At 31.4% G+C, this 72,089-nt stretch overlaps 4 protein-coding genes and 1 long non-coding RNA gene across 28 annotated transcripts in view; all 5 read left to right on the top strand.

Moving 5' to 3' along the window:
• Positions 1–2,664, top strand: part of LOC139491993 (ralBP1-associated Eps domain-containing protein 1-like) — a 48,181-nt gene extending 45,517 nt beyond the window's left edge. For all 8 annotated transcript variants that reach the window (XM_071280011.1, XM_071280006.1, XM_071280010.1 and 5 more), the window contains one exon: positions 1–2,664. This exon is cut by the window's left edge and continues 1,268 nt beyond it. The gene's annotated coding sequence lies outside the window, so the exon portion shown is untranslated.
• A 9,938-nt stretch (positions 2,665–12,602) lies between these two features.
• On the top strand, positions 12,603–48,394 carry LOC139491953 (putative leucine-rich repeat-containing protein DDB_G0290503). Of its 17 annotated transcripts, none has more exons than XM_071279914.1 (17): positions 12,603–12,779; positions 19,935–20,638; positions 22,807–22,981; positions 28,047–29,479; positions 31,807–32,010; positions 35,199–35,385; positions 35,827–36,002; positions 36,834–37,053; positions 37,595–38,383; positions 38,844–39,020; positions 41,332–41,463; positions 43,664–43,936; positions 44,951–45,104; positions 45,777–45,961; positions 46,324–46,369; positions 46,631–46,715; positions 46,788–48,394. In XM_071279914.1, the coding sequence occupies exons 2-16, from the start codon at positions 20,513–20,515 to the stop codon at positions 46,695–46,697; spliced, it is 4,344 nt and encodes a 1,447-aa protein (XP_071136015.1). In that variant the 5' UTR covers positions 12,603–12,779; positions 19,935–20,512; the 3' UTR covers positions 46,698–46,715; positions 46,788–48,394. The 17 variants fall into 17 exon arrangements, with proteins under 17 accessions (XP_071136015.1, XP_071136018.1, XP_071136013.1 ...); XM_071279906.1 differs by lacking the exon at positions 12,603–12,779 and adding an exon at positions 18,733–18,933; XM_071279905.1 differs by lacking the exon at positions 12,603–12,779 and adding an exon at positions 18,733–18,933 and having other exon boundaries at positions 38,844–39,071.
• Positions 48,395–53,243: 4,849 nt separating this feature from the next.
• Positions 53,244–53,781, top strand: LOC139492552 (uncharacterized). Its single transcript, XR_011656894.1, has 2 exons — positions 53,244–53,440; positions 53,736–53,781. It is a non-coding gene; the product is annotated as an uncharacterized lncRNA (long non-coding RNA).
• A 955-nt stretch (positions 53,782–54,736) lies between these two features.
• Positions 54,737–56,668, top strand: LOC139493023 (E3 ubiquitin-protein ligase TRIM45-like). Its single transcript, XM_071281165.1, has one exon. The coding sequence runs from the start codon at positions 54,737–54,739 to the stop codon at positions 56,666–56,668; it is 1,932 nt and encodes a 643-aa protein (XP_071137266.1).
• A 4,729-nt stretch (positions 56,669–61,397) lies between these two features.
• On the top strand, positions 61,398–63,750 carry LOC139491952 (E3 ubiquitin-protein ligase Midline-1-like). Its single transcript, XM_071279903.1, has one exon. The coding sequence runs from the start codon at positions 61,682–61,684 to the stop codon at positions 63,614–63,616; it is 1,935 nt and encodes a 644-aa protein (XP_071136004.1). The 5' UTR covers positions 61,398–61,681; the 3' UTR covers positions 63,617–63,750.
• Positions 63,751–72,089: the final 8,339 nt, after the last annotated feature.

Genomic DNA, 72,089 nt, shown 5'->3' with positions numbered 1-72,089 from the left:
CATACATGGTACCCAGGGAGGCATATTGAAAACGGGGTAACCACCTATTGAGGCAATTTCTGATCTCTTATGCTTTCTCTTTTGTGCTAATGTGCCATTAAGTGAATTAGGAAATCTTTTTCAATTGTAAAGCCTGCTTGTTGAAGTTTAAACTTATATAGTCATACATTTTCTTTAAACTCATTTCTGGCTAAACATTAAAAATAGAGGTTTGGTTTTACCTAGTCAGGTGAGAGATGTTGAATAACACCTCATTAATGAATTGTTTACTCTGTTTTTCCCAGTCAGGTGAGAGATGTTGAATAACACCTCATTAATGAATTGTTTACACTGTTTTAGCCCTTGCTTGGTTTGAATTAAGTATTACTTTTACTACAATGTTTCCTGTCTGCACCATTACCTTTTTTGTGTCTCTTTTCTACTGTCATGCTTTAATTGCTTTGAAATTTTGGCTTTGCTGTTACTCTCTTTTTCTGCTCCCAGAAAATATTTTTGACTCAGTGTAAGGGTTTGTTTTTACGAGTTAGTTAGGTGAAGCATTATAACAATTTGAACGTAGGCAATTTATTAATGGCATTAATGGTGCATTTTACACTTAATCTAAAAATACCATTGAAAGTTCCTTATCTGATAACAGAATGTGGAAACATATTATATTAACATATTTTATCTTACATTCATTGTGAGAAACATTGTTGGATAAAAAGAGAAAAATCTTTTAATTGAGAAAAAGTTGTGTTAAGTACCGCTGTAATCAGATGGTGATCTTTTTGATGGAATTTTTAAACATGGTGTAAAATATATTTATCATTTCTATTAAGCATTTTTGTGTAAAGATGAGACATTTTTTAATACAGTGGGTTCATTTATTTTTGTAATACCATACATTAAAGGGCATTATAAGTTAATTTTAGTATTGTATTGCAGTACAATTCTGCACGCCATTCCAATGGAAATGTAAATACAATGTATAAAATACAGGAAAGTGTATGTAAAAGATAATTTGTATGAGTAATAAATAAGGTTAAAAATTCTATGAAATAATATATGTACGGTGTTCTGAAGACATCATTATCCTCTCAGATATCATTCATGATTTATAAAATGTATCTTATTTATTTTCTGTCATCATTTTAACTTCTTTTCTGTAAGTGAAATATCTGTCGTTGAGATTAGCATTTTTGTGATGTGTGGCGTAAAATGATCACCAAGCAATCAATCTTTTATGTAAGTGAAAAGTACCAAAAAGCCAGAATTGCCTCATTTTGAAATCCTTACATTCATATTTAGATATTATTGATTAATTGATGGGTGGTTAATGCCTTTTTCAACACTATCCTGAAAAAAAGTTATTTGAAAGACATGATTTATACAAGTTCTACAATTTTTTATCCGAAGGAGTTAAATACCAACCGTTTTCGTATGCAGACAAAGTTAATATTCTAATCTGATGGTAAAATTCCAATTGTTGGTTTTATTCAAGTTATAGAGATATAAACACATGCCAATATGACGGATCATTATGGATTCATCCAAAACAAACTGGTACCTTTATACTAAAAAAAATATACTGAATCCAGTGTATAAAAAAATGAGTGACAGTTTTTTGTCAATAGGTTCACATTGATGTTTACCATATGGCTCCTTTGGGTGTTTTTGATCCTTTTAATAAAATGAATCCACAGAAATAAAGATCCTGATTGGCACAGACTCCTATGTCTGTTATATGTGTTGTTGGTTTTCTTTAGTTGTGTTATACTGGTTGGTAGTAGCAAACTTGTGTTTTGTCTATTTTGTTGTTTCTTGCTCCCATTAAATGAGTCTTGAAGTTAAGCATGAAGTTTGCTTGGAATACCTACCAAGCAGTTCAACACATATTTGGATATTAAGAAGAATGTGTTTGTCTTATGCCTATTATATATGAAGGATGGATGAACATTCTAAATTCAGGTTACACCATGTACACAGTTTTACAGTGGTATTTGTATATGTAAGAACTTTAAGCTGTACAATGTTTTGGATTAGGATACTAGTATTTTTCAATGGGACAGCAACAACACCCTCCTCCCAGTTAAACTAAAACAGATAAGCCATGGTTGTTGTTTATTTGAAGTGGAGGGGTATGATCAATCTATAAATCATTAACTTTGTCCAATTAGAACTAGATAGTATAATATGAAATTTGTACTCTAGTGTTCACCACCCTGTAGTCTGCATCATAATTGTAAAATTTACCATCAGTTTTTATTTATTTCCACACTATCATCATTTCAAGGTTAAAAGTAACTTTTACGTCATACTTTGTTCGTGTTATTGCAGTTTCATGATTACAATTCAAAATACCTTACTTATTATCATATGGTGTATGTGTGTATATTTATATAGTGAGCATTTAGCTAAAATATCACTGGCAATTTATATATACAGGGTAAATTTAGACTGGTACCATGACAAAATTCAGAAGAACATGGTACCAGGCTGAAGCCTCAGTTTTGTGATTTTGCGTGCTTTAAAATGAATAAAAAATGCTATGTTGGGGCATGGTGTATCATATTGTTATGGGGATTTTAACGGGGCATATTGATTGATACAAATATTGTTAATTCTGTATTTATATACTGTACAACAGCTATCATGGTCAACAATAAATTATGCTTATATTGATGACTGCTTTATATTTCTTGACATTTTTTTACAATAACGAATGCCCACTTTCCTTCAGATGTAAAGAAGAATAGCTAAAATACCAAACTCCAAGGGAAAACTCAAATCAGAAAGGCCTTTATCAAATGGCAGATTGAAAGCTCAAAAACCTCAAATAAATGGAAAACAACTGTCGTATTCCTGATTTAGTTCAGGAATTTTCTTATGTGGAAAGTGGTGGATTAAACCTGGTTTTATAGGTAGCTAAACCTCTCAAGTGTAAAGTATTGGGCAGCTGGGCACTGACTAGTTAGTACCTGTGAGGTGCAATTGTCTTACAGTTCAGACTACAGCCTTTAAATGAATGCAAATTTATTTACACATTAAAGATTTGCATCACACTTTAGTATTCAATTAGAAAAAAAAAAAGATTTTCCAGGTTTAAATGCAGGGGAACAATATTCTCAATGAGAAGTACCCACGATGGATCACTATGTGTGCAATCAGCTCCCATTGTAGTGTTCAAGTCATAGCATTCAAACTTTGGTTAATCTAGATTGAATGAGCTTTCTTGCTTAAACACCTAAAGAATATTTTGCACTTTTCCTCTCAAAACTCCCTGGAGAATATACTTTTCTACAGAAATCAGGTGAGCAGTAGATAGTGCACAATAAGAAACTTTAAAACTAGCGACTTGGAATATGATAGAAATAAGAAGATGTGGTAGGAGTGCCAATGACACAGCTCTCCATCCAAGTCACAATGTGAAAAATTATATTCGAAGTACTGCTTTCAGCATGCAGCCTTGACTGTCATCAAACTGCAGGCTATAAATGAAAATGGCATCAAAAAGACTTGTGTAAAACAATTCAATCAGAAAAGCCATAGGTTTTATCTATATATATATATCACGATATCACAGTAGCATGGGTTCGAATCCCGGCGAGGGAAGAACCAAAAATTTGCGAAAGCAAATTTACAGATCCAACATTGTTGGGTTGATGTTTAGACGAGTTGTATATACATTATGTACACAGCCATGTATCACCATCATTGATGGCGATCCGATGGATACATCTGTTGTAGAGTTGTCACTGACTCAGACATACTTATAAATATAATTATTTTCTGTGACTGTATATTACATTAATTTGTAGGATCCTTTACTATAGATAATTTAGCTGATCTGTAACAATAACATCTTCATGCCTTATATATCATGTACTGTAGTACGCCGCTAGATTAAAACTGACGTGGAAAGGTAACACACGGCCAGCGAAAGCTCTTTTTTCAGAGCCCAGGTGGTCGTGTGGTCTAGCGGGACGGCTGCAGTGCAGGCGATTTGGTGTCACGATATCACAGTAGCATGGGTTCGAATCGCGGCGAGGGAAGAACCAAAAATTTGATCTAACATTGTTGGGTTGATGTTTAGACGAGTTGTATATATATATATACAAAAAAAGTTTCTTTTCAAGCAGTGTACAGAATTATATATTAAAAATTAAATACACAAAAAGACTTTTAAAAGCAGCATTGTCTAGCGCTTTCATCCATCTTGGGACTTTTCAAGACGTTGTTTCTTTGTCCCCATAACGACGTTCATAGTCTTGAAAAGTCCCAAGATGGATGAAAGCGCTAGACAATGCTGCTTTTAAAACTCTTTTTGTGTATTTAATTTTTAATATAACATATATATAAAACAAGAGTGCACACGCTGAAATGTCTCGCCTTCTATATTAATCATTGATATTATGTTGATAGTCCTAAGTATAAAGCTTTATTACAACTGTCTCATTAACTTAACATTAACCAAAATAACTAAGGCAGCAACCATTTGATTTTCTGGGGGGGGCTATGGTTTTTTTTCTGGACAAATTTTTTTTTTCGCCTGCGGCGAAAAACAATCTTATTTTTTTCGCGACAAGTCGAAAACAATTTTTTTCTTTCAATTTTAGCATTACATATAGTGGCAGCTGAGGGTGAAACAAACAATTTTTTTTTCTCAGAATCAAAAACAAATTATTTTTTTCTCTAAAAACTGGAAACAAACTTTTTTTTCCAAAAAAAACCATAGCCCCCCCCAGAAAATCAAATGGTTGCTGCCTAAACAAAGACCAATGAACCATGAAAATGAGGTCAAGATCAGATGAACCATGCCAGGCAGACATGTACAGCTAACAACATATATAGTTGACCTATTACTTATAGTTAAAGAAAAATTGACCAAAACACAAAAAATTAACACTGTGCAATGAACTGTGAAAATGAGGTCAGTCAAAAGAAACCTGCCCTACTGACATAAAGATCATAAAATATTTCCATACACCAAATATAGTTGACCTATGGCATATAGTATTAGATAAATAGACCAAAACTCAAAAACTTAACTTTGACCACTGAACCATGAAAATGAGGTCAAGGTCACATGACATCTGCCCGCTAGACATGTACACCTTACAATCATTCCATACAACAAATATAGTAGACCTATTGCATATAGTATGAAAAAAACAGACCAAAACACAAAAATTTAACTATAACCACTGAAGCATGAAAATGAGGTCAAGGTCACATGACATCTGCCCGCTAGACATGTACACCTTACAATCATTCCATACAACAAATACAGTAGACCTATTGCATATAGTATAAAAAAAACAGACCAAAACACAAAAATTTAACTATAACCACTGAACCATGAAAATGAGGTCAAGGTCAGATGACACCTGCCAGTTGGACATGTACACCTTACAGTCCTTCCATACACCGAATATACAAGCCCTATTGCTTATAGTATCTGAGATACGGACTTGACCACCAAAACTTAACCTTGTTCACTGATCCATGAAATGAGGTCGAGGTCAAGTGAAAACTGTCTGACAGACATGAGGACCTTGCAAGGTACGCACATATCAAATATAGTTATCCTATTACTTATGATAAGAGAGAATTCAACATTACAAAAATCTGAACTTTTTTTTCAAGTGGTCACTGAACCATGAAAATGAGGTCAAGGACATTGGACATGTGACTGACGGAAACTTCATAACATGAGGCATCTATATACAAAGTATGAAGCATCCAGGTCTTCCACCTTCTAAAATATAAAGCTTTTAAGAAGTTAGCTAACACCGCCGCCGTAGCCGCCGTAGCCGCCGCCGCCGCCGGATCACTATCCCTATGTCGAGCTTTCTGCAACAAAAGTTGCAGGCTCGACAAAAAACCGAGAAACAGTTATAAACCACATTAACATACGACAACCACTGAACAACATTTTCCAGTTTTGAAAAAAAAATGATGTTAATAACAACATATTAACCAAGGAACAAGTTGAAGCAAGACCTGAACTTTTAACTGCCTCTTGTTATGACTCAATTGTAAACATTGATTTAATTAAAAAGTATTATCATAAAGACGCATGGGTAGCTATTCAGAGCGTGTTTAAAGAGAAGAAAACGAATTCTATCTACATATGTAACTTAAACATATATGCACACATGAGGCAGATTCAAAAGAAGCCAGTGTAATGTGTATTATAGTTCCTGTTTGGAGTGGCAACATTTATCTTGTGCTACTCTAAAACAACTTCCAAAGACAAAGAATTGGTTTTGTAACAAATGCAAATGTTAAATCATGTGTCCATTTGAAATGTGTAGCAAACAACATATAATTGTCTGTTTTGTGGTGTAGCTTTAGAACTATTTTTATACGACCGCAAAATTTGAAAAAAATTTCGTCGTATATTGCTATCACGTTGGCGTCGTCGTCTGCGTCGTCGTCGTCGTCGTCCGAATACTTTTAGTTTTCGCACTCTAACTTTAGTAAAAGTGAATGGAAATCTATGAAATTTTAACACAAGGTTTATGACCACAAAAGGAAGGTTGGTATTGATTTTGGGAGTTTTGGTCCCAACATTTTAGGAATTATGGGCCAAAAAAGGCCCAAATAAGCATTTTCTTGGTTTTCGCACTATAACTTTAGTTCAAGTTAATAGAAATCTATGAAATTTTGACACAAGGTATATGACCACAAAAGAACGGTTGGGATTGATTTTGGAAGTTTGGGTTTCAACAGTTTAGGAATTAGGGGCCAAAAAAGGGCCCAAATAAGCATTATTCTTGGTTTTCGCACAATAACTTTAGTTTAAGTAAATAGAAATCAATGAAATTTAAACACAATGTTAATGACTACAAAAGGAAGGTTGGTATTGATTTTGGGAGTTTAGGTCCCAACAGTTTAGGAATAAGGGGCCAAAAAGGGACCCAAATAAGCATTTTTCTTGGTTTTCGCACCATAACGTTAGTATAAGTAAATAGAAATCTATGATATTTAAACACAAGGTTTATGACCATAAAAGGAAGGTTGGTATTGATTTTGGGAGTTTTGGTCCCAACAGAATAAGGGGCCCAAAGGGTCCAAAATTAAACTTTGTTTGATTTCATCAAAATTGAATAATTGGGGTTCTTTGATATGCCGAATCTAACTGTGTATGTAGATTCTTAACTTTTGGTCCCGTTTTCAAATTGGTCTACATTAAGGTCCAAAGGGTCCAAAATTAAACTTAGTTTGATTTTGACAAAAAATGAATCAGTTAGGTTCTTTGATATGCTGAATCTAAAAATGTAATTAGATTCTTAATTATTGGCCCAGTTTTCAAGTTGGTCCAAACCGGGGTCCAAAATTAAACTTTGTTTGATTTCATCAAAAATTGAATAAATGGGGTTCTTTGATATACCAGATCTAACTGTGTATGTAGATTCTTCATTTTTGGTCCTGTTTTCAAATTGGTCTACACTAAAGTCCAAAGGGTCCAAAATTAAACTTAGTCTGATTTTAACAAAAATTGAAATCTTGGGGTTCTTTGATATGCTGAATCCAAAAATGTACTTAGATTTTTTATTATGGGCCCAGTTTTCAAGTTGGTCCAAATCAGGATCTAAAATTATTATATTAAGTATTGTGCAATAGCAAGTCTTTTCAATTGCACAGTATTGCGCAATGGCAAGAAATATCTAATTGCACAATATTGTGAAATAGTAAAAAAAATTTTAATTAGAGTTATCTTTCTTTGTCCAGAATAGTTAGCAAGAAATATCTAATTGCAAAATATTGTGCAATAGCAAGATTTTTTTTTAATTGGAGTTATCTTTCTTTGTCCAGAATCAACTTAAATCTTTGTTATATACAATATACAATGTATATTCACTTTTTACTACCAACTGATAAATTAAAATAATCTTTACCATTCAGTGATAACCAGCCATTTTTTTGACATCTTAATATTTTATGAGGTATTTAAATGAGTAGTTATTGTTGCAAACTCCATTAGAAATTTTAATTGAGATTAGTTTTGGAATAAGGGAAAGGGGGATGTGATTAAAAAAATTGGGTTCAATTTTTCTCATTTGAAATTTCATAAATAAAAAAGAAAATTTCTTCAAACATTTTTTTGAGAGGATTAATATTCAACAGCATAGTGAATTGCTCTAAGAGAAAACAAAAATTTTAAGTTCATTAGAACACATTCATTCTGTTTCAGAAACCTATGCAGTGTCAACTATTTAATCACAATCCAAATTTAGAGCTGAATCCAGCTTGAATGTTGTGTCCATACTTGCCCCAACCGTTCAGGGTTCAACCTCTGCGGTCGTATAAAGCTACGGAGCATCTGGTTATCACATGGCAGGATATATTTTAACCATAGATTTTACACAGATTTGAAAATCATCTTTTTCATGACTATAGTCGAAAAAGTATAGTTAATAATATTGTATATACAAATATGTTTTCATGCTTTTTGTCGAGCCTTCGACTTTAGTCGAAAAAGCGAGACTAAGCGGACCTACATTCCGTCGTCGTCGTCGGCGGCGTCCACAAATATTCACTCTGTGGTACCGGTTAAAGTTTTTGAAATTTTAATAACTTTCTTAAACCATACTGGATTTCTAACAAACTTGGACAGAAGCTTGTTTATGATCATAAGATAGTATCCAGAAGTAAATTTTGTAAAAATTAAAATTCCATTTTTTCCGTATTTTCCGTATTTATAAATGGACTTAGTTTTTCTGCAGGGAAACATTACATTCACTCTGTGGTTAAAGTTTTTAAAATTTTAAAAACTTTCTTAAACTATCCTGGATTTCTACCAAACTTGGACAGAAGCTTGTTTATGATCATAAGATAGTATTTAGAAGTAAATTTTGTAAAATTAAAATTCCATTTTTTCCGTATTTTACTTATAAATGGATTTAGTTTTTCTGCGTGAAAACATTACATTCACTCTGTGGTTAAAGTTTTTAAAATTTTAAGAACTTTCTTTAACTGTCCTTGGTTTGTACAAAACTTGGACAGAAGCTTGTTTAGGATGATAAGATAGTATCCAGAAGTAAATTTTGTAAAACGGATAAACCATTTTTGCCGTATTTTACTTTAAATGGACATACATTTTCTGTAATCACTCTGTGGTTAAATTTTTAAAAATTTTAATAACTTTCTTATACTATTTTTAATTTGTACCAAACTTGGACAGAAGCTTGTTTATGATCAAAAGCTAGTATCTAGAAGGAAATTCTGTTAATACTTTGTACCTGTGTATCTGTATTTTACTTATAAATGGACTTAGTTTTTTCTTTCAGTTAACATTACATCCAGTCTGCATTTAATTGTTAAATTATTTATTAGATTCATAAACTATCCTGAATTTTTACCAAACTTGGACAGAAGCTTCTTACAATCAAAATATAGTATCAAGCGGAATATTTTTTTGATTTTTTTCCCTCATTTTTGTTGCCTGCAATTTACAGCAAAAGTAGGCGAGACACTGGGTTCCGCGGAACCCTTACGAATTTTAATTAATATTATAAAGCTATAAATTATCTATTTATAAATATCTCCGGGTACAGGAGTTTCTCGCTCCATTGAAGACCTATTGGTGTCCTTCTGCTGTTGTCTGTTCTATGGTCGGGTTGTTGTCTCTTTGACACATTCCCCATTTCCATTCTCAATTTTATCTTCAATATCTTATTTGTATTGTACTGCATTTTTATTCATTCATGATTGCTTGAAGTTGTGATAAACAGATATTAAATTATTATTTAGCCATTGTATTCCCTACTAATCACATCAATCAACAGTTTTATTCAGTGCCGGCAAAATAGCATTTTTTTTTTCTATTTTGCCGGTGCCGGTCAAATAGCCACTGCCTATAACTAACAATCACAATGATCGACATATAACTATACGTCCTTGTTAATAATTGCAAATTTAAAAGGTCAATATTAAAATGACATTTTTGTCAATTGAACAATTCAGGCTCCTATGCGAGCCTCTAGTTTAATTTGTTCTATTCCTGAAGTGCGTGAAATAGTTTACACACGTTAAACACATGTAATAATATATCAATCATATTGTGAAAATTCCTCCTTTTGAACAACAATAGTCTAGTATACATATACGTGTTCTAGACCGGTAATGTTAAGGGTTGCCGACCGTGCGAAGGCTTTATAGCCAGTTAAGGTCCGTTAAAAACCCCTTCACCGCTTTGGGGTTTGATGTATAAGTTTATTGTACGACCGCCAAAACTTGTTGTCGTATAATGGTATAGCGATTACTGTTTATTATTTTAAAAATTAAGTAAAATTCATTTGCAAGTTTTATTAAGTAAGCTCTTTATTCCATAATAATTTACCCTCTTACTCAAATACTACCGTAACCCTCTTCTGCAAAAAAGTACTACTAAAGCCGAAGTTAGAATGGAAATTTAGCTACTAAAGTCAGAGCGTCATGACCCCAAGTAACTCTGGCTCTTGCCTGGTTCAATCAAAATTATTGTAATCACTGTTTCAATGGATTGATGCGAACACTTGAGTGTATTTGTAATATTATTGCTCCTGTACATGCATCAATGCCTGTTGTTGTTTTTTTTTCATTTTCTCGGATCGTTGGAGCGTTTTTGAAAAACGTTTTACGAATTAAATCCCAATATAAATAACAAAGTTATCAATGTGTGGTTTTACATCCTTCATACCGTTAATATATTGTTTGAACTTGTCTGATTTTTCTTTATTTATGTTTATACCATAGATATGTATATTAGATCTCCGACTTATATTAAAACGCCAGTACAATACCATACTCTGTGGATCGTTGCTTCTTTACACCGCGTCCGTATTGAGGTTTGAAATTAAATATACCTTAAGACACTCTATCAGGTAAACAGTGCAGGCACTGAATGGCCGAGTTGAAAATGTTGTTTCCTTGTACATATTTATTTAGCAAGTAAAAATATGCCGACTTTAAATAGCATTGCACCAAAAGTAATGTTTTTTCTGTGATGCTGGAGACGATTTTTTTTATCAAAGTTTTATGAAACTGTCGCCGTTTCCAACCTGTTAAGAAGGGCCAAAAGTAACTGGAATCAACTCTATGCACGAGAGAGCGATTTCTTTGGTTTCCTTGACCCCTTTTATGACACCAAACCTCAATCAACAATATCCGTATTCAGCTATTTCGAAAGGATTTGATTAATGCACAATTAGAGACTGCGTTACAGAGCCAATGGTCACGGTTTATCTATAATTTACAAGTTTATGGTAAATAATATAATTTATGCTTATGAGATATCTTATTACATTGTAGATTGTTGCAGTCTTGTAGAAACACGTATCCACTTCCAAGGCCGAAATTTATCTTATCCATGTCGTTGGCATCACAAGTTTGATTTAAATCTTCAATTGAACGGACTGTAATCGACAGAGGTTACCCAATCTGTAGTAACTTGTGAAGTGCTCTATTGATCCGATGTAGATTTTAGATCTTTTCAGTATCAAATTTCTAATTGGAAAAGATCTAATTAAATTTTAATGATAACAATTTGATATTAATAAGGAACTATTTGGTTTTTTTTTATTATAACGACTCATGAGGAATGTATGTGTTGATTTAATGGATTAATATATAGCGCCAAAAAAAAAAGTATGTATTATTCAAGATTTATATAATGTTTTAAAAAGTAATTTTACATTCCATACAATTTACCAACTGGCAAGTTTATCTATACAAATCTTTAAAGTCGTGTAACTGCTATTCAATTTGGTGCATGTACTGTTTGGATATATGCAATTAATCACCTGAATTTGGAATGATTTAAAATTAAATACATTTACATGTACATACCTTAAGTTTTGAATATAAGGTATTTTCCAAGCTTTTTTTTTTTTTATTATATTCGCCTGTATTTTTGTCTTTGATTTCATTATAAATGATAACAAAGATAATTTTCATGTTGAAAAAAATGTTAAAAACTACAAATGGTTCCTGCTACTAGATAGACCCCCTCCTAAACCAACACTCACATCCACACACAATAACTAGCGTTGGCAGACGTTTTTTTAAATTTTAGCATTACTAATGCAACCTTTATTTAACAGACAAAACAAGTATTTCATTTAACTAGAGAGAGGGAAAGAGTGCATAAAAAGTAAAGCAAAGAGAGAGTCTAATGGTGAAAAGAAACGATAAATGATAGAACGAACGACAGAAAGTAAAATAATAGAGGGAAAACACTTTGGTCTAATTGGTATTTGCATTTTAGAAACAGAGTCACAAAACCCTGGCAACTAATTCCATTACATTCAACTGATAGTTTATCATACACAAATATTATCTGTCAACGAAAATGACGTCCGAGCTTGTTTGAAATTTACATTTATATTAATTCTACTGTCAAACTTTTTCATTTCATATACAAAATTGTAGAACATTTAACCAAATACGTTCAAGTAGAAGTTATTTAATATGATTACATGTTACAGATAAGGCAAATATTTTTATTCCCACCTAAACTATAAAGATTTTTAACATTATTCGTGCGACTTTCTTATAGTGTTCGTTTAAATATATTAAAAGCTTGGAATAATTGTTTAAATTTCCTTTTGTATGATTATATACAACTTTCATCCATATCAGTACATTTAATCGGAGTGTATCCTGGATTTTCAATGAACTAGTGAAGACATTTGTTTGCACGAGTTAAAAAGTCAGTTTTCTATCAAACAGGTCTTAGTTTTCGTAGGATATTTAGAAATGGGAGATGGAATTTCGTTTCATGAATAGTTAATGAAACTAAAGCAAACAAGGTTAGTCCGTGAAATTAGTACTTGAATAATTTATACGTATATATACAGATCTTTTGTTTTATAACCTATTTCTATTTATAAAATGCCTTTGTGTTATTTGTATAGTTTTTTAATCATTAATTGTTAGAATAGGCACATGTTCATACAAATCTTGGAGGACTGCCATACTTTCAAAACTATTGAGTTGTTAATTTCTTTGTCATTTTGGTCTCTTGTGGACAGTTGTCTCATTGGCAATCATACCACATCTTCTTTATATATATATATATATATATCTATGATGAGTTCATTCAAAATTTAACGGTCTATAAAAGAAAATAACATCGTAGGAGGGTCTCAATCTATGTAATATATAGAACTCTGATTTCGTTTTACTCCATACGTAATATGGAGTATTACTAAATCGACCAGAGCTCTTATATTTGAATTAGAATTGTGAGCTTCGGGATTGGGTCCTCATTTTTTGTATTCCGTTTATATTGTTTCGGCCAATTTCTCTTTATTTTCTGTATCTTTTTACCATTATTTTTTTTTCTCTTTGTATTCTTTGGTTGTTATTCTCTATTTTGGTCCGATATTAAAGCAAGATAGCCTACACCTCCATAACATAAGGGTTCTGGCTAGTCAAGTAAGTTCTTGAGATCATACTATTTCTATAACACACGAGTGCTACATCATACTTTTACGAGAAAGCTTTTTTATAACAAAATTTTTTTTTTAAAAATCAAACGAAAAAGATTGAGAAAATAACTATGGTAACCGTATAGGGAAAACGGTACTATTTATTCTGCCATAGGCGACAATGTTAACATTTTCTAAATTTACCACTTTTTAAGATAAAAACCTGGATAAAACAGTTATATGTTGTGTTAATACTTTATTACTCTGTTTTAAAAATTAAAGCCAAATAGTATCATGACCAACTTCCAACGGAGCTTGTTTATGTTATCCATGCCCACCGTCATTTTGCACCAAATTTATGAAATTTTGCTAGTCTTTTCGAATAATTCTCTACAGTAAATATGCATATTCTAGTATACAATTTATAACCGCTTTCCGCGTAACAACGCATTTTTTGGCAATCAGTTCGTGTTCAGACTGTGATAATGATTCGATTTTAATGCTATTTGGTTATATGTAATCCACTTTCAAACATCTTGATAATCTGTTTCAAGATCAACTTTATATTCGATCAATTCAAAAACATGTAGGTGTGTGTATTTCATCAATCGAATCGTGCAGATTTGTGACTACGCATGTAGTTTCTAGGTAATTTGCAGAAGTATGTTCCAGTTTTGAAGGTTTTAGGTCGGTTGTAATAATATAGTAGCAAACACGTATTGATTGTATTTGGCTATACGCACTCGTCCGATTTGATCTCGGCATGATGTTGAGACCTAAAATTCAGTAAATGTATACACAGTTGCTATATATCCTACCGGCTGAATGGGAAGGCTGATGATCATTTCTATATTCTCCATTATTAATGTCATTTTCTCTTTTTTCCTTTGTTTTGTTAATTATTGTCTATTCTTTGTGTATAGCACCCCAGTTTACTTAATTTTTAATATTTTGGCCTATAACCAAAATCTTTATTATTTTCTTAATATTCTATAACCCCTAAACCTCACAAAAATAGGTAAAAACCAAGCTTGCAATCAAACTTAAAAATCAAATAGTTAGTCTTAAAAGTACAGTCATAATGATGGTTTACTTTAATAAATTCTGACTTGGATGGAGAGTTGTCTTATTTGCAGTCATACCACATCTTCTTATATCTAGACACCACTATAGGCTAACTATAGCCAAAGACAACTCGAAAATAGCAGTGGCGGATCCAGAAATTTTCAAAAGATGACAGCTGAAGAGAGGTCCCGCTCCAGTTATGCATCAGTGATATCCTATTTAAGCAACCAAATTTTTCCCACAAAAAGGGGGAGGATGGGGCTCCCTACTCCCCCTCTAGGTCTGCCTCCGAAGAATTATATCAACACCAGTCTATCAAAAATTACATTGAAACAAAAATGTTTCCATAGTACACGGATGCCCCACTCGCAGTATCATTTTACATGTTCATGGGACCATGAAATTTGGATCAATACTTTAATTTGGCATTAACATTAGAAGGACCATATCATAGGGAACATTTGTACTAAGTTTCAAGTTGATTGGACTTCAACTTCATCAAAAACTACCTTGACCAAAAACTTTAACCTGAGCTTTGCACTATCTTTTTTCTTTGTTCAGTGGACCGTGAAATTAGGGTCAAAACTTTAATTTGGCATTAAAATTAGAAAGATCATATCATAGGGAACATGTGTACTAAGTTTCAAGTTGATTGGACTTCAACTTCATCAAAAACTACCTTGACCAAAAACTTTAACCTGCAGCGGGACGAACGGATGCACGGACGGAAAAACGAACGAACGAACGGAGGCACAGACCAGAAATCATAATGCCCCTCTACTATCGTAGATGGGGCATAAAAATAAAGACTGAAACACTCTAATTATAAAAATACGTATTAACTCGGCTATTCCAGAAGATTACAACTCGAGTTTTAGCTCCAATGGTAGCGTCTGTCACTGTACGAAGTAAATCTTCCTTGTATAAAAAGCCCTCTATCAAGGAAATCATTAAAAAGAAAATCAATCCATGTAATGTCACACCAACTTGGAGCTATATATACTAGTACTCAATATGCAGGTGCAGCTTGAATATTGGTTCATATATATATAAAGTTCACAATCATATGGTCGAACCAGAACGGGTAATATTATATTTGAATCAGATGCGAATGAATGGATTATTCTGTGTAATACTTGTTGTTTTGTAGTTTTTCTTTTGTGCTGCTGGTTTTTCTTTTTTGTAATAGCGTTGTCTGTTTTTGTTAGATTCGATTTTCGATTGCCCACTCGCTTCTTTTCTCTATTTTCATGCTGGCGTACAACGGCCTGTTTTTAACTTTTACAAACTTGAACTTCGTCTTATTTTGCATGTCAAATCGACAAGTTTGTCGACAGTATATACTTTTATTTCGTATGTCATATCGACCTGTATGTCAACAGTCTGTATATATTTAATAATTACACGTGTTATATTTATTATGTTCATATTTGAAAGCAAGGAATGTCTTTTCTGTAATATTTACACTGGGTAAGAAGTTTATTTGACAATTGGCGTACTGTTTGTTCACGTAACACGTAGTGAAATACAGCTAAAAGATCTCGTATCTTAGTAAATTTGTGGCTTTTATTTCGTGCTTGTAAAAGGTAAGATTAAAATCTACAAATTTCAAGTTCACGCATAGTTAGTAATATTTTTTTTTCAAATAAGGTCTACGGCACTAGTGGAATTATTTACTTTTGGAGTGTCAAAAATTCGTTGGTATACTCAAATTGGTGCATTAGAATCTTTTCAAAGTTTTGAATTTTCTACCCTATATACCACTTAACCTCATTATCTCATTCAGAAAAAATCACAATCCCAATTAAGTGGGCATTCAAAAAGAATATGAATATATACGTTCAACCTCTTTTGTGTCATTTTTAGTTACAACAAAATAAAAGAACTATGTCAATTGGGCCATCTTTAATACGATATTAGCAATTGAGCTTTTTCTATATATAGTATTTCCGTTTGCTATGGAGATTCCTTATATCGCCAAGTTATCGGAATTCCAATGGGAACTTACTGTGCACCACTTATTGCGGACTGTTTCTGTGTTGTCGCAAATCTCAATGTATGTCTAAAATCAGCCACGAACCGTTGAACATTATCTGAAATAAAAAAATTATAACTCTTTTAGATATTTGGATGATATTTTGGCTCCTATCTGATTATAGTTCAAATCTATATAATATTGCAATTTGCCTGCTCGTATATGTAAATCATATGAGGATAACGAAATCAGAGATATATAGATTAATTATATTTTGACTGTCTTTAATGAAGAAGTATGTAAGAATTCATTACACTAAAGAGATTTGTCCTGTTAATCTATATGATAGCAACAAACACTGCCCTTTTCTGTTTCCCTTTGTAATGTTGTATCATCGGTACACGCAAGGACATGATCCGTTATGATGTAAATCAACGCGCAGACATATTCAAGTATCTTGTATTCCATCGTTTATGGTTAAATTCTAGACAAAGCACACAAATGTCATCATTCACCTCAATAACTTACCATACTTTTAAACAGACTTATTCACAAGGGATACGCTTACGATACAGTTGTCAATTCATTAGATACCATATGCATTTTGGGGAGGGGAATAAATATTGATTCACTCATAGGGGGCTTTGCATCGGAAATAAACATTTATTCTAAAACAAATTGTTGGCATAAAACAGGTTATGTCCTTCTCGTATAATATATGATGGCATGATACCCTAACAAGAGGGATTGTGATTAATATATACACCCAGTCCTCATTGTTTTACTTTGAAATATGTTTGTATACCTCCTTATACACATTTCAAAATCAGTGGATTAAACACCCTCCGACACTCAGTCAGAACATTTCAAATGCATTATATCTAGATGTATGTGTTCGATTCATATGAAACAATTATTTAATACACACTCAAATAATTCTATACAAGAAACTATAGATCTATGCAATTTATAGATAATATTAAAATATTTATATGGGATAATACAAATCCTTCAGTGAATTATGCAATTCAATTTGTTTATGAATTAAAAGGAGGGTCGCTTCAATGAATTTTAATTCTAAATCGGTTGACATTTTATTTAATGATATTTATCCAAAAAATCAATAGTTTCATTTGCTATGTAAATAAGTTTTAAAATATTCACTATATTTATTAATTATGTAGTGAATTCAGAGATTGAAAACCTTTTGTTAAGGTAAAATTCTTTCATTTTGACATGATCAGCAAATCTCAATTTTCAAATGCAGAAATATTGGTGATTTTGGAATGTGATATACTTCAATTGGATTCAATAATATTGACAATATTTCTCCAATGACATTCTGTACGTGTGATCAAAATACTTGGAATTGTCGTCACTATGACAAAATGTCTCCGATGAAATATATGACTTTGATTAATTAAAGGTGGGAATGAAATAAATGGGATGTATATTTCTGACCACCAAAATCGATTTTCCAATTAAGGATTGTTTCTGTGGAATTAATGCTTTCTTTCATAAAAATGGCGGAAGCAGTCTCAGGTATGTCGAAGATAGTTTAATTGTATGTTGTTATTCAGGTGCGATATTCTTGACATATTTTGCTAGCATCGGATTAGCAGAATTAATACTGTAGTGATACTATATAAAAACAAATGAGGGTATTATTTTACAGAATACTCTCTTTGCACTTAATTGGGGAATGTGCTTTATTGTTTACCATTGTGATCTCTAATATTATTAGCCTGTCCCGTTGCAGTCCTTAGTTTTATTTTGTTTAATTAGAGGTAGATTTGTAGTTTACATACGTCAATGAGATAGTAATACAACGACAAAAATAAACCAAAGACATCGGAATGGCAACATACATGCAGTCTTCAGCTTCGGCTGTTATCCGCTGCTCTTTGGTCGGGTTGTTGTCTCTTTGACTCATTCCCGATTTCCATTCTCAATTCTATTTCGCTATTGACAGCTGTCTAGGACGTCCTGAGTCTGAAAAAGTTTTAAATAGATTAAAGAGAAACTATCCAAGGTCTGCCATCAACACCACAAAACATAAAGATATGACATATAAGATCAATATACTGACGAGGTTGTCTTTTCTTCTTTTTAGACATGGGTTCAAGAATATGGTTTCTTCATGCTTATCTTAGGTCGTCTTCCCTTTAAAAATGTACTTAAACAATGTGAAACGCTATGCAAATATTTAACTACCTGCACAAATTACTTTTGAAACCTACCCATTTTAAAAATCAATCAATACACATTTTATTAAAGTGTAAAAAACAATGTATGGTACCTGTGCTGTGCGTGTAAATACATGAATCTTACCATTGTGTGATATAATAATCAGGTCTTTATTGTATATGTTTGCAATGATCAATATTTGGTCCGTGTCGGACAAATTCCATACCGAATTTTAAACAAGTGATTTATTGTTAAATTAATAATTTTGGAAGTCCATACTAGCAATGGATGACCCCATACCACCGGGTAAGTCATAAGAGATATAGATATCATATTTTTAATCTTTTTTTAAATGAAATACTTTTGTCACCTTATATGTCAAAAAGCCAAAATTGGTCGTCTGGAAAATTGATCCATATTAATATTTTAAATTAATATGTTGCTATTGTCTAATTTCAGGAAGGTTAATTAGAATGACTATTTAATTAGGTGGTATTCGTTTTAATTAACGCGTCCAATAATCTCTTTTCCTCGTGTTACTAAAATAGTCATGCAGAAAAATATTGAAATCCAACGGTGGGTAGTTATATTATGAATTTACTTTATTCCTTTGGCATGTTTGTTTGTCTGATTGCTATGAATTATTTTTGATAGGACTAGGCACTACCTCAAGTCTACATTTAGCTACTATGCAAGATTTTTTTTTCAATGATTGTCTGACGATCTAAGAATGTCTTCAACATTGTCAACATTTTGTTTCAACACCAAATTGGTTACCTATATATACTTTTTATAATGCACCATGAAAGTTGGATTTAAACGACAGTTTTATAATATGTTATAAATTGATAAGATATAAAATATTTTTACTGCAATAATCGAATCGCTGAGTCATCATTTTTTTTTCAACTAACATTTTACACACGTCTGCTTTAGTATATATATACTTGCGGTCTCACTTTTTCTTTTTTTTTTTTTGTCTTTAACTTTTTTGTATTCAAGGGTCACTGGCCAGTCTTTAGTACAGAAGATGCGCTGTGTCTGGCGTGCAAAAATAAGTTTCATGACCTTTTTTTCAGTTATTCAAATCTGTATTATAAGTTCATAATATCTTATCTCGACGTTATCGATAATTTGAAATTGCACAAACAAGGTATAGATAAAGTGTCTTGTATATAAATGTCGAAAACTATTTCTGTAGTGCTTTGTCTTCAAATATTTGAAAATACATATCACTGCAAATATTTGAAAAATACATGTTACTGCAAATATTTGAAAATACAGTTTACAGTCTTTCTTTTGAACAGGATTATCAGAGACACACGAAGAAAATGAAATAACGACATCAACTGAAAATAAAAGTTCTGAAGATCAACTTGTGTCAACCCAGGAGGACACTGATTCACAAACGTGTCAACAAGACTTGACACAACAGTTGAAAGACACTGAACACGTGTCAACCGACAACGGTTCATCAGTAGACCCCGAACCAGAAGTGTTAATTGCATTAGCTCAGAATTCTACTGAACAAATACAAAATACAGAGGAAAATTTAGACGAAAAAGACGGCGACGAAATAGCATCACAAGAAGTTGACACCTTTACCGATATTTCGCCGGAGGAATCGGAAAATTTCGAAGAGAAAAACGATGATATAGATTCGGATTTTAAGGAGAGTGAAAAATTTGAAAGTGAAACAAGTGAAAAATTCGAAAGTGAAACAAGTGAAATCATTTTCAGTGAAAATTTATTTAATGATAGTGAAATAAGTGAGAAAAATTCAGTTCATGAAGAATTATTACATGATAGTTTGAACTCAACACGAGAGGAAGTTGGGATTTTCATAACACAGGACCAACGAGAAGAGGAAAACCAACCAGAAGAAATGCCAGAGAAGCGAGAGGAAGAGGTGGTGTCACCATCTTTACAAAGGGCAAACCTGAGGTTTAGATGGGCAAAAACAATTCCGGTATCTTCAAACGAGATCATATTCTTTTCATCACATAAAATGGTAGGTTGGATATTAAGTTAGTAAGAGATGTTCAATATAAGTCTTACAGGGGCGGATCCAGCCATTTTAAAAAGGGGGGGGGGGTTCCCACGGGGGGTAACTTCGATATTTTTTTGGTAGGGGTGTGCCATTTTTGCCTCAAAAAACGTACCCATTTTAATATAACATTCACTGAAATTCAGTACCTATAGTTATATAAATATTTAAGTAAGAATGACCTATACTTATATACAATATTTAAAATATGACCCATGCTTATATAAGCACTAACTCATCATCACTCATAATTCATAAATATACCAGCTACACGTAAGTTTTTATATATGAATTGACATTGTTTGGTTCACATATATTTTATCGTTATATATACGCTCAAGTATATACGTATATGTAGATCATACCCCAAATCAATATACAGTTATCAAACGTAAATGCATTTTAATATAGGATGTCATTAAAAAGAAGGGTAATTTTTATATAAAATCTCGCAAAATTATGACCCATATTTTTGGCACATCCCGTACACACAATAATAGGAAGTTACCCCCCGTGGGGGTTCCTAACCCAGGACAAAGGGGAAGGGGGGGGGGGTTCCAATTACATGTCCCCATTCAAATGCATTGATCGTCCAAAAAAAAGGGGGGGTTCCAACCCCCGGACCCCCCCCCCCCCCCCTCTGGATCCGCGCCTGTCTTACCATCTTCGCTAGCCAAGGGTTACGATCCACTCCCGTTCTAGAGAACGGGAGTGGATCGCAACCCTGTTATGCAGCACACTAGAAATATAGGAAGTATTTAACCCTCTCCGACTTAGTTAGTTATGCTGTAGTTGTATTACTGCAACAGATGCTCGTTGACATTAAAACTTCTTCGGTGATCATGGAAAGAAGTTTGCCGCACAGATCACATAAAAAAGAAATGCGGAATTAACGCCCATGTACGATTTTGAGTCTTACTTTATTGATTTCCGGTGAACATTTTAGTAGGCTAAGAAGAACCGTCTCAAAATCGTCTGGTCACACACACACATTATCATGATTACACATGATTAAGTGACATTAGAGTCACCGAGAGAGTCACACTAAATGTTTACCTACCCGGGAGAAAACGAACGGACATGTGTTCAACCATTTTCAGGAGGTACAATTCAAGACCGCCATTCAAAAATGAATTAATTTATTACAAGCGATTTACAACTAATGTGGGCTACTCTCAAAATTTATGCAAGTAATTTGAAGAAGAACAGCACCTTAAAAAGACTGTGGAAAACTTCAAAGCTATTGGATGCAGGAGGTTATCTTAGATGGATGCACAGAACTGGCATCTTTAATAAAATATGAAGTTGTAAAGACAAACAAACAAATCTTTCATTCAGGACGCTCTTACGAACTTTTAAATTAATAAAGACGATACAAATAAAATGTATTATAATAATCTATATCTGTATCCTTATTTCACAAATGCTGTGCAGACATATATAATACGAATATTGTATATTATATTATGATATGTCTCTGTAAAAACGTTCAAAATGGAATTAGAATACGAAGTCATATATATGAAGACCCTAATGGGGGTGTCAAAACAGATACATATATACACATGATCCTGAAATATTTGGTCTGGTAAATAATACTATCAGAGACATATATAATACATGATACTATGAAAACGGCAAAGTTATCACATAATCACAAACCCCATGTCATGAGGAGGCTCATTTATATGAAGGACTTTGAACCTTGATGGTTACACTCTGAAGTGCGTAACTTGGTTAAAAAGCTGAAGTGTGATCAGGTGACATGGTGATGCTACCTTGTTGATAACTGTAATGAAGTGTGATGGTGGTTACGCTGAAGTTCAATGGTCTGTCAGCCTGTGACATTGAGTGAAAAGCAAAGTAAACATGAGCTGTTAAAATGAAATGATACCTTGCATTTGAAATATAATTTAATTTCTGTTCAGTTTCAATCAAAGGCTTTTAAAATCTTGATTTGTTTGATTCTGAAACGGCGAATTCTATTCAAAATAAAAAAAAATCACAATAATTTCTGATTTTACAGTATTGATACAATGTATATACTGGTAATCATAGATACATGTACATGTATGGATGTTTTATATTTAGATATGAGCTAATAAAAATAACAAACAATTTTCTTTTGATAGGAAGAACCTTTGAAGCTAACATGGTCAGAGGGAGCAGATTGTTACTACTCCAAAGACTTAGAGGTCCCTACAGGGATGTACAAAGGGACACTTGTTATTGATGAGAAATCCTACCCTATAGATGAAGTCACTGTAAAGCACTATACATTTGAAGCTGATCTATATGTAAAAGATGGTAAATACACTGATTTTAAACCCCGTTGAATAAGTTTACACGCCCATTTCCAGGTGGGTTCCTGAGTTCAGGCAAATGACTTCCTCTCCCCCTGAAAACAAGAATATTTTGTAAGCCTACCTCAGTCCAGATTGGGTTTGAAGTCGAAGAAATTTTACAGAGTAAACACTTAAACAGCCTTAGCAATTATTGAAAATTCTGCACTATGAAATACTTTTTGGCCGAAATATCTTTTAGTTTAGTTTTAAATATATACATTGTTATACTTAATGAAAATGGATTCTTCAATGGATGTTATTTAATTTACATTTCTGCAGTCTCCAACAGATTAATAAATGTAGGCATTGTACTAATAATTACATTAGATGTATGTTTCATTAGAATATGTTATTCTGATTGGCTAATTGCACATCACATGTTATTCCTAAAGCAATTGCATTACTCAATAAAACTTATCATTCATGATAACACGAGGTCCCACAATAAAGTGCACAGGTGAATTAAATAAAAAAAAATAAAAAATTTGTGTTTTCATTATCCTAGCTAAAAAATGTAATTTTAAGTATTGAATGCTTCTTTTTGTAACTTCATAGGGTTGTAAAAGCGTTGACCGAGCGTACATTTTTAGAATGAAGCGCTTCCACGCTTCATACAAAATGTACTTCGGTCAAAGCTTTTACACCCCAATAAAGTTACAAAAAGAAGCATTCAATACTTAAATAAAAAGCATACAAATGTTCTGACTATGAATACTTAAGTGGTCGATCAAACTTTATATCATTAGTTTTTTGTTCTATTTCGTCTATTTAGTCAATAAGTTTATATTTATAGTAATACACACTGGTTAATGATTCAATGATATATTGATACATTGACAATTGAAATGATTTATTAAAAAGAAATACATTATTAATTAACAGGTACTTGAACCTGTTATGACATGTGTAGATTAATCAATTAACGTTTTGTTATTTCACCTGTTTAATACCTTTTAAACACCCTTTTCAATACATATATTATAGTCTGTTTCATTACTATCAGTTAGCAAAATCAGTTGAAATTGAATTGTTTCTTTTCAAAGATAAATTATAATATTATTATATAAGTTTCATTAGTTTACCATGACTGGAGTAATTGGAAAATGCAATGTAGATATTAACAACAAAGACAAATTTATTGGGATTAACACAGGGGTAATTTTATAAAACAGTTAATAGAATCAGGGGTTGAAGTCATAAATCTTTGCTCAGCGCAAAAATCATGCTCCAAACATAAAATCAAGCATTTTGATTGGTTGATTCTCGAGTCCGAGTACAAAAATCATGCTCGAAAGTTTTATGACCGCAAGGCCACGTGTATTATGCTCCAGTATAAGAATAAAAGAGGGACAAAAGATACCAAAGGGACAGTCAAACTCATAAATCTAAAATAAACTGACAACGCTATGGCTTAAAATGAAAAAGACAAACAGACAAACAATAGTACACATGACACAACATAGAAAACTAAAGAATAAACAACATGAACCCCACCAAAAACTAGGGGTGATCTCAGGTGCCCGGAAGGGTAAGCAGATCCTGCTCCACATGTAGCACCCGTCGTGTTGCTTATGTGATAACAAATCCTGTAAATAGTCTAATTCGGTAGGTCATATTCATGAAAGGGAAGGGGATTGTAGTTAAGACGTAACGGTAAAGAGTTTGAAAAATATATGAATTTTTTTTATTGTAGCCAATTTTTTTTCTGCATGATTATTCTTATGTCTATTGATGCCCTGGATGTCTTTTAGTTTAAAAAATAAAATGAGATAAAAATTCCTAGCCCCTGAACATAATGAATTTCATGCAATTACAATTATAAACAAAGACAATATTGAGCCATAAACTCAAGTAAAAAGAATTTAAACATGTTAGCTTGAAGTATTCCTAACTAAAATATTACATATAAATAAATTGAAAGATTGGTTACTATTTGTTATAACAAATACAATGGACAAGAGAAAATTGTTTTTGAAAAATATTTAAATTACTTGAATAATAAATAATGACAAATGATAATAAACTTTTATTTTATTTCCCTTGAGAGTATATCCCAACAATAAAAATGTCCTAAGGGGCTATAAAAGGACACCATTAATGAATGCCCTTGTTCTTTAATGTTGGCACTTATAATTCATTGTTCAAATATGTACCCTCCTTTCAAGATAAAAATAATCTAAACATATCCTTAGAATTTGAATGAAGTCAAAAGTAAATTACACAAGTTATTCAGTGATAGATTAAAAGCAAATGAAGTATGGCTCATTTCAGATGAGGGAAATCAAGTTCATGCAAATTTTATTTCATGAATTGTCAATGGTGAATTTAAGTCAAACCTTTAGGTTTTAGTCGTGAAGAGAAAATAGACTGGGAAATTTATAAAAATAGAGCAAAATGATAAATAAGGATTAAGATTTAAGCCTCCGTTATAAACGGTGCATATTTTATTACCTACGGAATATACTTTTTATTATGGATCACGGTAAGATACGCATAGGTAATTATCTTACTTACATTGAAGTGCAATATTGAACGTTGCTAGGGGTTGTAGTGTAACATCCTTTTAGAAATAGTGTTCACAATATGTTAACCTATTGAAAAAATTTATAAGGCTTTAAAATTTCATATCATTTTTGTAAACCTGATTTAATTTTAAGAATTCATTTTTAATAAAAAGTATTAATTGACATGAAAAGTGGCAGTGGTATTAATTTTTGATATGTTAAATGTCTCTAGTTTTTTACAACCCTGCTTTAAAAAAGTGGAGGTATACTGTTTTACCTTTGTCCATCAGTCCATGCATCCTTCTCATGAACATTTTTGTTTACATCTGTCTCAGGAACTACATCATAAGGATTTTTGAAATTTGGTTTCAGGGTTTATATAAGTCAACTATACTGTGTGATGTGTTTTCAGATTCATCACTCAACAACTTCCTGTTTACCAAAAACTACATATTTTTGCATTACTAAAATTATCCAGTTGGGATGGGTTATCATTAGTGAGCAGTAGCTAGAAGATTCACTTGTTTTTTTTATTCATTATAGATCCAAAGATGTATAATATAACATATGTTTATAAATCTATATTTGGACTAATTTTTTTGCAAGGTCATTATAATTATTCTGCATTCCATGAGTTAGGTAAGCATGGAGCTATCTTGTTTCGTAAATATTACTAAAAATGAATGTACTTTCAATTTTGTGTACTAAATGAACTAAATTATTAATGGCTGATTATATCTGAATGCCTTGTTTTGGGTTTTACTTGGGGTGTATTGTTCTTTTCCATGCATTGGCAATTGCACTAGCATGCTTGATAAACTCATGATACTTAATATTACTGAAAGGGGCAAGTTAGCTACGAGATAAAAAAAAAATAAAGAAAATATGATTTTTTTTGTTCAATCATTTATGAAAGTAAAATAGTGAAATATGAGAATTAGAGTCAAATCATGAACATGAATTTAACAGCTAATACCTCTTTAAAATTTAGAAATTTGTTGCCAAAATCTGGAATAAATGAAAAGGAATGATTTCAGGAAATGTTACGTACAAATTAAACTATATAACGTACATGTATAAGAATTAAAAGTGTAAGTTTTATTTTTTATGAACCCTATCCTGTCACAATTTATTCTGTTGTTATAAAAGTGACCTCAAAAGTTTCTTAATTTATAGTATTTCTTCACTCTCTTTGAGGATCAGATTGAACATTAAGATTAAAATTTATGCCAAATTATGGTGATAACAAATAAAAAATAAAACCAAAATCGGGTGACAAATATTCATGCTATTTTTAAACACAATGTGTTCAAATAAGTATATATAGATATATATATACACACAATTTGTATGATATGTGGAATAAAGGTCAAATTGTTCAATAAAAATTAATTTAAATCAGCTATAGTTAATCTCTGACCAACATATTATGCATTGAGGCCACAATAGAATATTTTTTTGATTTATTAAATCTTGAAACTGTTAAATTTACCCAAATAACTTCAAGTAATATTGAAAGACAATGTAATTTTTTTATTTTTTTTTGTAAAAAGGTTGAGCAAGGTCGCACATGGTAAAATTTTGCTATCATTAACTTGATAAAAAAATCATGATTATTTTGATGTGGCCTGAATTGGCACACTATAGATAAAGTTGACCGCTATAAGGTGGTGACAAGTCTGAACTTTCTTGAGCTCCCCTAGTGTCTTTTGTCATACATGCAGTAAATAGTTATTTATTCCTGTTCCATTTGACTGATTAATTTGATTTGATCTTAAATTGTTTAATTCACAAACAAAAAACTTCAAAAGATTAATGATTTCAATACACAAAAGGTGTAATATCCTGATTCAATCATACATAAAATGGCTCAGTAAAGAAATTAGCAAAATTTAGCATTTTTCTGAGTTTCTGGACCATAAACGTGTTGACAAATCTATCAAAAATACAATGTCTTCATCAGCATGTTCATATAATTTGATGTGTCATTAAGAAACAAAAACTAGTAGAAGCAGGTATTTAATTTTGTGATTAACTTTATTTAATAATTAGTCAGTTCTAAACGTTGAAATGAACATGTTAATTGATATTATGAAATGGAGAGCTTTTGTTTGTAACCGGACACACTAGCAAGTGATTTTAGAAATTAGCTAGATATCTTATTTCACATTTGTGGAATCGAATTAAATCAATTCTAATAATTCTGAAATATAATTCGACCAGATTGATTTTTGTTTGTGGTAGTTACACTTTCAATGATTTTGTGACATCATGATGATTTTCTAATGCATACAATTTTAATTTTGTAAGAACCTGGAGTATTGTTTTCAAGAGTCCAAATCAAGTGTCTACTGCTTAAATTTGGCCAAAGTTAAAATTGGATTTTGGATATTAAAGTTTATTTAAAGCGGACAGGTCAGGCCTGTAAAATGCCTCGCACAAGAATAGAATATATTTTAGATTCTCGTATACCATGTGCAATAGTAGACACTTATAGTGATTCTGATTCTGATGTACTTTCAGATATTATTGAGGATAATTTCTCTGCTGAACGAGAGAAGACCGTGGAAGATGTTGATACATACAGCGACACTAATAAATCTAGTAATGACCAAACAGGGTTACATTATACAGGCAAAATTGAGGACATTATACGACAACAGATGCATTCAGTCAGCCCTGAACAAGAGTTCACAGTTAAATCAGACCATGGTTCTGGCAGACATACACCTATAGGTGATGTTGGTTTTGAGACATACCAAGATGGATTAAATAATTCTTATAGCAAACATTTAAATGCATCTGTCGTGGAGGATGAAATCGAACAGAGTTTTAATCAATCTCAGCATTCTTCAAAACCACAAACCCCACAGCCTACAGTGGAAGAAATAATTGAAAATACATTAAGAGAATCAAGAAGTCAGGAGCGAACAACTCCTCAGTCTGATCGTCTGGCTGACTTTTTCAGCAGCGAAGATCAAAGAATTTCTACTGATAAGATTTTAAATGGTGATGGATCATTAGAATTTGCTGAGCATTACAAATCCCCTTCTAGCTCTGCTCGGCAAACACCACAGAGGGACTTCATAGGTGATGTCCTTGGATTTGACCAGCCTAAATCAACTGAAGGCTCTGTCCATAGTTATGAGCAAAGAAGAACACCCATTAGGTCTGTAGAAGGTTCTCTGCATAGTTCAGCTAGACATACACCTTTAGAAGGTTCCATGCATGGTTCAGATAGGCGTACTTCGTTAGAAGGGTCCCTCCATGGATCAACCAGACACACACCTTTAGAAGGTTCTCTGCATGGATCAGATAGACGTACACCTTTAGATGGTTCCTTTCATGGATCAGATAGACGTACACCATTAGAAGGTTCCCTACATGGCTCACTGGGTAGACATACACCGTTAGATGATATAGTACAAACTGCCTCTCCTGCTGGAAGCCTTCATGGATCAACTCACAGTTCTACACGTCAGACCCCATTACAAACATCTACACGACAAACTCCCTCTGAGACCTTCCGAACAAGCCAGGAAAATTTATATGGGTCACACAGCTCATTACCTGGTCATGGTGGCTCAAGGCCCCTGAGTTTGACGAGTGAACAAGAATTAACACAATACTTTGAGCAGAGCAGTAAAAGAGTTAGTGAACCTGCTTCTACAGGATCAACTAAAACACCAACTCCACAACAATATTCTTCAGGAATACAAAGTAACGGTAATAGAGCTCACGGTGCGTCTAGTTTACCAGTAATCACTACACAGCAGAGACTTCAGGCAGAAAAACGTAGCAAGACACCAGATAATTATATCAGGGTTCCTGGTAGCATGACATCTCCTGCTGCTGTAGCTAGACCATCGTCAGTAACAAGAGGCTCCACCTCCTCATCCAGGGCCAGTAATAGGACTATCACACCAGGGGATGATGTGGAGAGACAACTTTCTATGGTAAGATATTTTCTCAACTTTAATACATGTACTGTATCTTGTACATCAATTCTGATTTGTCAAGAAGTAGTATAAAGAATCTTATATGACCTAATAAAGGAATATTCATGGAATCTATAGGCTTTTAAAACGGCCATAGATATAAGAAGATGTGGTAGGTCAGTGCCAATGAGAGTCGACTCTCCATCCAAGTAACAATTTGTAAAAGAAAAACTAGTATAGGTCAAAGTATGACAATCAATTTGTTCTCATTTGGGAATATGTATTGAATAATTTTAATTTTGCAGTTTAGCAAATTACAATCAATCTGCCAACCTATTCATAAAATGTATTTTTTTCAAGATAGATAAAGTGATAGAGTGAAAAATATTCCTACATTTTCCACATTGCATTTTATTTTATTGCAAATTTTAATTCAAATCTTTAAATGTAGTTATTGTATGTTACATAAATTTTTCAATCATTAAAAAATCAATTCCAATATAATCATTACACCCTGATATAACTGTGCATAGTGCATACCAGTGTATTAACAATAATCCCTCCATTAGGGAAATTGTGTTTAGACATGAATTTCAGACTGTCCCTAAATACTTAAGTCAGCATGTCAGATAAAACTTAAAATTTATCAATGAGAAAAGCTAATTATTTAATGTTTGATTATCGATCAGGGGGATTTGAACAGGTAAATTTAAACTTGTTAAATGGCCAGGTAAAAATGAAAATTCCATAATTTAAGGTCACCAACTTTGTTTGTTTGTAAACCATTGATATGGAGGTTTGTGTCTATACTTTGAATTATTTTTCTTTATTTAAGGTGGAAATACTTGAACCTTATCTTGTCTATAAGTAAATTTATTATATTTATGAACAGACAACCACATTATTGATTTGATTAATTTACCATTTTATGGGGTTGAATTGTATAATTGGTTTGTATGTCCACGAATAGATATTACCTGTGAGTTGTTAAGCATTAAGAACTTCAATATAAATATATACAGCATGTAGGGGTCTGTTTTTTGAACTTCAATGTTTTTAGATATTTGTGGAGACTCACTCCAATTTTAACCTGTTTGTTTTATATAGGGTCTGTCTTCAGCTATAATTGCCTTGTGTTCTTTTTATAGTTCATCCAGTTAATTAAAGAAGAAACAAAAACAATAAATAAAATTTATATACAGATCCCCAAAAATGTCTTATTTCAGATATAAAACATATGAATTGCAGACATCAAAAGGACAAGAGATGTTACATGTCCTTCATTTAGGAATTTTCTTATCCTTATTGCGATGTTTTTATTAATGAAATAATGCGACTGGATAGATTTTTACTAGCATTCTGGTATTTTGTATATATGAATGAAGATAACCCTGAAATCGCAATAATTAATCTCGCATATTAGTCCATTAAAAAAAATTCACAATAATAAACGCACTCAAATCTGAATTTATATACAGTAACAAACATGCAGCAAAATTAGCAATTAAGGAATTAATAAATGGCCCGAGAACACAGTTATTTCGAGTGCATTTCTTTTAGACAATAAATTCAAATTAAAAAAATCGCACCTGCTCTTTCTCAAAAAGATTTTTACAGCGTAGTGTACTACTAGTGAGACAAATAATATCAAAATTATAGAAACTTCTACCAGCTCTAACTCAAAATATTGACAATTCTGTGTTAAGGGGGTGTAAAATTCAGTTTGACAGCTTCAGACGTGATAAAATTTGACCTTTTTAAACTGGACCAAATCACTACTTAACATAAAGATTCAGCACCCAAATTTTTTTAACATGTAATAACATTCCCTTACTTAATATTTCATGCATTTAATATCAAGAAATAAATTGGGAAAGAGTATCAAATAAAACATGCAAGTTATACACTGTTTACACTAGGGACTATATGTGTAGACAACGAAAACCAAAGGACGATAACTGTGTCCTTGGATCAGATGATGGGTGGGGTAAATTAATGTTTACAAAGAAAGAAACCTACCACAGAACTAAAAATCACAATACCAGTCAACAGTGATTAAAATGCATACATAAAAAAAATCAGCTTAAAAGAACATTTATAGGACATATATATAACAAATCAAGTTTTATTTTTTTAAATAAGATATTTCTTACAGTAAATCCAAACAAAGAAAGGACAGACACTGTTACTTTATGGTGATAACTCTACCGACATAACTTCATTGCTAAAAATGCTTCATAGGATCAGTGTCTGTATAATTCCAATGGTCATATGATCATTGACTTTTGGCAAATAACATAAATAAAGATGCTGTAGTTAATATTTGATGATTTTTATGCTTACAGGACAGTGTGGTGCAGAAAAGAATAGAGGATCTAGAAGATACAGTCAGAAATCTACGTAAATTATTAAGTGCTAGGGAACAAGAGGTCCATGAATTAACTGATCAACTCAATGATATTAGAGACATCAATAGGTCTTTACAAGATGATCTGGAACACAGCAGAGAGAAACAGTCAAGTACACCCAAACCTGGAAAAAATCAGGAGGTATGTCTAATTATAACTCACAGAAATACTATTTCAGTACCAATTTCCTAGACTCGTTCAAGAATATCCCACTGTAGTTAATTATTCAGGAAAACTGAAAGGTCACCGTATGGCCTTCATTGAACTATAAGCAAAGTCCATACCGCATAGTCAGCTATAAAAGTCCATGAAATGACAAATGTACAATAATTTAAACGAGAAAACTAAGGCCTAATTTATGTACAAAAAGATGAACGAAAAACAAATATGTAACACATAAACAAACGACAATGAATGATTACAGTCTCCTGACTTGGGACAGGCACATACATACAGAATGTGGCAGGGTTAAACCTGTTAGCATACCTGCCAACTTTTGAAAATGGCCATGGGGGTTTTTGTGCGCGGCACCATTTTTGAGGGTAGAATTTTTCGCGGCATTTTTTCGTGTGATGGTTTGGCTCCTAAAAGTGTCTGACATACTTCTTTTTTGGGGGGTGATAGTTGAAGATGCTATTATAACCTATCTTTTTTTAAATTGTTTGATTGTTGTATTCTTTTTGTTGAGATAAACACCAGTAAGATGACTGCATGTGTGTCTGATACATTGTCAAGAAATAAAAAAAAAAAAAGTAATAATTTTAATAATTTAATAACAAATGAGGGTCTGGAATGGGGGGGGGGGGGGGGGTCTGTTGTTCTGTAAACATTTAATTTTAACCCCTTTTTTCTCTAATCTTCAAAAAATTAACCTCTTTTTTCTCTAATCTTCAAAAAATTAACCTCTTTTTTCTCTAATCTTCAAAAAATTTGACCATGCATTTCTCCAATTTTCATTTTTTTTTTGCCCTTTATTCTCTAATCTTCATTTTTTAAGGGCATTATATTCTTTGATCATTTAACCCCATCCAAACCCTCATATATTATATAGATCAATATCACAAGCAGTACTAGAATGTTTGGAGACATCATTAAGGCCATCGTGGTCAACTTAAAAGTCTCTGTTGCAAACTTTACAAAATGCATGTGACAATCCTAACGTTGATTTAGACAACCAGCCCCTGTACTTGACATCATTCTCATATTTCTCTAAGTATTTGCACGAAGCAACACGCTTTTTTTTCTTAGGCGGTGACAGAACTATTTTGCAAGTGATAACTCGCCCGTCATGATTCCAATTTTTATAAATTTAACACCCAAGCTAAAAAAAAACAACTCAAAATTTCGATTCTTTGATTCTTTGATTGTTTACTATGCCGACATTAATTAACTGGTGAATGCGTGATCACTAAATTTTGATTGGATGAAATTTGCCAGACACGATTTGTCTCCCTTGGGAAAACTTTCAAAAGTTCAAACTCGGGAACAAAAATATTTTTCGTGTAAATTTTACTAAAATCGTGTTTTTTGGCTATTTTCACGATCATGATCGTGTAATCGGGACAGAGGGTCAAAATCGTGTAGTACACGCCTAAATCGTGAAAGTTGGCAGGTATGTGTTAGCGGGATCCTCCCCTAACCTGGGACAGTGGTGTAACTATACAATATAAGAACGACCTATAAAAATCAGTTGAATAAGGCTTAACTCATCAGATGCATACAAATAGAAATATCTTACAAAAACACAAAGTGGACGCGGCTGGGTACTTGAATATGCCAACAACAAAAAAACCAAAAAGTACAAATCTGAGATTACTCGCAGTTACTGACAGCTAGTTCACAGCCACTTACAACTAATAAAAAAAAATCATGCATCTAAGACTAAATTGTCTTTGAATGTTTCAATTTTCACTACTGTAAATTCAGAAATTATTGCGTGCATTTATTATTGCGATTTTGTCATTTTAGACTTAAATAGGATTTTAATTTTTACGATTTTGAGAATATCCTGTTTAATTCATATAAAATATTTCAAAATGCGAGTTTAAATTATTGCGTTTACAACTCTGTCGCAATTTTTGCAATAATAAAAACCTCGCATTAATATCTGAATTTACAGTATTTCCAAATTTTAAAATATGACTTTGGAAAATTATTTAGCTAGTTATACTTCCTAGCCAAGTTGATAAAAAAAATCTTTTCTTAAATTGATCGAAACTGTGAGGAAAATTTATTAATTGAAGTATGCTTCACAATTTCTTATTTACTTAGATAAAAAATATGGTTTATTGATACCAAGTCATATTGATTAATCGGTTGTTTGAACAGTCACCTAGGTATGTTAGGTATACTTTCCAGAGGTGTTAAAACTTGTTATAGAGGTCAGCCAGGTAAACGCTATAAAACTTCTGTTTTATTTTATCTCACGATCTGATCAAGATTTATGACTGGTTTTACATAATATATTCTTTAAAGTTCTTTAATAATAGGGTTCTATAAGTTTGGTCATAAGAAATCAATATACAGTAAATGTAGACAATCATTGTAATGATAGTGCAATGAATTAGTTTAATTATTACGTTCCATACAGAGGGGTTATTCATAAAAGTTTTTCTCATTTTGTTCTTCAGTGCAGCTCGTCCAACTTTATAGTATATCAATTAAGGCTATTATTATTTATTTCCAAGATTAAACATGCAATTAAAACAAAATTGAGATGATCATGTAATAACTATTTTATTTTGTGGTCCTTAGTAGTCTTGACAGTTGTCCTATGTTATGTCTTTGTGATATTTTTGTTATTTAAGGAGGACCCAAAGAATTAACAGCTAATATGTGATTATCAGTCTATTATTATAGCCATTTATTATGCCCCATTTATGGGCATTATGTTTTATGGTCTGTGCGTCCATCTGTTAGATTGTATGTTCGACCGTTCGTTTCGTCTGTTCGTCCATTCGTCCTTATGTCCAACTTCAGGTTAAAGCTTTTGGTCAAGGTCAGGTTAAAGTTTTTGTTCAAGGTAGTTTTTGATAAAGTTGAAGTCCAATCAATTTAAAACTTAGTACACATGTTCCCTATGATATGATCTTTTTAATTTTAATGCCAAATTAGAGTTTTAACCCCATTTTCACACAAATACTTGTCTATTGTAGAAGACCTTATATTTACATAAAACTACCATCTGGTGTTTTTTTGTGTCCATAAGTTTCTGCCCCACTGACACTAGTACACCTCACCGTGGATTGTCATCTGTTATTATAAAAAGAAAAATAAAGGACAACAAAAACTCAGTCATTTTAAACAAATCTATGTTGTTTTTTTTACAGTTAGAAAGACGGTATGGCCTGTTATCCAATGAGAAGGAGATATTAGCACAGGAAGTGGTCAAACTACACGATCACATCAATGATTTACAGCAAAGATTAGAGAGAGATGGACGACCTGATGGAGAGACACATCCTAGTATAAGTAGTTACGATCCAAATAATCCAAACGCTCTTCAAAGAAAAATCGGTAATTTAAAAAAACTGCTAGTTATCAGATTAAAATATGTGATTGACCACTTGGCACATTTATGGTTTCAGTTGTACAAGAATCATGAAGGCTTTATTTTAGTAAAACATATGTCAAAGTTAAGATAATTTGCTAGTAGAGATCGTGAATCTCAGCATTTAAGTCTTCATTTGGGTAAACTTAATTTGTAAACCTCATTATTTGTGGATCCCAACTTTCTTGAATTTCATATGATCTGGTAAACCGCAAATTTGAATATCAAATGAAGTTCAAAAATTGTATAGACTTGTTTGCAGTCTGTTTGATTACCATAAAATAAATATCCATGAATATTTTTTTGCCTAATACACTAAAATACTTGGAAAATAAATCTACAGTATTATTGAATATTAAAGTTGTTGCTTTACTTTAAGTTTATAAACAAATAATATTTATTTATAGCTGACCTACAAAGTCAAGTACAAGACTTACAAGAAGCCAATGAGTCAGCAGTTTTGGAGGTGAATAATTCAGAGAGGAAAATAAAAGAGCTAACAAAACAGAATGAAGGTTTCAGAACAACACAAAATGTTGGTCATCAGGATTTACACGCAGAGAATAGAATGCTACATGATAAGGTACATGAACTAAAATATTTGTAGTATTAGAAAAATCTTTTTTTGTATAAACTATGAAGCCAGTCATTTTTAAAACTTCATACAGTATAAAACTAGAAGATGTGGAATGATTTCTAATGAGACTACTCCACCAGAGTTTAAATCATACATGGATAAAAGCAGTTATTTTTAGGCCACTGTAGGGCCTTTAACAATGAGAAAAAACATACTGTATAGTCAGCTATAAAGGGGCCTAACATGAAAAATGTAAAACAATTTATAACTTTTAAATCTTCCTGAATATGCATGAAATTTTTGCTGACATAAAGCATCTTACGACTATTACAGTGAATTCATATCAAGGGTACAAATTTTCTTGGATTGAGGAAACAATATATCATCATGGATATTTAATTTCATGGTTTTACCAATGTTTTCATAAAAACTTTTAGAAAAATTTGACTTTGATTGAAATTTAGGGTTCACTTACCCATGAAATCCACAAATATTATGGTATGATGATGAAAAAATGATTATGAATCCACAGTTATAAGCTGAATCCCAGAGCTTATAATAGATGGAAATACAAAATTGTGCATGTTGCTGAAAACTGTTTAAAAAATATATGTATAAATTAATTACAAAAAATACTTTTTTGAGCACTGGATTTCGGTATTGATCCTTTAGTGATTCAAGAATTCTTTTTTGGAATTTCGGGATGTCAGGATTTAAATTTCTCAAATTCAGGACCTCAGGATTTTATGTTTATAAGCCTGGGATTTTGAGATCGGGACTCCTCCAACCCCCCTCACTATGGTAAAGATATTTGTTTTAATGATAACCCTTTTGTAGATATCCAAACTTTGGGAGCAAGGATATGGAGACAGTACAGATCACAAGGTCAGAGTTGAGAACCAACAGCTGAGAGATGATAATCGTGCCATCAGGGAAAGGAATTATAAACTACATGAAGAAAATCTTAAACTGAAAGAGGAAGTTACAGAAATCAGAAGAGTACTAGAGAGACAAAGCTCAGATTCCAAAATGTCTAGAATTAGTGTTGGTAATTTAGGTAAGATCATTTTTTCTTATTATACACCTTATCGCTAATCCCGGCTGACCCAGCCGCTTGAACTTTTGACGCAAACAACAATCACTTTTCCATTGTGGCATCAGATATTTTGTTTTATGACGTCAAAATTTTACGGGAACCTGTGTGATATCCAGTAATGGCGGACATATAACGATAAGGTGTATTAAACAGCGGGTTTTTTTAAGTAGCTTGCTATTTTGAATTTTCTACAGGTGGCTCTAAATTTTCAATATGATAAAGTAAGGAGATGTGGTATGTTTGCCAATGAGACAACCCTACACAAGAATTCAAAAGATGTGGGTGTAAGAAATTACAAGCAACTGTACAACCAACAACAAACAAGACCTATACTGTATAGGTAATTATAAAAGTCCCTGTCATGAAAAAATTCATGCCAGTTAGATATTCTTGCTGATAAAGTCAGTATTAAAAACAAAAATGCCATTATTCTATTTAGATAAAAGGTTTCATAAAATGATATACATAAAAATACAATTGACATTTATTCTATGCTTTTCAGAAAGAGAACATATGGATTCCAAATATTCGAGCCTTGATAGATCAAAACTACCAAGTTTAGGAATAGAAAAATCACCAAACACAAGTTTGACTCTTTTAAATGGACATACTGATCATAGACCTATTCCAGAAAAAGATGGTCATCGCTATAGTTACCGACAAAACAAGGAAGAAAAATTATATACTGGACTAAGTGAGAGAGAAAGTGTAAATAAGTACTCTACTCAAATCGATGATTCTAAATATAGAACAAGTATGGAAAAGTCAGAGCCCTATCTACGAAATACTTACGTCAGTGACGATTTAAAGAGTTCTTATGATACAGATGCAAGAACATTTAGAGATGTAGAAAACAAAGAGGAAAGTCGATTTAGAAGTAGTTTGGAAAGAGCAGAAGCTAAATTGAGAAGTAGTTTAGAGAAAAATTCATATTTAGATAAAATTACACGATACGAAACGAAAGGTACTGATAGATTAAAAACTGATAGGAGTTTAGATAGGAGTTTGGATAGAAGTAGAACTCATGAACGACCAAAGTCAGAAACTTATCGCTCGATGCCGGATGGAATTAGTGACAAAGATGAAAGATCGCCTAGTCAGCGATACGATTTGACCCCAACTCGTCACCATGACAACAGAATTGACAGAAAGACAGAATATGAAAAAAGAAATGATTATGGCTTAGAATCTAAAAGTCTGACCAGTATAGATAGGGATTATAAAACACTGACGGCATCTTACCCAGAACTAGCAAGAATAGTACCCACCTCTGATGCAGAAAAACGGAGAGGTAATATATGCAAATTAAAATTTTATTTTATTTCATTATTATTTATTTAAATGATTGTTTTTTATTATGTATGTTTGTATCTTTATTTTGCAAAGTCCAGCTTTATGTTTCATTAAATATGGAACAGGAAGAAAAAAGAAATAGTTTGAAAAGTTTGAAAAGCAAAATTTTGAACGATTTTCGACAAGATTGGCTTTTGATTATGATAGCTAGACTAAGTATAAGGATGAATTACTTTATAAATTGTGAAGTTGATAAAGTTGTTAGAAAAGCTTTTGTGTTGCTATGGTTACAATAAATTGTTGTTTGGCTTTTTCTGTAGCTGCCAGATTAGAAATGAAGGCATACTTTTAGTCTGATTACAGCATTTATAATCTTTAAGCACAATTAACTGATTGCACATTGAGGCATGAAAAAATAAGATTTGCACAGTAACGCATAACATAATGACCAATTGTAGAAATGTCTCGATCAGAGGTTGACCTTCGTCCTAAACGAGGACGTTCCAGATCACCAGATCGGCACAATTGTACAGCAAGATCTGCCAGCCCTAAAAGAGGGTTGCCAAAGCCTTCTGGCTTTCGCTTTAGGAATATCACAAAACATCGCATGCCACATCAAACGTATAAATGGGACGGTAGGTTTGCATGCGCTCAATGTGGAAGCCATTTACTAAAGCATTTACTAGGTAACCAATCATTAACCATAGATGTGGCTTATGGCGCAGGTCATTGGTGTTGTGACAGTCAGTTTTCTCAAAATTGATACAGCATTCTTTGTTATATCAGCCTAATCCAATTTGACCTTTTTGAAAAAGAAGTAACTTGCAAATTAGAGAATCACAGTTTAAAAATAATTTAGAGTACTGAATCCAAAGGTTACTTCAGAAATTTATACAATTTGTTTGCCATTAACATAATACATATTATTTTAGTACATAAACTCAGAATTTTTTGAAAAATATTGCTGTTTTTCATACTTCCTACTTCTTTTTTTTTAGACGAATGAAGTTTAGTCACTTAAAATTAGTTCCCCCAGTAATATTTATTTGAACAGTTCTCTTAATTTTGATTGGTTAAAAAATTCATGCTGACTTTGGACGTTTTAAAGTCATTGATAATTAGACAAAAGTGTTGAATTTTGAGAAACTGACAATGTGATGGTGGCAATGTCACATGTGTCAGTACATATATATATAAAAGGCATTTATTATGTTGTGTGCACTTTTACTACTCACATAGGTAAATGTAAATATATGTACACTACATTATTTTTATTGTGTATGCCTGTATACTAAATGTTAGCTACATAATATATACCAAAGAATTTTGCAAAAGTTGGTGTTATCTTGTTCCCAATCATTTTCTCTGCAATGGTATAAATTACATGACAAAATCCAGTTAGGAACTTTATCATACGTCATGGTTGTCTGAAATGCTGGTGGGACAATAACTGGATCCCTGTTAACGAACAATGCTTTTGAGTTAAAACAAAATGTAATGCTTTATCAGTTGACAGTTATTCAAAATATAGGGGAGGGTGATACCCAAAGGGTTGTATTTTTGGCTTACAAATTTTTCCTCCTTGCGTTTAAAAAAATATTGCTGTTTTGCCATCAACTTAACATCTGCATGGAGTGATTCTAATTGCTTCAGTATAAGCATGAAACATGCAGGTTATTTAATCAGTATGTCAGTTTTTACTTCCAACCTTCAATGCTTTTTCAATGAAAATTTCTTTGATTTTCAACCTAAAATGATCATTAAAATTTCACCAACTTTGCTTCAGCTGCTGTATACCCCAGAGAGTTAGTTTTAATTCATGAAGTTTTTACTGCTGATGTATAGTAAATGCAAACTGTCTATTGTTTAAGACTGTAAAATGATTTCTATATATATGTTGTAAATGTTATAAAAATGGGGAAATGTATTTTGATTGCAGTCTATACTCCATTTCTTCATACTACACGGTAAAAATTTGTCATTGTACTTTGAAAAAGGGACATGACTTAAATTGAAAATATCATTCTATGGATTCAATTACTTTTGTAATTGTAAAATTCTTAAAAATTGGTATCCTACAAATGAAAGGTATCCACAATATATGTTAATTGTCTCTAAAATGCCAATGTGCATGGTTTTTAGCTGACTCTTGATAAAGAATCAACGTTGACAACAGTAATGTGTTTTGTAACTATTTGGATGTGGGTTTAAAGCATAATTGGGACATAGAACATAGTTTGATTAATAACACCTTGTTTGATTTCTGATATACAAGTTTTACATTAATGGTGTACGGTCATAATTCGGTGGATGAACACTTTAAAGTAGAGTATTGTTGTGTTGAATAGAAGTCAAATACACACTTTAATCTTTTGTAGTTGTTTTATACCTGTGTTTTGGGTTCAGTAAAGTGGTAGAATTTAAATTTGAATGGTAGATTTTATTTAAACTTCAATTCATTTTCAATATAAATCATTCTGGTTTCTTAGCAAATATGGATCTATTATACAGTAAGGATTGCAAACATTAAAATAAGATAACGTTACAAAATGTAATATTTAATAAATTTTATAATACTATTTCGGTTTTCTGCATTTATGCCTGTTAAAACAAAGCTGTTAATGTTTATACTTTTTCAGTTATAAGTTTGTTTCTTGGAATCATGCTTTATATAATGAATTATACTAAAATGTAAATTATTTTAAATATTATGAATTTAATGAATAATTTTATTAAACAACATTGCTTTATTTCATATAAATTTTTCATAACTATTTTTTATAACCCCAAAATGGGTAACACAGTTAACAATTGTGCGAATGAAACACAAAGGTTGACCATGTTGACCCAAGACAACAAGTTTAAATTAATTGAAATGAAACATTAAACAATAATTTAAAGTATCTTGTCTAAAATTGAATGTATTTCAAACTGTTTACTTTTTAGGACTTAACAGGACGGAAGGTTATTTAAGGGACGAAGATATGTCCAGATATACATGCACGCGACCTAGAGTCGACACTCGTATGTCGTATTCCACACAAGATTATCACAACAGGGATTATGATGCTTATAATAGTATGTTTTATATTTTGATGTCGTTTCCCTGTTTGTGTAAAAGTTTATCCTCTTTATTTAAATTTCACTTTCCTGCATGTTGTGAGATGCACAAAACAAAAAATCTTAATTCACATTCATTTGAAAACTTTTGTTATTTTCTTTTTCCGGTATTTTCAAATTATTGTACACCATAATGTTTATCTTATTTAATAAATGTTGAGTTTTAATTTTTTCTTGGTTGATCAGTGATGGTTTTGTTTCTTTTTTTCTATTTTAAAGATTGTGTCAAGGGAGACAATAACATATTTACACATAGAATTGAGACATGGGAAGTAACTCTGGGCATTATTTATTAACTTTATATTACATGAAACAAAGTACTTAGATTTGTAAATTTTAATCTTTGAAAGATTTTCACTATGATTTTTTTCTTTTTCTTTATAGACATACTATGTGTACTTTGAAATGAATTGCTTTACTATGGCAAAGTCATCAGTTTTAAAGTTAACATTTATATATTACTTTTGTATTGAACATTTCATTCTGATGGTGTTAATTGTGGTTAAAAAGAAATTATTACAGTACTTTTACATTATTAACCTCTAAAGTTGCAATACAAATTTTAAAAATATGAATTAACTGTATTTTAAAATACACATTTAAACCTAGCCAAGTTGATCGCATTGAACAAACATTTATATAAATAAAATTAAAACGGGCAGTTTGAGTAAAAAAAAGTTAAGTACGAAGCAGTTTAGTGAATAAAATTTATTAAAAAATCTGTTTATCCACCATGCTACATATTCTTTCACTACAACAGTGAAGTTTTTAAAAGGCTAGTTTTGCTAGAATGTTTGTGCACAGTTATGTCTAAATACTTCATTGACAGGACATCACTAAGGTACAAATGAATTTTAAGAGCCAATTTAAATTGAATAGAAAGCAGTTTTGCAAATTGATTTTTAATGTATGACTTAGGGACACTTAATGTTATGAACATTAATGGTAGAATTTTACTGCATCAAAAAATGAATTTCCACAAACAAAAAAAGTCAAAGTGGCAGTCCAAATTTCCAGCCATTCAACCTGGTCTTCTGACTAAGCAGACCCTGTTTTTTTACCATTGCACCCAAGATTTTTGAAAAGCTGATTTGCCTATTGTTTAATATAATATATGTGTCATGTTTGTTTGCCAATTGCTGCCTAAATTATAAACAAGTGTTGTAGATAAAATCAACAGCATGAAACTAACAATTTTGATTATGATATTCACAATTAATATATATTCCTTGCAATGTCTGTTTAAAGTATATTTTACTTATCCATATACATGTATATATTATTAATTATATATCGATAAAGCTGAAAAAGTAAGTTTATAGGAAAACTTTTCTGGTTTAATCACAAACGACAGTGAACCAAACCTGGTAAATCTTCATTTTGATTCTGATTAATTATACATTATGAGAATTGCTATCTCTTCCAGATATTTCCAACCATTTAAATTATTTTCTTCTTCTTCTATTCATATTTTTTTTCATTCAACAATTTTGATTAATTTGTAAAAAGTTGGAAATAATCAATGCAGTGTTAATTTTGCTGTATCTGCAGTATGAAAGTAAAAATTGACTGCCAAAATACTAAAAAGTAAAGTATGAAACTGAAAAAAAAAGGGAATGATACCTTCAGGATAAATATAGTATTTTAACATAATCAAAAACAACTAGTAGGGAATCTTAGGCATACCTAACTATATTTTTATATGAGAGATGGATCAATATCAAGCTTATCTCTGTCAAGGTGGATGAACAAACAGGTGAATCTATTTGCCCAAGCCATATTTATGGTTGGGCATAGAAATAGAAAAGTAGACAAATGGTTCATAAGTCTTTTGTGATACTTATTTAAACCAAATTTTTTTGAAGCAAAGACCTTTTTGTTACTTTCTGTTGAAGAACAGTAGTAAAAAACACTGTAAATTAATAATAATGAATCCACATAATATGTATATAGTACTTTTTTTTTAGGTAATTTTAAACATATTCACAACTTCTTTTTTTTCCAAATATACTATAGTTGTCTGAAAATAGCAAAATATATGTTACCTTTATATATGTATTGTAAATAAATTTTGAATTTGAGGTACAGAAATAGATGAACAGTTTCTATTTTAAGAATATCAATGTGGAGAATTTCAGTTTTGAATTCTCTTTGATAGGTTATGACAAGAAGTACACATCTTATCAGAGTGATGGGAATGAAAGCGACACTGCCACAGACATACTTGTCTCAGCCCAGCCATACGAACAGAGAATTTCACCTGTATCACCTATAGAGTCACAAGATCATAAAGGTCATTCCAAATATCATCGCCGTAGTTACAGTCAGAGACGGGACTCTTTAGGGTCAGACTGCTCATCGATAGAAGACGTGGAAGAATCATACAGTAAACAACGACTACACAACAGATCCAAGTCAGCTGATGGACGAGGTATTACATTTTGTGATTCTAAATCATGTACAGTCAGAGGTCAAAATGGTATTGCCAACGGAAATTCCCTTATTTACTTGGTTTTTTTATGCCCCATTTATGAGCATTATGTTTTCTGGTCTGTGTGTCCGTCCGTCCATCCGTTCATTTGTTCTTCCATTCATTCGTCTGTTTGTCCGTCCGTTCGTCTGTCTGTCCCGCTTCACGTTAAAATTTTTGGTTGAGGTAGTTTTTGATGAAGTTGAAGTCCAATCAGCTTGAAACTTCGTAAAAACAATCTCTATATGATCTTTTTAATTTTAATGCCAAATTAGAGATTTTATCCCATTGAAAATGATAGTGCGGATGGGGCATCTGTGTACTTGGGACAAATTCTTGTTTCATTTTTTTTTGGTTTACAAAGTTTTCTGACATACAATTTGTTTATTTAAATTTCCATCTAGAGTTGTCTCCCATCAATCTAACTTTTTCAAATGAATAAATAATGTTTATTAATTACAATGTGTAAATATACATGTTTGCACATATTGATTTTCTTATCTTTTACTTATTTGATCATATGTTTTATACGAAAGTGACTGGCAGTTTCAAGAGAAATATTTGTTTAGAAAAGACATAATCTGTAAGCTAGTTAGGTTTTGTTTGATTATTTGTTCAAAATATTTTAAAGTTTCTTATTCAACACCAAATTAGAAATAATATTAGGGTTTTAAATTCTGTGCATTTGTTTATTTTTGGAATGTGAGTACTTCCTTAAAACAAACAAAAACTTTTAGAATAAAGGCTGAACTCAAATTCCTATTCCTTTTTTTGAGGGAAGAATATTATAGTTGGCATCTTTTCCCCTTTAGAAAACAAAAAAAAAGTTGTTATATTGTGTATATGTTATTGTGCTGAAATACTGTTGCTGAAATAAATATGGTAAAAGAAGAGTAACATACTCAGATTTATTCTAGAAATGTGTGCAGGACTACCGGTATATCAAATTATTTATATTCAATTAAAAATTTTCAGAACTTTTAAGACGTACAGAACCAATGGGAAGCTCTGGTAGATCTCCTACTCCCAACAGAACAGACAGATTTGGACTGACGACAGGAGATCCTGGGTTCCGTAGTATCACACCAAATGTTTTACCTACACAGCATAACAGATTATTAGATAGAGGGTATGTAAGAAATGATTAATTTCGGTTTATATAAAAATGAAGATTGTTTTCTCTAAATTTCTATCTACATTACAGTAATCAGATCATTAGATAGAGGATAAATTCAAAACTATTCTCTGTTGGTTGTGTGAAAAATAATATCTTTACTTTTATGAATAAACCTGAAAGAAAATGTGCTAATTTTGTTGTAGTTGCAAAAGTTGAGTGGAGACTATTTTTGAGCTTCCCAACAGTAAATTAGGAATCTTAGAACTACATTGTATAAAATGTAATCCAAGTTCCACATATACGAGTATTTTTATATTCTCATAAAGTTTGTTCTTGTGGTAGTCACATGGATTATTTAATTGATATACTTACACTTATAATTTCCATCAGACACTTGTTTATATAATTGTCCTCTTGCTCAATGCATTGCAGGGGACATAGAAATATAGGATGACCTTAAGTCTTTCCCGTCTTGCTGGTGCTCTCTCAAAAAATCTATATTAAATGTTTATATCAGCATTCAACAGTTAGGAAGTATCACTACAACACAGAAGAAAAGCTAAGTGGGCTTCACTTTTCATGGACTCTTAACCTCATACACATAAGTTTTATATTTTCTTACACTGCAAGAATATTGTATATATAAGAAAAGAGTACTCATGAATCATTTTGGATATTTTTCAGATCTTTAACAAACATAACAACTGGTTTGAGACCATTTGCACCAAGAACACCTGGCGATATAAACATTGAAGATGTAGTAAAATTCTCTCGACAAGGTGGAAAACTTAGCCAAGGGAAAATCAAATTTGTTGGACATCTTCCAGGCAGAAGTGATATTTACTTAGGAGTAGAGCTTGATAAGGAAGGTAAGTGAACTATAAAACAAAGAGGGATAAAAGGAGATAAACTGTGGATTCATATATGTCATGTTCACCAATTTTGGTCAGAGAATATGGCTTATGTTTCCTAATTAAAGGTGATTTTTAAAAGGTGTATATAGACCACAAAATACCCTTTCTTATTAAAACAAGCATTGGGTTACTTTCATGATGATATCTAAAAATGGTAAAACTTGACAATTTAATGTTATGTGAATGTATGTAAATTTATTTTTTTAAAATTGAGCTTCAATTCAAAGTGTAAAAACTGATTTGATATTGCTGAATATTTCCGTCTCTTAAAGTTTTTATGATTTTATTAACAGTTGAATTTTATTATTATTTTATAGATGGTAAACATGACGGCACATTTGAAGGAGTGAGGTATTATAAATGGTAAGTCATACTGTTTTATGCACAAAAATGACTTTAAACATATACATTTTCTCTATGCATTTTTTATGTGATTAAATTATTTTCTATGAATGTATTTGTTCATCTGGACTAATTGAAGGTCATGTAGAAAAAAGTGAACTTAAAAAATAAACAATTCTACTGTCTTTGAGGCAGAAAAAAGATTATTTTATGCCAACAAACTAAGATTTAAGTATTATTTTTTCACAAGCATTTGATATTTTCTCTATCTTTTTATTACAGCAAACCCAATAAAGGAGTGTTTGTAGCATTCAACAAAGTGGTGATGGCTTGGGCTCCAAACTTGTAAACAAAGATATAAGATATGGTGGCATGGGCACCGAACTTATAAACGAAGATGTGATAGCATGAAGTCCAAACTTGTATACAAAGATAAAAGATACAATGTCATGGGCTCCAAACTTATAAAGACAGTTGTTAAATATATCTTTATGTTAAATGCATTGAATGTTCTACTTCATGAACTCAGATCTGTATGTGTGACTGTCATTACATTGACATAGTAACGAAATTTGTTTACTTCTTCATGAACTCAGATCTGCATGTGACTGTCATTACATAGCAATAGTAATGAAATTTGTTTACTTCTGAAGCAAAATTTAAAAAAAAAATATTAAGAATTTTAAGCATTGGCTTTAGAATGTAGGTAGTCAGTATTAAAGATTGTTTAGAGTTTTTACATACAGCTGTTTGGTGATATTTTGTTATTGTTTCTTTCACGTAGTTTAATTACAATTTTGAATTGTAAAATATTTATCAAAAGAAAAAGTTTGCATACATTGTTGGTTTTGCAGAGGAAGGAGTTAAATGTTGAATGTTAAGAAGATTAATGTTATCATTTTTCCGTTAGAATTTGGTTACATAATTCTTAATGCTTTAAATCAAGATGTGATGAAATTTAAATTAATCTCCTTCCGAACTTTATTATTGAGGTAAAATATCAGATGCAATTTGAAATGTTAGCAAACATACAATAGAAAAATATTGAGGATGCTTATTTTCTTTTTCCTTTGAACTGAATACCTAACTTAGATATTTGTAAGAACTTGTGTTGGAGCAGTTGTGTGACAACTCAAATTTATATGCTTATATATTGAATATGGCATTGTTAAAGGTTCTGTATTTTCTGTCTAGTGCTAACAACATGAAAGTATGAGACATGATTTAAAATAGATACTATGTATACATCAATTGTGGAATACTGTTGGTTTTTTTTCTACACATAAATTGTTCAAAGTTGTTTGTGCCAGAGTATTTTGATCGAAAAATCCTTTCTTATTTAAGAAAGTTTAAAGAAAAATATTGCACCAAACATTCAACTACAATTGGTTGACATGAACTAAATAAGTAAACAAGATTTTTTATATTTCTTGGTAATACAAACTATAAATGAACTATTTAACTTTAATGAATGTATTTACATTTCCTTTATATTAATTCTGTGATATTTGTGTGATTAGTGATATTTAGTTCAAATTTGTATGATATTTGAAGATTTTCAACGTTAGTTTTACTTATAATATGTACTTGAATGATAAAGAAATAATGATTTTTTTATGACCATCAAATCCACAAATGATGCTGAAAACTATTAAGATTTGATACAGATATATGACCATATATTGATTACAATATATTTTACAAAAGAATGGAACTGGTGAAAAATAACTTGTGTCTGAAAAGGGAGGTAACCCATAGTATTTAAATTGCACAACAAAGTTAAAATTATTTTACCTGTGTAAGGAAGTACATGATGGTTTTAGCATCATCACCAGACATATTTCTATTTATATATATTGTTTATATTGTTTAAATGATTATTTATTAATGTCTGTACATTTTACAAACAAAGATTTATTAGTGTGATATTTTAACAGATCTAAGATATGTTTTGATATCTTTTATTTTTACAATAATCCGTCCATTTGAAAGCTTTTGCTTTTTGTAGTCATTTACTTTCAAAAGTAAATAAAGATAGAGAATATACAGCAGTGTTATTTTATGTTACATCATATACCTTTTCACTCACCTGGCCTCTCGCATCACTCAATAGATTCTAGTATAGAGGATTGGAAGAGCAAGCCTTTGCAATCCGTTAGGCCTAATCAAAGAAACATGCCTTCATTATTATAGCATAATTGTTATATTGAAATTAAAAAAAAGGGTTTATAATGGCAATGAGACAAGTTTCCACCACTACCCAAAAATGACATAGAAGTTAGAATTATACAGGTCATCACATGGCTTTCAATAGTAAAAACCCAATACCATGTTGCACTCTTTAAAAGGCTTCAACAAAAAACGTCATGAAAAATGTAAAACTATTAAAATAAGAACAATAATAGACTAAAATATGTAGAAAACAACAAGAATATACAAATATGACATACAACAACAAACGACACTCACTGAATTACAATATTCGCTAGCCAAGGATTCAGCCCCCCTCTACACTCTTGGCAAATTAAATCAAAACTGGAACACACCTGCGAATAGTGGGTATTAAGAGCTTGGTTGAAAGTATGTAAACTGTTGTAGGATGAATTTTTGTAAACAATTTTATGTCTAGAGAATTTCAGAAAAGGTATCAAACTGAGTCATAGGCACTTGTAGACAATTATTTTACACCCTCTACCTTTTTTCCAAAGTCCATTATTTTTTGCTTTCTGTTAAATCCCATGATTTTCGCGTTTCTGTATAATATGAACATATTTGTTTACTTGCACATTCTCGGTTTTGATTGGATGTTGCCAGTAACAACTACGACTAATGAATTTCATCACAGTATCCGAAATTCTGTTTTAATCTTCCAAGGGTTGAGAGAAGGGCACTGGATCGTAGCACTTTTCTAGTAAAGATTCTAAATAACAGACTTCTGATTATGCTTTACATGTTTGGCGCCAAACCCGCCCCTAACCTGGGACATTCGTTTCACAGCACAACATATAAAAATTGGTAGATTGTTTATCTTTGGTCGCCTTACGTTTGAATGTTTAATCCTCTATTAATGTCAGTACTGTTTGACATGCTTTTAACACAATCATAGACTATAGATTATAGAGCTGGGTAAGGTTCTGTATTCAATAGTTCAAAAATTTCAAAAGTAATAAAAAAATAAACTTGAATTGTAGTCTGAACATGCGTCTGGCGTACTTACAAAATTTAATGATGAGTTTATTTATTATACACAAAATACAACATATAAGTAAAAAACAATGTGTTGGATAAAGGCTCCTAGAAGTGTGTTTTTATTCCCCTTGACGAAATGTTGAGGGTCATATTAATTTACCCCTGTTCGTCTGTTTATCTGTTCGTCCGTTTATCCATCAATCGGGATGAGAATAAATTAATAATTGTCCGGCTATCTCCTACAATTTGGTGGTATAACTTGAATATTTTGTAGGAAGTTCAAACACAATGAAGGTGAGCAATGACTTCAGGATTTTTTTCCCAAATATTCTTATATGACTGTAGTTGGGCTATTTTTTGGTACAAGCTGCATAAAGAGATCTTGGTTTGTCTGCCTTTCTCCTTCTACAGTTTAGGAGGTACAGCTTCAATATCTTTGTATGATTTTCAAACATATAATGGAAGTGTACATGGCAACAGGATAAAAATGACAGGTAGACGTAGTTGGACTTTAATTTGTTTGTTACTAGCTGAATTATGAGATCATGGTTTGTCTGGATATCTTCTTCTACAGTTACATCATCGTACATAGTGTTAAATTTCTAATTTCCAATGGTATGTTGGGGGCAGCATTGCGTCGTGTGAATATTATAATGTTTTATGTCCCCTTTTTCTAAAACTGAGAAAATGGCATTTAAAGTTGGACAGTCTGATATCCAGTCATATAAAACAAGAGCTATGCAAAAAGTATGCGTAATACTAGTTCCAACACATCTGATTAAATTGTCCTTTTCAGAAATCTGATCAAGTATATATTATTTCGGCAATTTCATATTTCAAATTTGGAGATAGTACATTTTAATCTAGTGATAAGTAAAGTTGAAAGAATTAAAATGGTATTGGACATAAAACATTATAATATTATTACTGGGCAATGTATATGCCATTAAAATTGAATAAAATCGGCAGTAGAAACAAAGGCCATACACAATCTTGTTGGTTAAAATAGTGTCTTATCTTTTCTTTGAACTATATAGCTATGCCTGCAAGGCAAACTGGACGTATAGTTCTTCTGTCTATGCGTCTGTCCTTGCAAGGTTAAGGTACACGTTGACTTTGTCTTTCTTAATAGAATTTCAATGTTAAAAAAACAGGTTAAGTTTCAGGTTTAAGTTTTTGATATAAGAGTTATGATATCATCAAGCAGCTTTGTACATAGATAGCTTATGATGTGGACTGTTTGATGCAAAGTTGATGCTTGGGTCGTAATAAGTCAAGACTTATTGACTTTGTCTTTTGTAATAAAAAGTCAATGCTAAAGACCCAAAGTTAGGGTAAGGCCAGATCAAGTTAATTGATAGATTCTCATCCACCTAAATTGAAAATATTGGGTTGAGTTGGACTCTTATATTTTATTTTTACGTATTTTTATTACAGATTCCAAAGAACTTTGTAAAAAAACATAAAAAACCTAATTGGTTGGAACGGATGGGGATAAGAATGTAAAAATTAATTTGATATGATCTTAAGGTTAAGTCTGTAATGGGTCTGTGTCTGAACAAACTGTTAGTCATTTTAAATACAGATCATTGGCGGGCATGTAGTGTCATTGGACATTCTTTTTCTAAAAGGACAGTAATAAAATGACACATAATAATTAGGCAATGACTTTATGAATATAAAACTAAAGAATTACAAAAATGGCACCTTTACTCCTTATAGGATGCTGATTTATAAACAAATCATAATTAGCACATCATCATAACAGTTGGACATTAAGTTCATGACATGATATGAAAGGGATCTGTATATGTTTCAGCTAAACAAAATGTATATTTTTTGCTATTATTCATTAAAAAGCTGTCACTTGGACCATTTGAAAATTTCTATATTTTGTCAATAATATTAACAACATGTAAAGACTATATTTATGTATGAAAGTGCCATAAAGTCCTATTAAATTATAATGCCCTCATTTCATACTATCTCCATTGGTAAAATTTTGTCATGTGACCCAGAATCCGTCAATTTCATTGGTTTGTACTTAGATCACTATAATTCTGAATACAACATTGTATTTGGAGATATATCATTTTAATACTACTGTTTTAGGCAAATTTGAAGATAATTAAGCCTGGTTAAATATATAGGGAGATAAAACATTGCAGCACGAAACTATTGACACCCATAACTCATTTCCACTGTAAAATGGACTTATAACATTATAATATTCACACGACGATTTGTGTCTTACAGACAGCGTAACAATTTCAAGTTGTATGCCAACGTCACTGTTTGTCAAATCTAGAATATGTTGAACTATACTCATGCTAATTGCAGAGGTGAAAAAAAGGGGGGGGGGCACTGACCGTGCATAGTTTTCGTTTTACTATGACTTGTCTTTTCTTTTTCATTGATGATGTTTGAACGCGTCTCTGTGTCTTTTACCTTTTCAAGTCCTATGAATTATACTTGCTATTACACATATTGATTGCATGGTTCCTATTTGCCAATACTTCCATTTGAACATCTTTTCATGTATGAACATGCTTATTCCGCCAATAGAAGAGGGTTTAAAAGGGAGATTTCCCATTTTTCTTTTATCTGTTATTCTTACTAAAAAACATAAAATATACTTATATTGGCTTATAATTTTGCGCGCCTCACTTGAACCAAAATGAAAAAAACAAACAAACAGAAATCCAACTAAATGCCCAAGGTGAAGAGCTGTTAAAAAATACGGCCATGGCAACCATAGGATAGAGGAAGAATAGAGTTCAACAGTACACTTTTGGTTTTTCAATTTTATTAAAACTATCTAAATCAAGACCGGATGAAATGTATAAAAGGAAATGGGCGCACATTCCCAAAAATCTGAAAACATTTTATGATAGAAAAAACAGTAAAATAACATTAAATTTATAGAGCCTTTCTACAACTGCTTGACCTGACTCTCTGTAAAAATGACATGTGTGTGAGAGGATACCTTTATAGATGATAAAAACAATTAGTATTCTCAAGGACGTATATTATGTTAGTTATACGTCCTTGGTATTCTGGAACTCATTCATCATTTATTCTTCATGTGATCATCATTTTATATTGTTCACGTTTCATTGCGTACTTCGCTTTATGTATGTGGTGGTGTTTAACGACCTTGACTGGCTATACAGCCCTCGCACGGTCGGCTCGGTGCCCGAAGGCGATTGGTGAGCGTTTGAATAATTTCTGCCGTGGGTCAGGAACATTTAGTAAGGACGCCGAATGGAGGCCGCCATCTTGGTTTTGGTGAGTTGATTTTGGTTTGTTTACTATTTTGGATTTTACTTCTTCACAACGGCTGCTTTCAGGGCCAGTTTGGTCAGCTTGGCAGCCCGCTAGCCTCGATGATGGAGTACTGTTAGATGATCTCGGACGTAGTTCTAAAGATGACAGGAAGCGTTATCAGGACCAAAGCCGTGAGGCAGTGAAATGAAGGTCGTATCACCCAACAGCCTAGGATACAGCCTTCGGACGTTAATCGGCATAACACTCCCCATAATACAATGGTTTTGGAGTGCATGTTAACGCAGGTACGCCAACTACTACGTCTATCTGTACGGCATGGATTGGTTTCTGTCATCTAAAGTAGTAAGTCAGTGATATCTAACTGTAAACCCTCATCGAAGATAGCGGGTAAAGGAGAGCTGGCCCAGCACGTCCGTTCAGCTGTAATGACTGAGACGTGAGATTGAATGCTTTATGTGCGCCAGTTTTAGGAGTTTTATAAAGGACAGTGTAGGAATCCGCGTTACTTTCCCCTCTCTTCTAATGACGTAAACTGCTCAGCGAGTCGTGTGCACAACTGCAAAGAACATTCAGGGGACACGTTGTCCAAAAGAACAATTCGTGGCTAACCACAGCGTGAGTTACTTTCAAAACATTACAAATTATGTATTTACATCAGCAACGAACTGTTTTAATATATTTTCATATGTTATAAAGAAACTATGAACATTTAACCGTTCAAACTGTACGTATCTGCGATAACACAATTTAATTCAAGACAGAACCCGACGTGCGCAAGAATATTCATCTATTTATAATTACAAAGAATTTTAACAGCTTTACATATCTACGAACTTTTTATCCGTATTTTTAATGGACTTTAATTATCATTGAACACATTGTAAAATTGTATTTATATTTGTATTTTCAGTTTTTCACCATTTGGATTGGTAGTGAAATAAAAGTCAGCTCCTGATTGTTTTATCTTTACTTAAACCCAGTCGTCTTGGTTACACTCACTGGTCAGGCCAGTACAATTAGATCGTATGGCGATTTTTGTAGTAACAAAACGCCGTAATTTAAATAGTTAATATTATCACAGTGTAGTACAAACTCAAACTGATAACAAGATTGCCCCCGAGTGCCAGAACACTGCAATTGATTTTTTGAGTTTATATTACTGCTGTGATACGTTGGAGTTATAGATTATCGTTGATCATCTCAACGAAATTGATTTTCTTGCTTGAGCCGGGACGGCGAAAGCGAGAACAGCAATCGAGTTGAGATGAACAATGATAATCTGTTTATCGCTTTTTCACCTATGACGACGATGTCAATTTCCTTAGCAACGCCACGTGCCTCCTTAGTTTCTAGCGATAATTTTCCATCTCAAGCGAGTAGCATGAAATTATCACAAAAAAAGTCAAAGGAAAAATGCACAAAATAGCGATAATATATCTTATAAGTTTTTGTTCGTATTTCAACGGTTACAAGTATAACTGTTTTATACACAAAAGTGGAATGACCAGAAGAAGAAGCTAATAAAAATAGAACCAAACGAAATGATGTACACGGTCACCGTCGTACAATAGTACCAAAACAAAAATACAAAACGCAAAGGAAAATTCAAATCATAAAGTCCGTTATCAAATGGCGAAATCAAAAGCGCAAACACATAACAGAGTTTCATTTTAGGATTGTGTTTTATTCTCAATTGTCAAATAAGTGTCCTTTAAGAGTCAGTCGGCAGAAAATTGACCGTTGTTATTATTTCATGAAGATAAACGGATCGTTACCGTTCAGATGAAGATTTATGAATGTGTTATCAATTTGATAATGTCCTACTATCCACACCCATCCACTATCAACCGTAGATATATATTTAGATATCTATCGGACCTTGAACAAGGAAGTTGTATACTGTAGGACAAAATGGCGACTTTGTTAAACGTAACTGAACAAGTTGAGCATATTAAAGAAGACTTTGCCGATTTGTTGACATGTACTATTTGTCTTGAGACATTTAAACAGCCAAAGTATTTACCATGTCTACATACTTTCTGTGAGTCCTGTATAAATACTTATATTGTTTCAACTGTCAAAGAAGATAAAACTGAGGGATTCAAATGCCCGGTATGTCGTCGCCTTGTACCTATTGAAGAAAGTATGGGGAATTCTGATACATGGGCTAGGTCTTTACCTGGAAACCATTTTGTCGTTTCGATGATTGATAGGAAAGCAATGAAGAAAGCCGAGAAACTTTGCGATGCTTGTAGCAGTAAAAGTATTTCTCAAAAAGCAATGTCATGGTGCTCTGTTTGTGAGGAAGCGTATTGTGATACGTGTGAAGCCAATCACAGAACATACAAAATGGCGCGAAATCACAAGATAGTACCGATCAAAGATATAAATGAAGATACGCCTATTTCAAATATTTGCGCGTTTGTCGCTTGCGATGAACACCCAGACAAGTTAATAGAAATATACTGCAAGATTCACTCCCAGCCATGCTGTACCGTTTGTGCTACTGTACACCATAGAAAATGTGAACAAGTTATTACCATAGATAAAGCTGTATCAGGAGTAAAAGAATCTACAAAAGCTAAGGAACTGACGAAGAAGTTAAAAGAAACAAGCCACAAACTAGAAGAAATCATTCAAAACCGAAATCTAAATAAAACAAATTTCGAAAACGAAATAGATGTTATCTTAGTCGAAATTGAAAACGAGCGTAAAAAGTTAAATGAAAAATTGGATAAACTAGAAAACAAAATAAGAGAAGAATTAAACAGTACCAAAAAAGACAATGTTCTCAGACTTTGTGAAGAGTCTGTTGAACTGTCAGCCTTGAAGAGTATCTTCGATCACTGGAAGAATATGTTTGAGGCTTGTTTATCCGAAGGATCAGAAATACAATGCTTGGTCAAAATGGAGGAGATTTATAGGAAAATACCACAGTTGGAAAATGATTTGTCTAAAGTTGTACAGGGAATAAAGAAGATATCGGTTAAGTTGGAAGTTACAGATATTATTTCAAATACTGTTAGTTTCGGTCGCCTTCATTCTACTGAACAAAGACCGTCTCTACCTGGATTACAGACAGTAAACTATCATACTGGAAAGATCAAAGTGATTTTTACAATCGACATTAAAGGCAATTTTATCAGTGGTATATTATTACGCGACTATATCATAATAACCGACTATGATAAGAAGCGGGTCGTGTGTCACGACAACACCGGGAAACAAACGGAAGTATTGAACGTTCCATACTACCCGGCTGATATCACTAAGGTAAATGATCAAACTGTAGCCGTGTCATCTGATGCACAGAAGATATTTATTATTAACGTTAAGCCGTTTAATTTGGTAAAGACATTAGATATACGTGTTCCTATGTTTGGATTATGTTTGATAGAAGATGAGTTCATAACTTCTTGTTATCAGTCTATTTCATGGTTAAATGCTACAACTGGTGTTCAAACAAAAGAATTATCAACAAGTGCAGACACACGGTTCGTCACTTGTTACAAGAAAAGTGAGTACATTTATAGAAATGTAGGCCACTCTATCAAATTTGAATCAGCTGTCAGTAAAGGTTTTCAGTATAACCATAGTAATTTATCAGATCCGTACAATCAGGAAATTGATGAAGATGGAAACATATACGTTGTAGGATACTCCTCAAAAAACATCCATCAGCTGACCCCTACTGGACAACTCATCCGTATTATTCCTGTATCAGAAATCGACAACACTATTACAATGTTTCCCTGGATGATGCGCTTCAAACGAAATACTAACCGGTTTCTTTTAACGTTTAATGCATCTGCAGGTCCAGTGCTAGTATGTGAAATTGAATAAACTGCTATTGATTAACTTATCTTCGATTTATTAAAAAAATGAATATTAGAAAATGATATAAATCGTTGACCGACAGTCACATATTGTGAATGAAATGGACATTTAGGCTCTACGTCAATGCATCACCAACATGATGAAAGAAATAAAAAAAAAACATATAAAGGGAAACATGTAGTCTTTAACAATCATTCTCTTAATCTTCTCGATTCTATAATGGTTGTGAATAAATAAAGCATAAACAATCAGAGGTCTGTATCAGACATCAAATATTAAACATAATAAACATAAATTAAAGCATTACTTTTGACAACCACCAATCAGGTACCTTAATGCTTCGACTGACATCTACATACTAAATGACCAAACAGTGTCTTTATACTTTTTCTCTGAATTGGTAATTCTTCTCTACAGCAGTAAAAGGTTAAGAAGCAAAAATATCGAACTCAAAGGAAAGTCCTTTATCAAAAGGCAAAATCAAAAGCTCAAACACATGCAACGAATGGAACATAATTTTCATATTTCTGACTTGGTACAGAAATTTCCGTACGTAGAAAAAATATGGATTTAATCTGATTTTATAGCTACCTAAATCTCACTGGTATGACAGTCGCATAGAACTCCATCATATTGACAGCACTGTATGAGCTAAACAAACAGACGTGATAGGAAAAATGGTCAAAAATTATTGTACAATAGTCAACATTGTGTTATAATCTTAATCACGATAACAGAAACCACATATTTCAACAACAATAAATGGCATAAAGCCAAAGCACATAAGCAAAAATTAAAGACACGAATACAAAAATGACGATATCACAATAACACAATAATCATATGTAGAAATAACATATGTAACAAACCCCGCCAAAAACATATTACCAAAAATGTAATTATCACCAAAGGTTAAAAATATACAAAGATAAATTAATCACCCACTATAACACGTGATTAAGATAAGAAACGTCAGAACCTTGAATCTATAGTTTAAGACCATCAGGAATTATTTGCGAAGTTGGTATGGATTTTTTATCAACAAGGTCTTGGTACCTTCCGATGTTTTCTTTTTTAGAATTTATAAATCTATAATTCTAAAATTAAAATCGTCAAATTCGAGGTATTAGTCTACAAATGAGACAGAGGAAATCGTGTCTGTTGTTTCTTTTATTTCTAGTTCTGGATGATATATTAATGAAACCCAATCAGAAAGTTAGAATTGTCAATGAAAAGAACAACATCAATATATCTGTATGTGAAATTTAATTATCTGCATTCATTGATCTTCTTGTTTTTATAAATGTCTGAAAGAAGTCTGACTCATAGGAAAATCAGAAGAGGTCAGGAAGTTTGTTCCCATAGGAATGCCGACAATTTTTGAAAAAAAATCCAAATTCAACAAATATGTTGTCAATAAGAAACTCCAGCATGCCAAAGTGTAGTGCGTCTATCGGAATTTATAGGGATACAAATTGTATTCTGTTATGGAATACCCCAGACTTAATACAATAAAATGACGGTATGTGTGTATATCGGCTTTGAGCCTTCTGAATGAAAGTCAATCCAGAAAATCGATTCAGACGAATCAAATGTACGAGCGTTATATTTATTTTTATACCAGAGTTCGTTAACACTACTGGTGGACTATCGGACCCCAAGGGTATCTTCATCTTATTTTTTTCTTTCTAATTTATAACATACCTCTTTCAAATTGAACGTTTATAAATTTATGCATTATTAAGAAACTAAGGTTCAACTCTCTCAGGCAAAGTTGACAAGTCCTATAGTTTGTCACATGTGTTGGTTCTTATAATCCTTTTTTCCCCAAATATTAGGCTTTGACAGTGCATGATGAAGGTAAATCCAGAAAAGCTCGTAGGATGTACAACAGTAATAGTGTTATTTTCATTTGCGGATAACGTAGAATTTGAAAGCTATGATAAAACAAGAGAGCGGAATGTTATAGTAGTATTTCATTTATAATACATGACGTCTTTCGTAAAAAGGTCAAATGTAAATTTTTCTAATGTGAATTATATTCATATTAATTTATTTTTTTCAAAATAAAATCTTATTTGAAATAAGGGGATTAATATAATTAGTGGAATTAAATCTCAAAAATGCTGTAATGTTATACTGAACGTGATAATGAATATCACTTTTTTCTTTCTTGTAAACTGAACCAACTTGCAATCAATTCATCAAATCATTACCATAAAACCTGGATACAGAAAAGATAAACTACTTTTCAATTAAAAAATTTTGAATTAAGACTTCAGTAGTTGTTTCCTATTAAATCAATCTTTAAAATTGCAAAAATGAGGTCCACGTCCTTCAACAGATACGCTTAATAAGATATTCTGCAGCAACAAGTATTTTCGTTGGTATAAATCTTGTTTTTGCTTGACTTATATAACCTAAAATATAAATCAATCACTAAATCTGCAACGAATGAAGTGTGAAGAAATCATACGCTGTCTTAAAAAAATCCTTGGTTTAATTTTAAAATATGTGTATTGACAGGATATAGAAACAGAAGTGTTAAAAATGGATAGCAAATCATATTCATTCATGCATCAAACATCAAACTGTAACATCGATGTGTGTACCTAATGTACTTTGCTCACCAGTGGAGCTGGAACGAACTAACGTTCTTAAAAAGTGGTGTAAATAACTGCCAAGGCAATCTATACTGCGGTAGACATGTACGTATACATACAATACAGGGACCACTAGATAGACTATACTGTGGAAAAGATCTTTTTCAAAGTATTAAGTGAGCATGCATTTTGTATCAGTAATTTTTCATCACATCGTTCCTTAAAATCATTGAAAAAAGTAAAAATCACAAAAATACTGAAATCCGAGGAAAATTCAATCGGAAAGTCCCCAATCACATGGCAAAATCAAATGACAAAACACATCAAACTAAACAACTGTCATATTCCTGACTTAGTACAGGCATTTTCAAATGTAAAAAAAATGAATTTAGTACAGAAGGCCAAGCAAATTACAAAGACACAAGAAAACAAATACTTGTCAATGCAGTTAGTACAGTAAACTTTTTATAGATTTTTTAAACTTTATCAATAACATTCTAAATCACGATTAGATGCACTGGGAAAAGGACAGGAGAGATGTTCACTTAAATCAAAATCAAAAATTAGAATGGCAAAAAAATCCGTTATATACCAATGTATGTATTAAGGTAGATCATAGTTATATATTTTTCTTGAGATAAAAATTTCTTATACTTTGCCAAAATAAAGATTTTACTATGCTTTTATCTAAAAAATAATAAAAAGTATGCGTCACCGTGCTATTTTCCAATTGACCGTCCCTCTAGTATCTTTCGTCCCTCTTTTCCAAGGTATAAGTCGTTGAATATTGCCTAACATTGGTTAGATCGTTCATGAAAAAAACCAACATTTGTATGCATAAAAAGACTCTATTAGATAGAATTTTGAAATACATTCAATTTGTGAGATGATCGGTTTTATAATATGTTTAAAGAAAATATAAATAAAAAATTGAGTAATCGAACTTATTTTCTTGCTACAATTAAAAATTAAAAATTTCCGTTTCATTTCACTATATATTTTTTACTAAAAGAGTTACCTCCCCTTAAATGGATTATTTGAAGAAGAAAACATGATTCTAAGAACACAAAATTTTATATTTGTTTAAATATTTAGAATTATACAAAAAATCACCAAGATTTCTATATAAAAAAAACAGTCTAACCAATAAGTTGCAAATCTGATTCCAAATTTGCAGATTTGGGCAAAAAATTAGACCGATTTTGTAATGGGATTGTGCAATCCAAGATAGCTGTATACCATGAATCTACCTTAAGATAGCCCCTCCTGAAATCAAATTCATTATCAATTTGTTTGTAAATCTGAAAAGAGTATGTGAGGGTATACTTTTATATTTGATGAAGTAAGCTTGCCAGTTCTTCTGATTTTTAATCTTAGTTAAAGGTTTTAGTACACATTTTTTCCCCCTTTTACCTTAGTTTTCTATTTCTAAATATAACAAATATCATTTAAAGCCACAAAAAAAACGTGATTCTCCTAAGAGAAAGCATATAAAAGAAGAATAAACAGCTGCGCCATGAGCGCATGATACGCCCGACGTCTTGTGTGCAATAATCATAAATAGTTTCTGAGAAAGTTTTAAGCAATAACCATATATTGTTTTTGAGACACGGCGGGACATGTGAAACCCCCAACCCTGGTTTTTTTTTTACAAAAAACTAAATATCACTAAAATAAAATTTTGAATCAAAACCAAAAAGTATACAGATCTTTAGATTAATATAACAAAGAAGTGTGTAAAGTTTTAAGCAAAAATCATAAATTATTTTTGAGATACGGCGCGACATGTAAAAAAACCCTCCCCTGTTTAACAAAATACTCAATAACTCCAAAATAAAGTTTTGAATCATCATCAAAAAGTATACAGATTTTTAGATTAATATAACAAAGAAGTGTGTAAAGTTTTAAGCAATAATCATAAATAGTTTTTGAGATACGGCACAACATGTAAAAAAACCCTCCCCCTTTTTTACAAAATACTCAAAATGTTGAATCATCCCCAAAAAGTATACAGATATTAAGATTAATGTAACTAAGAAGTGTTTAAAGTTTTAAGCTATAATCAAGAATCGTGTGACGGGCGTATAAAATCGTGTTAAACACTGTCAAACAATTGTACGAAAATTATGTTAAAATGTGGTGTGTTTTAGAAATGTAATTTGAGGATCGTTTTTTAATTAATATTGTCACAAGAAGTACGTCTATCTCCTTTAAGAATCAGTCTACAGAACATTCCCCCTAGTGACTTTGTAATGAATATAGACAGACCGTTACAGCAAGCATACATATTCACGAATTTATTATGAATGTGTAGACGACATACTATCCTAATCGGTACACATAAAATTATAATATATATACACTGTATTACAGTTATTAGTCGGTATTTGAATTAGGCACTTTTATCAGGAGAAAAATGGCTACTTCGATTCATTTGGCAGAAGAAGAAGTTAAACCTATCAATGAAGATTTTTCTGAATTATTAACGTGTACTATTTGTTTGGAAACTTTTAAACAGCCAAGGTATTTACCGTGCCTTCACACGTTCTGTGAGAGCTGTATAAGTACGTATATAGTTTCTGCCGTGAAGCAAGAAAACCCAGAGGGATTCAAATGCCCAATATGTCATCGCCTTGTACATATTGGAGACAGTACGGAGAATCCTGAGACATGGGCTAAAACTTTGCCGGGAAATCATTTTGTGGTTTCGATGATCGATAGAAAAGCAATGAAGAAAGCTGAGAAATTTTGTGATGCTTGTACCAGTAAAGGGGTTTCAGAAGAAGCAATATCATGGTGTATGGTTTGTGAAGAAGCTTATTGCGATACGTGTGAAAGAAATCATAAAACATTTAAAGTGTCACGAAATCACAAGATAGTACCGATTGAAAACATAATTGAAGATGTGTCTTGTTCAAATGTGTGTGCGTTTGTTGCTTGTGATGAACATCCAGAGAAGACAATCGAAATATACTGCAAGGATCACTCTCAGTCATGTTGTACCGTTTGTGCTACTGTACATCACAGAAAATGTGAACACGTGGTAACCATACATGAAGCTGTTTCCGGAGTTAAGCTATCTACACATGCGCAGGAACTTACCAAGAAGTTAATAAAAAGAAGTAAAACAATAGAAGATATTATCAAAAACCGAAATCAGAACACAACACATTTCAAAAATGAAATAGATATCATCTTGGTAGAAATTGCAAACATGCGTAAAAGAGTAAATGACAAATTGGATATATTTGAAAATGAAATAAGAGAAGAGGTAAATATAACAAGAGAACAACATCTTCACAGACTAAATGAAGAGTGTACTGAACTATCGGTTTTGAAGAATACTTTTGATCATTGGAAGACTATATTTGAGGCTTGTTTGTCACAAGGGTCTGATGTACAATGCTTAGTCAAAATGGAGGAGATTACCAGGAGAATGCCACAGTTTGAAAATGATGTGTTTAAAGTTGTAAAAGAAATAAAGGACTTATCGATAGAGTTCGAAGCTACAACCACTGATTCAAATATTGAGTGCTTCGGTCGCCTACATTTAAACGAAAAAAGACCGTCTCTACCTGGATTTAAGGCTATAAACTTTCGTACTGGAAAGATAAAAGTAATATTCACAATTGACATCAAAGGTAGTTGCATCAGTGGTATATTCTTTAACGACGATATTATTATAACGGACTATAATAGAAACAGGATAGTTTGTCATGACATAACCGGAAATCAAAAAGAAGCGTTGGACATTCCGAACGATCCTACAGATATCTGTAAAGTGAATGATCGGACTGTAGCCGTGTCTTCTTATGCACGGAAGATTTGTATAATTAACGTCAAGCCGTTAACTTTGGTAAATACTTTAGATATTAATGTTCCTGTGTGGGGATTATGTTTGGTAGAAGATGAATTCATAACTACTTACGATAATTCTATTTCATGGTTAACCGCTGCAACGGGTGCTAAAATAAAAGAATTACCAACAAGCGCAGACACACGATTTGTCACTTGTTACAAGAAAAATGAGTACATTTATAGAAATGTAGACCACTCTATCAAATTTGAATCAGTGTTGGGTAAAGGTTTTGAGTATAACCATAGTAATTTATCAGATCCGTACAATCAGGAAATTGATGAAGAAGGGAATATATACATTGTAGGATACTCTTCAAACAACATCCATCAGCTGACCCCTACTGGACAATTTATCCGTATCATTCCTGTATCAGATATCGACAGTACAATAACTGGATGTCCTTGGGTGATGCGCTTCAAGCGAAATACTAACCGATTTCTTTTAACGTTTCATGCATCGGCAGGTCCAGTGCTAGTATGTGAAATTGAATAAACTGCAACTGATGAACTGTTTTATGGTATTCGAAATACTGCGTTGTGAAAAAAAATTAATAGCAACTGATTAGTATTACTGACTTTGAGTAACTATTAAAAAATAAAAATAAAATATCGTAATCCAAGGCATCAACAAGAGGAAAAGTGCAAATACTAACAAATGCAAACGCTCTCAATCAACATCAATATGTTTGAATGAAATGTTGGTGGTGGGTATACGTCAATGAGAACAAAAACCTGCGACAAAAAAAAAAGGCCAACATACATCTTATATTTGTTATAACATGAGGAACAAGACGAGTGCCACATGTGGAGCTGGATATTCTTACCTTTCGGGAGCACCAGCGATCACACCTAGTTTTTAGTGGGGTTCGTGCTGCTTATTCTTTATTTTTCTATGTTGTATCATGTGCACTATTATGTGTCTGTTTGTCTTTTTCATCTTTAGCCATGGTGTTATCATATAAAAAGATATGGTATGATTGCCAATAAGACAACTGTCCACAAGAGACCAAAATGACACAGACATTAACAACTATAGGTCACCATATGGCCTTCAACAATGAGCAAAGCCCATACCGCATAGTCAGCTATAATAGGCCCCGATAAGACAATGTAAAACAATTCAAACGAGAAAACTAACGGCCTTATTTATATATAAAAAATGAACGAAAAACAAATATGTAGCACCTAAACAAACGACAGCCACTGAATTACAGGTTCCTGACTTGGGACAGGCATATACATAAATAATGTGGCGGGGTTGAACATGTTAGCGGGATCCCAACCCTCCCCCTAACCTGGGACAGCGGTATAACAGTACAACATAAGAACGAACTATAAAAATCAGTTGAAAACTGCTTTACTCATCAGATGAACAAAAATACAAGTGGTCATTTTCGATTTATGAGTTTGAATGTACCTCTGGCATCTTTCGTCCCTCTTTTATAGTCTTTAACTTTGCCAACGTTTCACTCAGCTAGAGTCTAAAGAGTTAATGAATTACACAAACACATATCCTAGTGAAGTACTATGTAGTTTATTCTTTAAGTACACTTATTTTTTTCAGGTTATGCATTCCATATTTTATTTAGATATTTAAAAATTGTATTTATCCTTCTAACATTGATCTTATTTTTGATAATTTTGACGCTTTTAAACAAATAGTTTCGAGTCGCACCCCTTTAAAATCGAGGAAACATGATTCATATATTAGTTGAAATCAGAGTTTGAACTAGCTTTCAGTTATTACCAGTAACTACTAATACATCTGACTCGGTACCTTGTGTCCTTTTTCTTAAAGCTTGTTTGTGTTCTAAAACAGAACATTTTTATCAAGAGCACTTGTCTCTCCTTAGTGAAAAGTCTTTAACTTACTCGTTATGAGTACAACAAAATATTTCCTGAAACAATTCTATTAAGAATCTATTTATCTAATAAAGTATTTGATTTTGAAAAAAACAAAAGCTAAGAAACGACTTACAAAATTTTGAAAAGGGTCCTTGTCATTTTCGCTCTACTATGCATAGTATTTTCTTTACCAATGATGACTAATTAAAAGATGACTCTATAAAAAGTCTAAATAAACTTTAGCAATGATAGACTATAAATGATGACTCTATAAAAAGTCTGAATAAACTTTAGCAATGATAGACTATAAAAGATGACTTTATAAAAAGTCTGAATAAACTTTAACAAAGATAAACTATAAATGATGATTCTATAAAAAGTCTGAATAAACTTTAGCAAAGATAGACTATAAAAGATGACTCTATAAAAAATCTTAATAAACTTTAGCAATGATAGACTATAAAAGATGACTCTATAAAAAATCTGAATAAACTTTATCAATGATAGACTATAAATGATGACTTTATAAAAAGTCTGAATAAACTTTAGCAATGATAGACTATAAAAGATGACTCTATAAAAAGTCTGAATAAACTTTATCAATGATAGACTATAAATGATGACTCTATAACAAGTCTGAATAAACTTTAGCAATGATAGACTATAAACGATGACCCTATAAAAAGTCTGAATAAACTTTAGCAATGATAGACTATAAACGATGACCCTATAAAAAGTCTGAATAAACTTTATCAATGATAGACTATAAATGATGATTCTATAAAAAGGCTGAATAAACTTTAGCAATGATAGACTATAAATGATGACTCTATAAAAAGTCTGAATAAACTTTAGCAATGATAGACTATAAAAGATGACTCTATAAAAAGTCTGAATAAACTTCATCAATGATAGACTATAAAAGATGACTCTATAAAAAGTCTAAATAAACTTTAGCAATGATAGACTATAAATGATGACTCTATAAAAAGTCTGAATAAACTTTAGCAATGATAGACTATAAACGATGACTCTATAAAAAGTCTGAATAAACTTTAGCAATGATAGACTATAAATGATGACCCTATAAAAAGTCTGAATAAACTTTAGCAATGATAGACTATAAAAGATGACTCTATAAAAAGTCTGAATAAACTTTAGCAAAGATAGACTATAAAAGATGACTCTATAAAAAGTCTGAATAAACTTTAGCAATGATAGACTATAAATGATGACTCTATAAAAAGTCTGAATAAACTTTAGCAATGATAGGCTATAAAAGATGACTCTATAAAAAGTCTGAATAAACTTTAGCAATGATAGACTATAAAAGATGACTCTATAAAAAGTCTGAATAAACTTTAGCAAAGATAGACTATAAAAGATGACTCTATAAAAAGTCTGAATAAACTTTAGCAAAGATAGACTATAAAAGATGACTCTATAAAAAGTCTGAATAAACTTTAGCAATGATAGACTATAAATGATGACTCTATAAAAAGTCTGAATAAACTTTAGCAATGATAGGCTATAAAAGATGACTCTATAAAAAGTCTGAATAAACTTTAGCAAAGATAGACTATAAAAGATGACTCTATAAAAAGTCTGAATAAACTTTAGCAATGATAGACTATAAAAGATGACTCTATAAAAAGTCTGAATAAACTTTAGCAATGATAGACTATAAAAGATAACTCTATAAAAAGTCTGAATAAACTTTAGCAATGATAGACTATAAAAGATGACTTTATAAAAAGTATGAATAAACTTTAGCAATGATAGACTATAAAAGATGACTCTATAAAAAGTCTGAATAAACTTTAGCAATGATAGACTATAAAAGATGACTCTATAAAAAGTCTGAATAAACTTTAGTAATGATAGACTATAAATGATAACTCTATAAAAAGTCTGAATAAACTTTAGCAATGATAGACTATAAATGATGACCCTATAAAAAGTCTGAATAAACTTTAGCAATGATAGACTATAAAAGATGACTCTATAAAAAGTCTGAATAAACTTTAGCAAAGATAGACTATAAAAGATGACTCTATAAAAAATCTTAATAAACTTTAGCAATGATAGACTATAAATGATAACTTTATAAAAAGTCTGAATAAACTTTAGCAATGATAAACTATAACCGATGACCCTATAAAAAGTCTGAATAAACTTTAGCAATGATAGACTATAAAAGATGACTCTATAAAAAGGCTGAATAAACTTTAGCAAAGATAGACTATAAAAGATGACTTTATAAAAAATCTTAATAAACTTTAGTAATGATAGACTATAAATGATAACTCTATAAAAAGTCTGAATAAACTTTAGCAAAGATAGACTATAAAAGATGACTCTATAAAAAGTCTAAATAAACTTTAGCAATGATAGACTATAAAAGATAACTCTATAAAAAGTCTGAATAAACTTTAGCAATGATAAACTATAACCGATGACCCTATAAAAAGTCTGAATAAACTTTAGCAATGATAGACTATAAATGATGATTCTATAAAAAGTCTGAATAAACTTTAGCAATGATAGACTATAAAAGATGACTCTATAAAAAGTCTGAATAAACTTTAGCAATGATAGACTATAAAAGATGACTCTATAAAAAGTCTGAATAAACTTAAGCAATGATAAACTATAACCGATGACCCTATAAAAAGTCTGAATAAACTTTAGCAATGATAGACTATAAATGATGATTCTATAAAAAGTCTGAATAAACTTTAGCAATGATAGACTATAAAAGATGACTCTATAAAAAGTCTGAATAAACTTTAGCAATGATAGACTATAAAAGATGACTCTATAAAAAATCTTAATAAACTTTAGCAATGATAGACTATAAAAGATGACTCTATAAAAAGTCTGAATAAACTTTAGCAATGATAAACTATAACCGATGACCCTATAAAAAGTCTGAATAAACTTTAGCAATGATAGACTATAAATGATGACTCTATAAAAAGGCTGAATAAACTTTACCAAAGATAGACTATAAAAGATGACTTTATAAAAAATCTTAATAAACTTTAGTAATGATAGACTATAAATGATAACTTTATAAAAAGTCTGAATAAACTTTAGCAATGATAGACTATAAAAGATGACTCTATAAAAAGTCTGAATAAACTTTAGCAATGATAGACTATAAACGATGACTCTATAAAAAGTCTGAATAAACTTTAGCAATGATAGACTATAAATGATGATTCTATAAAAAGTCTGAATAAACTTTAGCAATGATAGACTATAAATGATGACTCTATAACAAGTCTGAATAAACTTTAGCAATGATAGACTATAAAAGATGACTCTATAAAAAGTCTGAATAAACTTTAGCAATGATAGACTATAAATGATAACTCTATAAAAAGTCTGAATAAACTTTAGCAAAGATAGACTATAAAAGATGACTCTATAAAAAATCTTAATAAACTTTAGCAATGATAGACTATAAAAGATGACTCTATAAAAAGTCTGAATAAACTTTAGCAATGATAAACTATAACCGATGACCCTATAAAAAGTCTGAATAAACTTTAGCAATGATAGACTATAAATGATGACTCTATAAAAAGGCTGAATAAACTTTAGCAAAGATAGACTATAAAAGATGACTCTATAAAAAGTCTGAATAAACTTTAGCAACGATAAACTATAACCGATGACCCTATAAAAAGTCTGAATAAACTTTAGCAAAGATAGACTATAAAAGATGACTCTATAAAAAGTCTGAATAAACTTTATCAATGATAGACTATAAATGATGACTCTATAAAAAGTCTGAATAAACTTTAGCAATGATAGACTATAAATGATGATTCTATAAAAAGTCTGAATAAACTTTAGCAATGATAGACTATAAATGATGACTCTATAAAAAGTCTGAATAAACTTTAGCAATGATAGACTATAAATGATGACTCTATAAAAAGTCTGAATAAACTTTAGCAATGATAGACTATAAATGATAACTCTATAAAAAGTCTGAAAAAACTTTAGCAAAGATAGACTATAAAAGATGACTCTATAAAAAGTCTGAATAAACTTTAGCAATGATAGACTATAAATGATGATTCTATAAAAAGTCTGAATAAACTTTAGCAATGATAGACTATAAAAGATGATTCTATAAAAAGTCTGAATAAACTTTAGCAATGATAGACTATAAATGATGATTCTATAAAAAGTTTGAATAAACTTTAGCAATGATAGACTATAAATGATGATTCTATAAAAAGTCTGAATAAACTTTAGCAATGATAGACTATAAATGATGACTCTATAAAAAGTCTTAATAAACTTTAGCAATGAGAGACTATAAATGATGACCCTATAAAAAGTCTGAATAAACTTTAGCAATGATAGACTATAAATGATGACCCTATAAAAAGTCTGAATAAACTTTAGCAATGATAGACTATAAAAGATGACTCTATAAAAAGTCTGAATAAACTTTAGCAATGATAGACTATAAATGATGATTCTATAAAAAGTCTGAATAAACTTTAGCAATGAAAGACTATAAATGATGACTCTATAAAAAGTCTGAATAAACTTTAGCAATGATAGACTATAAATGATGACTCTATAAAAAGTCTAAATAAACTTTAGCAATGATAGACTATAAATGATGATTCTATAAAAAGTCTGAATAAACTTTACCAAAGATAGACTATAAATGATAACTCTATAAAAAGTCTGAATAAACTTTAGCAATGATAGACTATAAATGATGATTCTATAAAAAGTCTGAATAAACTTTACCAAAGATAGACTATAAATGATAACTCTATAAAAAGTCTGAATAAACTTTAGCAATGATAGACTATAAATGATGATTCTATAAAAAGTCTGAATAAACTTTAGCAATGATAGACTATAAAAGATGACTCTATAAAAAGTCTGAATAAACTTTAGCAATGATAGACTATAAATGATGACTCTATAAAAGGTCTGAATAAACTTTAGCAATGATAGACTATAAAAGATGACTCTATAAAAAGTCTGAATAAACTTTAGCAATGATAGACTATAAAAGATGACTCTATAAAAAATCTTAATAAACTTTAGCAATGATAGACTATAAATGATGACCCTATAAAATGTCTGAATAAACTTTAGCAATGAGAGACTATAAATGATGACCCTATAAAAAGTCTGAATAAACTTTAGCAATGATAGACTATAAATGATGACCCTATAAAAAGTCTGAATAAACTTTAGCAATGATAGACTATAAATGATGATTCTATAAAAAGTCTGAATAAACTTTAGCAATGATAGACTATAAATGATGACCCTATAAAAAGTCTGAATAAACTTTAGCAATGATAGACTATAAATGATGACTCTATAACAAGTCTGAATAAACTTTAGCAATGATAGACTATAAAAGATGACTCTATAAAAAGGCTGAATAAACTTTAGCAAAGATAGACTATAAAAGTTGACTCTATAAAAAGTCTGAATAAACTTTAGCAACGATAAACTATAACCGATGACCCTATAAAAAGTCTGAATAAACTTTAGCAATGATAGACTATAAAAGATGACTCTATAAAAAGTCTGAATAAACTTTAACAATGATAGACTATAAAAGATGACTCTATAAAAAGTCTGAATAAACTTTAGCAATGATAGACTATAAATGATGACCCTATAAAAAGTCTGAATAAACTTTAGCAATGATAGACTATAAATGATGACTCTATAAAAAGTCTGAATAAACTTTAGCAATGATAGACTATAAATGATGATTCTATAAAAAGTCTGAATAAACTTTAGCAATGATAGACTATAAATGATGACTCTATAAAAAGTCTGAATAAACTTTAGCAATGAAAGACTATAAAAGATGACTCTATAAAAAGTCTGAATAAACTTTAGCAATGATAGACTATAAAAGATGACTCTATAAAAAGTCTGAATAAACTTTAGCAATGATAGACTATAAATGATGACCCTATAAAAAGTCTGAATAAACTTTAGCAATGATAGACTATAAATGATGATTCTATAAAAAGTCTGAATAAACTTTAGCAATGATAGACTATAAAAGATGACTCTATAAAAAGTCTGAATAAACTTTAGCAATGATAGACTATAAATGATGACTCTATAAAAAGTCTGAATAAACTTTAGCAATGATAGACTATAAAAGATGACTCTATAAAAAGTCTGAATAAACTTTAGCAATGATAGACTATAAATGATGACTCTATAAAAGGTCTGAATAAACTTTAGCAATGATAGACTATAAAAGATGACTCTATAAAAAGTCTGAATAAACTTTAGCAATGATAGACTATAAAAGATGACTCTATAAAAAATCTTAATAAACTTTAGCAATGATAGACTATAAATGATGACCCTATAAAATGTCTGAATAAACTTTAGCAATGAGAGACTATAAATGATGACCCTATAAAAAGTCTGAATAAACTTTAGCAATGATAGACTATAAATGATGACCCTATAAAAAGTCTGAATAAACTTTAGCAATGATAGACTATAAATGATGATTCTATAAAAAGTCTGAATAAACTTTAGCAATGATAGACTATAAATGATGACCCTATAAAAAGTCTGAATAAACTTTAGCAATGATAGACTATAAATGATGACTCTATAACAAGTCTGAATAAACTTTAGCAATGATAGACTATAAAAGATGACTCTATAAAAAGGCTGAATAAACTTTAGCAAAGATAGACTATAAAAGATGACTCTATAAAAAGTCTGAATAAACTTTAGCAACGATAAACTATAACCGATGACCCTATAAAAAGTCTGAATAAACTTTAGCAATGATAGACTATAAAAGATGACTCTATAAAAAGTCTGAATAAACTTTAACAATGATAGACTATCAAAGATGACTCTATAAAAAGTCTGAATAAACTTTATCAATGATAGACTATAAATGATGACTCTATAAAAAGTCTGAATAAACTTTAGCAATGATAGACTATAAATGATGATTCTATAAAAAGTCTGAATAAACTTTAGCAATGATAGACTATAAAAGATGACTCTATAAAAAGTCTGAATAAACTTTAGCAATGATAGACTATAAACGATGACTCTATAAAAAGTCTGAATAA

Source organism: Mytilus edulis, chromosome 10 (assembly GCF_963676685.1).
Source record: "Mytilus edulis chromosome 10, xbMytEdul2.2, whole genome shotgun sequence".
NCBI classification, from domain to species: domain Eukaryota; kingdom Metazoa; phylum Mollusca; class Bivalvia; order Mytilida; family Mytilidae; genus Mytilus; species Mytilus edulis.
Note: the sequence above shows the minus strand (reverse complement) of the source record. Positions and strands in the feature narration are given on the sequence as shown.

Bases quoted from the DNA above. Each gene is read 5' to 3' on its own strand.
- LOC139491953 (XM_071279905.1), top strand. From the start codon at position 18,912: ATGGATGACCCCATACCACCGG. The intron at 29,480-31,806 runs GTAAGATATTTT...TTATGCTTACAG, and splicing joins TGGAGAGACAACTTTCTATG to GACAGTGTGGTGCAGAAAAG. The intron at 45,105-45,776 runs GTATGTAAGAAA...GATATTTTTCAG, and splicing joins AACAGATTATTAGATAGAGG to ATCTTTAACAAACATAACAA.
- LOC139493023 (XM_071281165.1), top strand. From the start codon at position 54,737: ATGGCGACTTTGTTAAACGTAACTGAACAAGTTGAGCATATTAAAGAA.
- LOC139491952 (XM_071279903.1), top strand. From the start codon at position 61,682: ATGGCTACTTCGATTCATTTGGCAGAAGAAGAAGTTAAACCTATCAAT.